The sequence below is a fragment of the Carcharodon carcharias genome, chromosome 13 (assembly GCF_017639515.1).
Source record: "Carcharodon carcharias isolate sCarCar2 chromosome 13, sCarCar2.pri, whole genome shotgun sequence".
In the NCBI taxonomy this organism is placed as follows: Eukaryota; Metazoa; Chordata; class Chondrichthyes; order Lamniformes; family Lamnidae; genus Carcharodon; species Carcharodon carcharias.
The window spans coordinates 105,826,322-105,898,410 of NC_054479.1; the positions used below are offsets into that span (position 1 = coordinate 105,826,322).

General features: G+C 43.6%; 1 protein-coding gene across 3 annotated transcripts; it reads left to right on the forward strand.

Moving 5' to 3' along the window:
- Positions 1 to 3,087: 3,087 nt before the first annotated feature.
- On the forward strand, positions 3,088 to 36,415 carry LOC121286444 (fructose-2,6-bisphosphatase TIGAR-like). Of its 3 annotated transcripts, none has more exons than XM_041203563.1 (7): positions 3,129 to 3,187; positions 5,104 to 5,227; positions 6,715 to 6,752; positions 10,480 to 10,601; positions 21,076 to 21,153; positions 32,880 to 32,990; positions 34,811 to 36,415. In XM_041203563.1, the coding sequence occupies exons 2-7, from the start codon at positions 5,157 to 5,159 to the stop codon at positions 35,273 to 35,275; spliced, it is 885 nt and encodes a 294-aa protein (XP_041059497.1). In that variant the 5' UTR covers positions 3,129 to 3,187; positions 5,104 to 5,156; the 3' UTR covers positions 35,276 to 36,415. The 3 variants fall into 3 exon arrangements, with proteins under 3 accessions (XP_041059498.1, XP_041059497.1, XP_041059496.1); XM_041203562.1 differs by lacking the exon at positions 3,129 to 3,187 and adding an exon at positions 3,215 to 3,368; XM_041203564.1 differs by lacking the exon at positions 5,104 to 5,227 and having other exon boundaries at positions 3,088 to 3,187.
- The last annotated feature ends 35,674 nt before the right edge of the window (positions 36,416 to 72,089 follow it).

Sequence of the window (72,089 nt, forward strand, 5' to 3'; positions counted from 1 at the left end):
TAGCCCTAGAGGGGATCCCATGGCAACACCACCTATTTGGGCATATGTGGTGTCATTAAAAATGAACTCTACTGCACAAGTTCATAAGTTCAATGAATACTGATTCACACAATGGTGGTGGATCTAGATCGCCATGATATAGTGCTGCAGTGCAAATATCTATGGCTTCCTTAAGTGGAATATTGGTGAATAGGCTAGCAATGTCAAATGAACACATCGATGCAGCATTGCTATTGATATGCAAGTCCTGTATCGTCTGCAAATGTGAAGGAATCCTTCACTCTGTATGTGGAAAATTTGGTCAAAACTGGTGATTGGCCAATTCATGTTGTGCAGAACCAGTCAGAGGTAAGATGGGGTGTAGACAGACATCACACTTTTGTGTCTTGGGCAGAGCCCAAGTGTGATGCTAGGTATGTAGACTGTACATCCCAAAGACTGGCGGATCATATCAAATAGCATGTCCCAGCAGCTGTTCACAACTGGCAGGGTACAGACCATACCCAACCAGCCCATGCTTGCAAAACTCAGAACGCAGTGTCCAACAATAGATGTGATACCGCGCTTGGACAACATTTGCTGACCAATCATCAATATGCTAAGAATTACATTGACAACCAATTTAAGGTTGTCAGGCTCATAGTGTGGTGTGTTTGTGTGTACTGGAAGCTATATATATTAACACACAGGGCCCTATTCTTTTCAGACAGAAAGAACATGTACATACATCATGCCTGTTTCAGCCAAACAAAATAAGTGACAGCCATTTTCGGACTCATTCCTCAGGACAATACCTTGACCAGTCAGGGTCAAGCTGCCTGGTTTCAATTGCGAGTGTCCTGATGAATGCAAGATTAAAAGCTTAGACATATCTCTTTTTTTCAGCAATTTTTTTTGTCCAGCTCTGCTTACTTCTTGGGGGATCAATGTTCTGGACCCTAGGCTTCAAAAAGTGCTCCTTTCCTTCACAGTTATTGGAACATTAAATGCCACAGTCACATTAATTATTTAGTGCATGGGAGGGAGGGGAATTCATGAGTGAACCATGCTTAAATTAATGGACTAATAATCCAGAGGCCTAGTCTAATGATCTGGAGATGAATTCAAAACCCATTATAGCAGCTGAGAATTTAAATTCAATTAGACAAATCTAGAATAAACAGCTAATATCAATAAAGTTAACCAAGCAATTACCAGGTTGTCATTAAAAACCTGTATGTTTCACTAACATCCTTTAAGGAAGGAAATCTGCCATTCTTGCCTATCTTTGCTGTAAGCCTGGAGTCTCATATGTGTCGTTGACCTTTAACTGCCCTCTGAACCAGCCTAGCATGCAACTCAATTGGGTAGAGATATTAACAATGTGGTAATGTCACTGGACTAGTAATCCAGAGGCCTAGGTTAATGATCTGGGGACACAATTCCCATCACGGTAGCTGGTGTAATTTGAATTCAATTAATATGTAATAAGAATGAAACATCCTGACCACCCAGCATTGACCTAAGCACCGGACACAAAGACGACAAATCCAACCCAGTCAATCCTCAAAACCATCCTCATTAATATCTGTAGACTTTTGCCAAAGTTGGGAGGTTAGGCTCATGGTGAAAGAACTAACACAAGGGAAAAAACTACTTGGCCTCATCATCATCAATCTGTTGGAGATGCATATGTCCTTGAGCATACTAGTAGGAGTGATCTTGTAGAGACAAAGTCCAATCTTCACACTGAGGATAGCCTCCATTGTAATGTGTGGCACTAACACCCTGCCAACTAGGATAGCTTCAGAACGGATCTAGCCTCTTGAAGCTGGGCATCCAGGTGCCAGTTTGCAACATCAGAATTATAGTTTTCCACAATCTGTAACCTCCTAGCCCAGCATATTCCTCATTACCATCAAGGCAGGAGACCAACTCTGATTCAATGAGAAATATGCCAAGAACAGCACCAAGTGCACCTAAAAATGAGATGCCAACCTGTTAAAGCTATCACACAGGTAGCATTTGTGTTAAGCTACCTCCTCTCTGAGATTCAATATTATTACTATCATCGAAACACTCAATCATCATGGGGTTACCATTGATCAAAACTTAACTGGACCAGCCATGTAAACACTCTGGCTACAAAAGCAGGTCAGATCTAGGGTTGCCAGCTCTCCAGGGTTGGCCTGGAGTCTCCAAGAATTGAAGATCAATCTCCAGGACACTGCTGTGTGCAATCCTAGAGAAAACTTATTAGGACTTTTTTTTAAAAATTGTTTTTTTCTCATTTCCTTTGAACATTCCTCTTTAATAGATTAAAAGTATTGAAAATGGGAGGTGGGTGAAGACTGTGGCTGACAGTCGGGCATCATCCAATTGGGTAATAAGTCTTTTTAATGTAAAAGCAAAATACTGCAGATACTGGAAAAGGTCAGCAGAGAGAAAAACAGAGGGAGTGGAGCCAAATAGGTCAGTGATAGATGGGAACTGCTCCCACCTGCCCCTGACCTATTTTGCCACACCTACTCCACCCCTCTCAAGCAGTATAAAATCCATCACATTCCTACTACTCGTTAATTCTGAAGAGTCATGTGGACTGGAAATGTTACCTCTATTTGTCTTTCCACAGATGCTGCCAGACCTGCTGAGTTTTTCCAGCATTTTCTATATTTATACCAAGTCTTTTTGCTTTCCAATTGCCATAGGAAGGTGGTGCATCACAAGGATGGATGAGTTGGCTGACTAATGGCTGGAGCACAGGAGCAAGTCATGGGATGAAACCTCCAGGAATACATTTAAACACAGTTTAAATCAGAGTCAATCAGCGTCTGGGTATTCTATGGTGAGTGACTCCCCAAAATCTTTCCACCACTTGCAAGGCACAAGAGAGGAGTGAGATCGCAATATTATGCACTTGTCACGATGAGTGGATGAAGAGGTTATTTTGTAGAACAGGCTGGGGGGGCTTTGCTGAAATTGAATGGAAGAGCATTAGTATGAATGGCCCGTGGCGGGAACAGGGCCATTATAATAGAACACTCAGCTCTTTTGCGTCACCGGGATGTCTCTTGCTCTGATTGGTTGCTATGTGGATGATGTCAGTCGGCCGGGTCAGCCTATGGGAGGATGGTTTGTTCCGACGTGAAGCTGCTTGCGGGAGGCCGCCGGTTGAAAGCATGAAGTTCGGGATCATCTTGGTTCGGCAGTGAGTACTGTCCCGGATTGAGGAGTCGGGTGGTCCTCGGGCCAGGGAACAGCTGGTTCCCCGGAACTCTGTAATATCAGGCCGGCTGCTGTTTGAAACAATGAGCCCGGGTCACCCTCTGCTACGCCGGTCTCTGATCGCACCAGTGTAGTTTGTCATTTAACTCGATCCGCAGCCCTTGGTAGGCGGGGCAACTGGAATTGTTAATTATTTTTTGCCCAGTGGCAACTTTGCTGTTTGAATATTGTGGGGGGTACGATTCAGAACCTTGCCTCACTGCTGGGTTAATTGTAACTCGTAGCGTGAATACCTATTATTAGTACCAGAAACTTGAGAGGAATGTAGGGTCACCGACTGAAATTTCAATCATGGCCCTTGAGTCTCCAAAACGTGGACCCACCAAGACCAAGATTGGGCCTTGGCCTGAGACTTTAACTCTTTCTCTCTCCACAAATGCTGCCAGATCTTCTGAGCATTTCCAGCGTTTTCTGTTTTCATTTCAGATCAGCATTTTCTTCTGTTAAGATTGGGCACTCCTAACTTAACTGGTTAAAGTGCACCTTTCGAACTTTTCCCAAAGTTATAGGGATGTTAATAATCCAACACTTGTTTTGTGAACTTGGTGCAGCTCAAGGTGGAGGATGTCATACGTCTTTCAGCACTGGAATAGGCCATTGCTCGTTGAAAGAACTATCTAATTAGTTGCACTGCCCTACAGCCCTGCAACTTTTTTTCTTGTGTGTGCATATATAGCCAACCCATTCTCTTTTGAAAGTTGCTGTTGAATTTGCCCAATCACCTTCAAGCAGTGGATTAGGGAAAGTCACCTGAGTATCAATATAACTGAAATATATTTTCTGTATAATCATGTGAGGGTCTTTACTACTAATGAAAGAGTGGACATGAGTGAGTTTTTCAGCTTTTTGCTTACAAGATTGTTTACTGAAAGCTGGTATAAGGTACATGTGGGAGAGCACAGTGTAACAAGCAGATGTTGGCATGATGTAATCAAACTCCTATTATTTAATTTTGCAACAAACCAGAACCAGTTTTTAAGTCCTAATGTATTTTTTTATATGGCATTTAGTGTGTTTTGTCCATCCGTGGATGTTGCACTTCTCTCAATGCAAATGACGCACTTGAAACTGACGTGATCCAAATGTCATATTCCTATTTGACAAGCCTCTGGAAGCAGCCTACTACTATGTGCTTTGTGGTACTGAGTAGCAGGATTGCAGGTAGTACGGTTTCTTCATTGATAGTTTTCCAAATTTCTGAGCATTGTTGATGATGCCCATGCTCACCTGGACTCCAGTAGGCCAACTGGTGCCACACAAAAATAGAAAAAGAAATTGGTGTCAGTGTGAATGTCAACCTGAACACTGCATAAATATCAGGTATGCTGAGAGTTGCTTTGATTTTTAAATATTATGACAAACCAACATTTGAGATCTGTTCCAGGGAGATAAGCTGGATGGATGGCTCCTGGGGAATCTATCTATCCTCTTCAACCTTGGCTGATGAGACTAATTGCCATGGCAACCAACAAGGCCAAGCAACAAAACAGTGAGGTCTATGCCAAATCCTGGGTGCTCACTAAGCAGTGTTTTGAAGCAATGATTCTGTTGCCTGGGTGACTTAAAGTGACTTATGGTGCACACGACAGAAATTGTCCAAGCTAGTGATGATGTGCTGTGTGCTCTATAATATTACAATCAATAGAGGCATCAGCATGCCAGCAACTGATGAGCAGAACAAAGAGAGATTCAAGGATGTGGATGAGACATTCTTGCATTGCAGCCAGTTGTGTCGACAGATCATTTCAACATTCTTCAGCTAAGCTGCAGCATTGTCACTGTTTTTAAAAAAAAAAATTGGTGGGCCATCATGACGGTTCCTTCTAATTGTCCTTGCAGTGCTGATGCTGCCCTGCAGCTTATAAGAAGGGTAAAGTCACTTGCTGGAGTTGATGGCTGCCAGCTGTTTGCCAGCAAACAGGGCTAGTGACTTGAGGGAGACTGAAAGCAATCCAGCTCTAAGGTACAGTGCATTTAACGTGAAGGGTCATTCTCCATTCACTCTCTGTGGCCTATACTGTTTTTGATGGGTGTTTCTTTCACCCTTGATAAGTTGTGGATACATGATATTGCAGTTATTGTAATACACATACAGTTGATAGAATGGGAGGGCTTCATTCTGTTGAATGCCAAGCAAAATCTACCATCCTCCATCCTTTAACAGGCACAGTTTCTGCAGAATTGCTGGTTGACGACTGCTGACCTCTGGAATTCCGATTTCATTGTATTGCAAGCCCAATAAAATCAAGCATATGACTTCCCAGACACTTCACAAAAAGTTGACCACTGCTAATTCTTGCCTGCACTCTTGAATTGTGTGCGCTCTGCATATTACGTTCAGCAAGCAGAATGATAACCTACTGTATTATGAGCCTTACATAGATTCAGTAGTTTGAAAACTACTTGGCTTAATTATCCTACAATTGCTCAATGGCTCCTTTTTGCCTCTTACAATTGTGTTTATGTGACATAGGACTGAAAAGACGAGCTTTCCATTACCTATTTTTTAAATCTTTATTTGATCATTACATTGCCTTACCTTGGGTGGAGCAAGTATTTAGTTTTTCTAAGCAGCAGTCTCTATTGCTTTCACAGAATGGTTACAACACAGGAGGCCGTTTGGCCCATTGTATCCGCCCTGGCTGTCTGAAGGAGCAATTCCCCACCTCTTCTCCCTAGCCTGCACATTCTTTGGATAAAAATCCAATTCCCTCTTGAATGCCGGTTTTGGTCTTGTGATAGGCTTTGAAACATTGTCATGCTGAATGTTGTGACAGTGACTCTGGAGAATAGAGCACTTCTTTGGGGTTTCTCAAGCATTTTCCTCCTTATTTCTGAAGATATTTTACCTTGACACCATCTGAATTCACCCTGTAACCTGAAATATGTGTATAATAAATTTTGTTTTGGGGATTTAGATCCTTCAGTTATCATGCATTGCGATGGCACTACACTCATGCAGCTATGTTCATTGATTAATTCTGTAAACAAATGTGTGATTGATCTGCAGATTCTTGAGAATCTTGTATTGTGAAGGGGGAGATGGTGGCATAGTGGTAATGTCACTAGACCAGTAATCCAGGGGGCCAGTGTTCAAATCCCTCCACAGCAGATGTTGCAATTTGAATTCAGTTAACAAATCTGATGTACAAAGCTAATCTCTGTAATGGTGGCCATGCTGTAAAAATCTTTCTGGCTCACTAATGTCCTTTAGGAAAGGAAATCTGCCATCCTTACCCTATGTGTGACTCCAGATGCACAGCAAGTGATTGATTCTTAACTGCTCTCTAAAATGGCCTAGCAAGCCACCCGGTTCAAGGGCACCTAGGTATGGGCAACAAATGCTGGTCCTGCCAGTGACCCCACATCCCATGAAAGAATTAAAGTATGAAACTGGGATTATTTTGCTGTTTACTGGTTTAACATTGTGCTTCTTTAAACATTTTTTAGTGGTGAGACAAGATACAATAAAGCAAAAGTTCTTCAAGGTAGGTAATATTCAAAATTAATGTAATGATTAAAAAGAAACAATAAAATACTAGTCTGTGGAGACTCTGCTTTTGAAATATTTTCTCCCCTTTATTCATTTATGGGTTCCCTGTGCTAAGGAACATTCTTAGGAGAATGAGCTGCTTCCAGGACTTGGCCAGCTGTCATCTAAAGGATGCTAGAATGTGTGCAAAGATGTAGTGAAGTGGTTAAATCTCTTGGCTTGAGCTTCTTGGTTTATTTTTCCCTCTTACTGATTTTTCAGCATAATGTTGTTACATGGTCTCACCCATCATTAACCAGTCTGTGCAACTTCGCTCTACCACTGTACCATTGGTTTCTATTTAAAAATGTTAATGTAGGCTTTACATAGGGCTTATTAGGTACATGTATTTCGCATATGGTGTTGAACCATGCAAACCAGGAAGGCTCCAGCGTTTATCAATTGTTTGGAGTTTACTCAGATTATCAGTGTCGGTGATAGAATTTTCTTTGTCTCCAGGTGAAGCCAAAGGAAATATTGGCTCAGGCTTTTGACCACAAAAGAAGGGGGAAAATGTACATTTTTATATAGCATTGTTCACTTATAGCTTTCCTGTAGTGCTGTATTTGTGTTATATAGACAAAGTCAGTACTATTTTTGTACATCAACGATCCACAAACAGCAAATCATCGGTTGATCTATTATAATACCTTTGACATGGCAGTCCCTCCTCAACATTGCACTGAAGTGTCAGCCTAGATTATGTTTAAATCTGCAGTGGAGTTTGAATTTGCAATGTTGTGATTTTGAAGCAGGAGTGAGCATAATTTATCACTGCAGAGGAATGTAGTTATGCAGTCATGAATGACTTATGGAACACCTTTTTACATAAAAACATTTCCATAAGCTTCACATAATGAATAACTTTAAAGTGCAGTTGTTATGTGGGTCTACTCAGTGACCAATTTGCACTAACAATATTCCTCAAACAGTAATGGGCTGAATTAGCGATCAAAGTATTTTGACAATATTGTTTCCTAGAGGAATACTGGCAAGGACAGTGGGAGAACTCTTTGATCTTTGGATAGTGTCAAAAGATCTTTAACTACCGTCTGAAACACCATAGTGTCCTAGACACTAAACTGCCCTAGTTTAACATCTCTAGGGAATGACGCTTCTAGCAGTTTAGTAAAGCCTCCATACAACAATGTACATTGAACTCAAACTTTTTAATGTGGGTTCAAACCCAAAATCTGACCCAGAAGTAAGAGTACTGGCAGCTGAACAAACTGACAGTCAATGGGATAAGGACAAGTTTAGATCCTGACTGTGATGGCCTTTGCAGTTTGCATCCTGGATGAAGTGCCATAAAGCTTCCAGTACAGTGTAGGCTGTATCCCAAATTAGGGAAGGATAACATAAGGAACCAGGTTAAAAAGTTAATTTTACTGAGGAACAGTGTTCTAGGTCACTTACTTCTGTTATGGAAAATTTAACCTGCAATGTTGCATTTTTATCTTACTACAAGACATATACTGTTGTTGTCCCTGTGGAAAGAATGCTCAAAATGTAAATTTTGCAATTAATTTGGGGACCAGTGACACTTTGCTTCGTCTATTACTTGTTGTGATTGTTCCCTTATAATGCAGTGAAAGCATTCCTTATTATTTTTGATATGGTCTCATTAGACATTACCCACATGTCCTTCTGTTTTACAACTGACACTTGGTTCTGCAAAATTTGAGGTAGAATGGCTCACTAGCCCATAAATCCAACAAATTCTGAGTTGGAAAAAAGGAAGCACTTCATTTGTGGTTGGAAGGTATGGTTAATAAAATGTTTACTTTGTATGATCTGGCACCATTATCATCTCATTTAAGAAATAAATAACTTCCATTGAGGAACATTAACAATTAGTCAGTAAACTATAGTGTCTCATCAGAATAACCTTCTTTGAAAGGTCCTGAAGCACCTAAGGTCTAACATTTCTTTCTGGAAGGGCACTGAACAGTGCAAGTCAGATTGGTTTGAATTTGATGTGAAATATTGTGTTCTATGAGGTCTTTGCCATTTTCTTCCTATATCCAAAATTTCAAGAAGTATGGGAGCAGATACATTTTGCACCCGCCCTCATTGGGACAGATACATTTTTTTGTGATGCGTGCACAGAATGTGGCTATATCTGGCAAGGCGGCCAGTGTTTATTGCCCATCCCTGTTCGCCCTTGAGAAGGCGGTTGTAGGTTATCTTCTTGAATACAACAGACTGACCGTTAGAGTTTACCACATTGCTCAGGACATCATCCATTAGAAATTCCTTCACTCCTGCCTTCAAGGCACTTATGCTTGCGTGATGTGTTCTCCCACACTATGTAAATGACCCCAACTCTGAAATTTGGGATAGGGTCAGGGATGTGACAGGCTGCCTCAACTGTACTTCCAGCATTGGAGATAGGCACCAGAAACTTTGGGCCATGATTTCCTAATAGGTAGATCTATTGTTCATTTACTATTATACAATGCTTTTCTATAACAAGTAAAGATAAAAGATGATTTATTATTTGCTTGTAATTTGACTAAACGACCCATAAACCTTTTAATGTACAAAGGGGATATCTAGGGCAACATCTTCTAGTCCTAGAAGATTTTCAGGCACCAGACCATGTCCGGGTCCCAACCCTGATGGAGTTGGAGTCTCGCCCGCCTGCATGATCTTCCCAGACGCGCATCATTAACAAACCAGCTCCTTATTTGACATCCAATTAGGGACAGCGGACAGGCTGCAGAATCAGGAGGGCTGTTGCAACTCCCAAGGCTGTGATGACCAGCAGCCCCAACGGGAAAAGTGGGTGCTGCTGATGTGGGTACGAAACTGCAAGGGTGACTCACGATGGAGGCGCCGTATGAATGCTTCTGCATGCTTTAAAATTAAGTTTGACCACGGGACAGCCTGCGGCTCTGGCCTTCTGATCTCCACAACTTCGGGATAGGACAATTTAAAGGAGGCGTCAATGGCACTCCCCAGCCTGCTGCCCAGAGCTTTAGTCTCATTGGGAGCCCCACCTACTGTCAAGATGCTGGCATTGTCACTAATTTTCAACCTATTGAGCACTTAATTGATACTAATTGTCTACCTGCCGCTGTTGGTCTGACTCCTCCTCTGGCAAGGCAAGAATGGGTTGGGAAGCCACAGGTCCTGGAATGTTTCACTGTTAGTCAGAAGAATGTCTTGCCTAATTAATGTGAAAGATCTTAGGGCACTGAGAAGTAGTCTTTAAACTGCCAGGTTAAATAAAATTATAGTCTGCATGCAGATTAAACCTCTTCTACTCCATTTTAACAATGCCATTGTGTCACATCAGGAGAAAATCACACACTCCTCTGCAATTGAAACAGTATAAATTTGCTCTGCTCCTGACAAGCCACCATCATGGTCAGCTGCATTTTAAATTTTGTTAACACCTGTGTTGTGACACCGACTTACTTATAACAGGACTTTGGGAAACCTTATTTCTTTTAGATTTTTACAGGAGAATGTTAGCCCATCTTGTTTCACTGGAAATATATAAATTGTTGCAAATGGATACCAATCAGTGCATGCATAGAATAAAAGCTGGCCTGCAAACTTAACCACTCTTTTACTTTGTTGTTCTGTTATAATTTTCAACATTTTTACTGTTATGTATGTTTAAAAAAAAACACTACCCAAAGGAAATGTTCTAGTATCTTTCTATTCCCTTTCAGGGCAGGGAGTGGATGAACCACTGTCCGAGTTTGGCTTCAAGCAGGCTAAGGCTGCAGGCCAGGCTCTCAGCAAAGTCAGATTCTCCCATGTGTTCTCAAGTGACCTACAGCGTGCTAAACAGGTGCTTTTTACCTTCATTCTGCTTATCTTCGGCGATGATTCAGTTTCAAGAATTATTAGTTTTGTAACTAATTTTTGTATCTAAGTTGGACTGAAATGCAACATGCTAGTAACTGTTTCAGGAAAATAAGAGTTATTGAATCTTGAAGCAATAAAGATGAAATTCCTGTAAAAGCACAGTAGTTCTTCAGTAGGTCCAACCCGTGGGGCCACAATCTCCACCATGGCTAGTACAAGGAGGCAGGTCCTGAATCCCCCCCATCTGGAAGGGGGATTGAACCCTGTGCTGTTAGCACCAATCTGATCCACACCAGCTGTCCAGAGACAACTGACCCCCACTCATTCCAGGGAGTCAGAGTTACCGTGGCAACATGTATGCTGTAGTCCAGAGCTATGAATAGTGATGGTAGATGCTCCAATTTTCCTTTCTTCTTATGACTGTACAAGAATCTTTACTGCTCTTACCACCTTCCATTGGCTTATGTTAGAAGGATTTGCAGGTTGCTATCCGACCTGTTTGGCCATCTTAGAAATGCACCCATAAGAACAAAAAAACTGCGGATGCTGGAAATCCAAAACAAAAACAGAATTACCTGGAAAAACTCAGCAGGTCTGGCAGCATCGGCGGAGAAGAAAAGAGTTGACGTTTCGAGTCCTCATGACCCTTCGACAGAACTTGCGTTCGAGTCCAAGAAAGAGTTGAAATATAAGCTGGTTTAAGGTGTGTGTGTGGGGGGCGGAGAGATAGAGAGACAAAGAGGGGGGGGGGGGTGGGGGTGTGTGGTTGTAGGGACAAACAAGCAGTGATAGAAGCAGATCATCAAAAGATGTCAATGACAATAGTACAATAGAACACATAGGTGTTAAAATTAAAGTTGGTGATATTATCTAAACGAATGTGCTAATTAAGAATGGATGGTAGGGCACTCAAGGTATAGCTCTAGTGGGTTTTTTTTTAATTTTAATATATAATGGGAATAGGTGGAAAAAGGAAAATCTTTATAATTTATTGGAAAAAAAAAGGGAAGGGGGAAACAGAAAGGGAGTGGGGATGGGGGAGGGAGCTTACGACCTAAAGTTGTTGAATTCAATATTCAGTCCAGAAGGCTGTAAAGTCCCTAGTCGGAAGATGAGGTGTTGTTCCTCCAGTTTGCGTTGGGCTTCACTGGAACAATGCAGCAAGCCAAGGACAGACATGTGGGCAAGAGAGCAGGGTGGAGTGTTGAAATGGCAAGCGACAGGGAGGTTTGGGTCATTCTTGCGGACAGACCGCAGGTGTTCTGCAAAGCGGTCGCCCAGTTTACGTTTGGTCTCTCCAATGTAGAGGAGACCACATTGGGAGCAACGGATGCAGTAGACTAAGTTGGGGGAAATGCAAGTGAAATGCTGCTTCACTTGAAAGGAGTGTTTGGGTCCTTGGACGGTGAGGAGAGAGGAAGTGAAGGGGCAGGTGTTGCATCTTTTGCGTGGGCATGGGGTGGTGCCATAGGAGGGGGTTGAGGAGTAGGGGGTGATGGAGGAGTGGACCAGGGTGTCCCGGAGGGAGCGATCCCTACGGAATGCCGATAAGGGGGGTGAAGGGAAGATGTGTTTGGTGGTGGCATCATGCTGGAGTTGGCGGAAATGGCGGAGGATGATCCTTTGAATGCGGAGGCTGGTGGGGTGATAAGTGAGGACAAGGGGGACCCTATCATGTTTCTGGGAGGGAGGAGAAGGCGTGAGGGCGGATGCGCGGGGGATGGGCCGGACACGGTTGAGGGCCCTGTCAACGACCGTGGGTGGAAAACCTCGGTTAAGGAAGAAGGAGGACATGTCAGAGGAACTGTTTTTGAATGTAGCATCATCGGAACAGATGCGACGGAGGCGAAGGAATTGAGAGAATGGGATGGAGTCCTTACAGGACGCAGGGTGTGAGGAGCTGTAGTCGAGATAGCTGTGGGAGTCGGTGGGTTTGTAATGGATATTGGTGGACAGTCTATCACCAGAGATTGAGACAGAGAGGTCAAGGAAGGGAAGGGAAGTGTCAGAGATGGACCACGTGAAAATGATGGAGGGGTGGAGATTGGAAGCAAAATTAATAAATTTTTCCAAGTCCTGACGAGAGCATGAAGCGGCACCGAAGTAATCATCGATGTACCGGAGAAAGAGTTGTGGAAGGGGGCCGGAGTAGGACTGCAACAAGGAATGTTCCACATACCCCATAAAGAGACAGGCATAGCTGGGGCCCATGCGGGTACCCATAGCCACACCTTTTATTTGGAGGAAGTGAGAGGAGTTGAAGGAGAAATTGTTCAGTGTGAGAACAAGTTCAGCCAGACGGAGGAGAGTAGTGGTGGATGGGGATTGTTCGGGCCTCTGTTCGAGGAAGAAGCTAAGGGCCCTCAGACCATCCTGGTGGGGGATGGAGGTGTAGAGGGATTGGACGTCCATGGTGAAGAGTAAGCGGTTGGGGCCAGGGAACTGGAAATTGTTGATGTGACGTAAGGTGTCAGAGGAATCACAGATGTAGGTGGGAAGGGACTGGACAAGGGGAGAGAGAAGGGAGTCAAGATAACGAGAAATGAGTTCTGTGGGGCAGGAGCAAGCTGAGACGATCGGTCTACCGGGGCAGTTCTGTTTGTGGATTTTGGGTAGGAGATAGAAGCGGGCCGTCCGAGGTTGGGCGACTATCAGGTTGGAAGCTGTGGGAGGGAGATCCCCAGAGGAGATGAGGTCAGTGACAGTCCTGGAAACAATGGCTTGATGTTCAGTGGTGGGGTCATGGTCCAGGGAGAGGTAGGAGGAAGTGTCTGCGAGTTGACGCTCAGCCTCCGCGAGGTAGAGGTCAGTGCGCCAGACAACAACAGCACCACCCTTGTCAGCGGGTTTGATGACAATGTCAGGGTTGGACCTGAGAGAATGGAGTGCAGTAAGTTCAGAGAGAGACAGGTTAGAATGGGTGAGAGGAGCAGAGAAATTGAGACGACTAATGTCGCGCCGACAGTTCTCAATGAAAAGATCGAGAGAAGGTAAGAATCCAGAGGGAGGGGTCCAGGTGGAGGGAGAATATTGGAGATGGGTAAAAGGATCTGTTGAACGGGGAGAGGACTCCTGCCCAAAGAAGTGAGCCCGGCGACGAAGACGGCGGAAGAAGAGTTCAGTATCATGCCGAGACCGAAATTAATTGAGGTGAGGGCGTAAGGGTATGAAACTAAGTCCTTTGCTGAGCACTGAACGTTCAGCATCGGAGAGGGGAAGGTCAGGGGGTATAGTGAATACACGGCTGGGGTTGGGATTGGAAGAAAGGGTGGGGACGGAGGAACAGGCAGGGGCGGGGGGTCCTAGATGGGTGTTGGTGTCGATGAGTTGTTGTAGCTTGCGTTCCTTAGCACTTGAGAGAAAGAGAAAAAGTTTCTTGTTGAGGCGTCGGATGAGCCGAAGGATAAAATGAAACTGGGGGCACGCGCAGCTTTGAAAAAGGGTACGGCGGTGCTGCTGGAGGGAGAGGTCGAGTGTGTTCATATGGCGGCGCATGGCACTGAGTGTGGATTTCAGAATGTGACGGGAACAGCAGTCCGAGAAACGTTTTATGTCCCGGAGATACCTGTAATCCTGGGTGGGTTCGAAACATGAGGGGTGGAATTTCAGTTGAAATCCACGTGGGGTAAGTCGGAGACGGAGACAGTCACTGAGAAAGGAGATATGGCTGTGAAAGCGGGTTTTAGTAAACACCTTGTCAAACACTAGGAGGGAAATGGAAAGCAAAGAAGGTGAGCAAGACAACAGAGAGATACGGAAATCTTGTCGCAGAGTGGAACAGAACTTCTTCAAGGAGGTAGGCATTTCTTGAAGAGCAGTGGCAGTCAATTAAACACAGAGATAAGAACAAAAAAACTGCGGATGCTGGAAATCCAAAACAAAAACAGAATTACCTGGAAAAACTCAGCAGGTCTGGCAGCATCGGCGGAGAAGAAAAGAGTTGACGTTTCGAGTCCTCATGACCCTTCGACAGAACTTGAGTTCGAGTCCAAGAAAGAGTTGAAATATAAGCTGGTTTAAGGTGTGTGTGTGGGGGGCGGAGAGATAGAGAGACAAAGAGGTGGAGGGGGGGGTGGAGGTGTGTGGTTGTAGGGACAAACAAGCAGTGATAGAAGCAGATCATCAAAAGATGTCAACGACAATAGTACAATAGAACACATAGGTGTTAAAATTAAAGTTGGTGATATTATCTAAATGAATGTGCTAATTAAGAATGGATGGTAGGGCACTCAAGGTATAGCTCTAGTGGGTTTTTTTTTTAATTTTAATATATAATGGGAATAGGTGGAAAAAGGAAAATCTTTATAATTTATTGGAAAAAAAAAAGGGAAGGGGGAAACAGAAAGGGGGTGGGGATGGGGGAGGGAGCTCACGACCTAAAGTTGTTGAATTCAATATTCAGTCCAGAAGGCTGTAAAGTCCCTAGTCGGAAGATGAGGTGTTGTTCCTCCAGTTTGCGTTGGGCTTCACTGGAACAATGCAGCAAGCCAAGGACAGACATGTGGGCAAGAGAGCAGGGTGGAGTGTTGAAATGGCAAGCGACAGGGAGGTTTGGGTCATTCTTGCGGACAGACCGCAGGTGTTCTGCAAAGCGGTCGCCCAGTTTACGTTTGGTCTCTCCAATGTAGAGGAGACCACGTGATACTGAACTCTTCTTCCGCCGTCTTCGTCTCCGGGCTCACTTCTTTGGGCAGGAGTCCTCTCCCAGTTCAACAGATCCTTTTACCCATCTCCAATATTCTCCCTCCACCTGGACCCCTCCCTCTGGATTCTTACCTTCTCTCGATCTTTTCATTGAGAACTGTCGGCGCGACATTAGTCGTCTCAATTTCTCTGCTCCTCTCACCCATTCTAACCTGTCTCTCTCTGAACTTACTGCACTCCATTCTCTCAGGTCCAACCCTGACATTGTCATCAAACCCGCTGACAAGGGTGGTGCTGTTGTTGTCTGGCGCACTGACCTCTACCTCGCGGAGGCTGAGCGTCAACTCGCAGACACTTCCTCCTACCTCTCCCTGGACCATGACCCCACCACTGAACATCAAGCCATTGTTTCCAGGACTGTCACTGACCTCATCTCCTCTGGGGATCTCCCTCCCACAGCTTCCAACCTGATAGTCGCCCAACCTCGGACGGCCCGCTTCTATCTCCTACCCAAAATCCACAAACAGAACTGCCCCGGTAGACCGATCGTCTCAGCTTGCTCCTGCCCCACAGAACTCATTTCTCGTTATCTTGACTCCCTTCTCTCTCCCCTTGTCCAGTCCCTTCCCACCTACATCTGTGATTCCTCTGACACCTTACGACACATCAACAATTTCCAGTTCCCTGGCCCCAACCGCTTACTCTTCACCATGGACGTCCAATCCCTCTACACCTCCATCCCCCACCAGGATGGTCTGAGGGCCCTTAGCTTCTTCCTCGAACAGAGGCCCGAACAATCCCCATCCACCACTACTCTCCTCCGTCTGGCTGAACTTGTTCTCACACTGAACAATTTCTCCTTCAACTCCTCTCACTTCCTCCAAATAAAAGGTGTGGCTATGGGTACCCGCATGGGCCCCAGCTATGCCTGTCTCTTTATGGGGTATGTGGAACATTCCTTGTTGCAGTCCTACTCCGGCCCCCTTCCACAACTCTTTCTCCGGTACATCGATGATTACTTCGGTGCCGCTTCATGCTCTCGTCAGGACTTGGAAAAATTTATTAATTTTGCTTCCAATCTCCACCCCTCCATCATTTTCACGTGGTCCATCTCTGACACTTCCCTTCCCTTCCTTGACCTCTCTGTCTCAATCTCTGGTGATAGACTGTCCACCAATATCCATTACAAACCCACCGACTCCCACAGCTATCTCGACTACAGCTCCTCACACCCTGCGTCCTGTAAGGACTCCATCCCATTCTCTCAATTCCTTCACCTCCGTCGCATCTGTTCCGATGATGCTACATTCAAAAACAGTTCCTCTGACATGTCCTCCTTCTTCCTTAACCGAGGTTTTCCACCCACGGTCGTTGACAGGGCCCTCAACCGTGTCCGGCCCATCCCCCGCGCATCCGCCCTCACGCCTTCTCCTCCCTCCCAGAAACATGATAGGGTCCCCCTTGTCCTCACTTATCACCCCACCAGCCTCCGCATTCAAAGGATCATCCTCCGCCATTTCCGCCAACTCCAGCATGATGCCACCACCAAACACATCTTCCCTTCACCCCCCTTATCGGCATTCCGTAGGGATCGCTCCCTCCGGGACACCCTGGTCCACTCCTCCATCACCCCCTACTCCTCAACCCCCTCCTATGGCACCACCCCATGCCCACGCAAAAGATGCAACACCTGCCCCTTCACTTCCTCTCTCCTCACCGTCCAAGGACCCAAACACTCCTTTCAAGTGAAGCAGCATTTCACTTGCATTTCCCCCAACTTAGTCTACTGCATCCGTTGCTCCCAATGTGGTCTCCTCTACATTGGAGAGACCAAACGTAAACTGGGCGACCGCTTTGCAGAACACCTGCGGTCTGTCCGCAAGAATGACCCAAACCTCCCTGTCGCTTGCCATTTCAACACTCCACCCTGCTCTCTTGCCCACATGTCTGTCCTTGGCTTGCTGCATTGTTCCAGTGAAGCCCAACGCAAACTGGAGGAACAACACCTCATCTTCCGACTAGGGACTTTACAGCCTTCTGGACTGAATATTGAATTCAACAACTTTAGGTCGTAAGCTCCCTCCCCCATCCCCACTCCCTTTCTGTTTCCCCCTTCCCTTTTTTTTTTCCAATAAATTATAAAGATTTTCCTTTTTCCACCTATTCCCATTATATATTAAAATTAAAAAAAAACCCACTAGAGCTATACCTTGAGTGCCCTACCATCCATTCTTAATTAGCACATTCGTTTAGATAATATCACCAACTTTAATTTTAACACCTATGTGTTCTATTGTACTATTGTCATTGACATCTTTTGATGATCTGCTTCTATCACTGCTTGTTTGTCCCTACAACCACACACCCCCACCCCCCCCTCCACCTCTTTGTCTCTCTATCTCTCCGCCCCCCACACACACACCTTAAACCAGCTTATATTTCAACTCTTTCTTGGACTCGAACGCAAGTTCTGTCGAAGGGTCATGAGGACTCGAAACGTCAACTCTTTTCTTCTCCGCCGATGCTGCCAGACCTGCTGAGTTTTTCCAGGTAATTCTGTTTTTGTTTTAGAAATGCACCTTCCTTGGCCATCCCTGGAGTGGGACTTGAACCCAGAGTTTCTGACTCAAGAGGCAGGAACACAAGTCACAACTCCCCAAACCTCCTAGTAGTTCTTTTAGCATCTGAAAATAGATATGGAACCTTTTTCAGAACTTGAGAATATGAATTTACCTCTACTTGTTTCAAATAGTGGTGATAAGTCTCCAATTACTTGGTAGACAAAGCACCTTTGTCTAGCAATCTTCTAATCCCAGGACTTTTTTTTAATTGTTGAATGTTGATTTTTTTGGTATTTGTTACTAGTTATTTTTTATTTTGTTGGGGCATGTAGTTAGTTTGGTTCAGTGAGTTTGATGGTGCTGTGGGCTTGCACACTATCCTTTCACATTCAATACCTAATTTAAATTCCGTCACTAATAGAACAGAATCTATTTGTGCTAGCTGTTAGGGCTCTGCATGAAATGAACTTTGGCAATCTTAATTTGTCCTAAAGGTATGGGCCTGCACCCAGGTCATAAAAATGTTTGTGAACCTACAACCTGAACATCATGTATGCTGATCATTGTTTTTCACTGACCATCAACATTCTAGGGCCCAGTGTTGACAGTAATTGCAACTGAATTTTTTCTGCCCTGTCTTGCCCCTTCTGGGTGTTTCTCCTTCATCCTGTGTTTTACGTATTGGAATAGCCCTACTTCTCTTGTCAGTTCAATACTAGTGTTCTTATTGCCTGACTATAGGTACTCTCCTTAGAATGGGAGTTCTCACATACTGCGTGCCCAAATGGAAATTTGGGCCATTAGCACCGAAAGGAGGAGCAGGGCCTGTTTGATGCATAACCACCAGACTCAATAGGAAGCACACTAGGGAAATGAGGGTTAAGAAAGGAAGGTGGAATGGTTGATGTGTACAAATGGGATTCACAGAGGTAAGAAATGAATTAAGTGAACAGGGGAAGCATGTATGACAAGTAATTGGTGGGTAAGGAGTGGGAGCAAGAATAAGGGAAGGGGCAGAATGCATGGCATAGTAGTAGGGAGGGGGGAGTGGATGACAGTGGAAGAGGAATTGGATGGCAATGAAGTGGGGAGAGGCAAAAAAACAATGAACTTTCATTTATTTAGTTCCTTTCCTATCCTCAGGACAGCCCAAAATTCTTTACAGCCAGTTAATTACTTGAAGGTCTGGTTACCCATGATATGAGGGAAAATGGAGAAATTGATGGCAATGAAGGAGGTTAATGGATTGCAATGGAAGAAAAGTGGGAATGAATGTTTGTTTATGGAGGGGAGAAGGAAAAGGGCAGAAGTTGAGAGTGATGCTTTGGGGAAGAAGGAGGAAACTGGGATCAGCACCTTGGGATGAAGGAAAGGAGAGTGCCAGCATGAACTACAAGTAGGTAGACCTGACATGAGGTTACAGTAATTGAACTTTTTATTTTGAACAAGAATTAATACTTATAAGTATATAACTGGTAATTACCAGGAAGCAAAAAAAAATGTTATCCAATTGTCCTCTGGGTGGGGCCATAACTTAGTGGCTGCCTGACCTTGTTCCTCTACCACAATTGTCTGGCCTTTCTGTACGTTTATACGGTACCTTAATTGCCAACTATCAACAAGGACTCTGGCTATAACAGGCCAATCAGTTGTCCTTATTTCTGCACATGTCCATACTTTAATCTGATCACAACCTGACCACGTGTCAGGATCAAAAAGGTTTTTGTAACCTGCCAACATGCTCTTGGCTGTCATTTTTGACAGTTATCTGCCTTCTCCAAATCACCCTCTTGAAAATATGCAGACACTCGTTTCAAGCTGCAGTTGGTCTTGACACATTTAGCTAAACTTGCATGGTCTGAACTTTGCAGCTTCTCAGTCTCTAGTCAGGTGGCACTTTTCATTTATCCTTTGTCATCATCTAGCGCTTCAGCTAACTTAATCAACCACTTAGTAGTTGTACAGAAATAATCAAGGACAGCAGTCCTTTATGGGGTTACCGGGGAGGGCGGTGTGGTGTGGAAACAAGAATGAAGAGTACCAACTTGAATGGAGGAGAGTAGATAAACACCAACTCTAGCTGGTTTGATAGTTGGAAAGGCAGAAAAGTGCTGTTACAGACAGTAATGTTGGAAAAGAGACAATCTCTGTGAAAAGGTGGAGAATTGGATGGATCACAATTCATCAGGTAATGAAGCAGTCATGTCTGCCTGCAACCAGACCTAGCCAACATCCAGATTTGGGCTGACAAGTGGCAAGTAAAATTTGTGTTATACAAGTACCAAGCAATAACCATTTTCAACCAGAGAGCTAAACTATCTCCTCCTCACATTTAACAACGTTACCATTGTTGAGTTGAATCTTCACCATTAACATCCTGGGGTCACCACTGATCAGAAAAGCCATTGGACCATCCACGTAAATGCCATGGCAACCAGAGCAGGCTAAAGGCTTGGTTTTCTGAGGTGAATGTCTAGCCTTCTGACCCTCAAGCCTCTCTGCTACCTACAAGCCAAAAAGTTAGGAATTTGATGGAATACTGTCCACTTGCCTGGATGGTGCAGCTCAAGAAGCTTAGCATCATCCAGAGCGAAGCAGTCTGCTTGTCCACTAGCTTAAACATCCAGCCACTACTATTATCTACCATGCCTACAGTGGCAGCATCTCCCAAATCTGACCTCCATCTAGGGCAGCGGATGCATGGAATGCCATCACCAAGTTCTCCCAAGCTATACACCATCCCGATGGACATGTATCACCACTTCTACATAGTGACTGAGTCAAATTGCTGGAACATTCTAGCTAACAGAATTGTAGGAGTACCTTTTACTTCAAAGACTGCAGAGTTGAAGAAGACAGCCCACAGCCCCCTTTTTGTAGGCATTCAGTTACTGACAGTAAGTGCTAGCTTTGTCAGCAAAGCCATACCCTAAAAATGAATGTAAAAAAAAAATGCTCTAAATGTTCATTATATAATTTTGTCCACTTGAAAGCATGTGGTTCAGAAGCAATCTGTTACCAAAAGTAACAGTAAGGAATTAATACTAAATAAGAGCAGCTCCTGATGTACATCAGCTATTCTTGAAAAACTGAACTTGCTATGAAAAGGAATTAACTTTATTTCTACTTTAACATGTCTTTTTTTAAAAAAGCTTTGCTTCATAAACTTTATAATCTTTCTACAAGTTGGTTTTACTTGCTACTAATGCCCCACATTCTTAGTATTTGTAAACATGTTCCTGTATGTTTCAGACTGCATCTGCTATTGTATTAGGGAACAGTTGTGGACAGAAACTTGAAATAATTTGTGATGCAAGGCTTCGAGAAAGAGTAAGTATCAAATTTATAAAATAATAAATTAGACAATTAACAGGAACTTTGACACAAAAACGTTTTGAGCCTGTATGACTTTTCAGAGCTCTGAAGATGAGTCATACAGACTCGAAACATTAACTCTGTCTTTCTCTCCACAGATGCTGTTAGACCTGCTGAGTTTTTCCAGCATTTTCTGTTTTTGTTTCAGATTTCCAACATCTGCAATATTTTGCTTTTAACAGGAACTTTGAATAGCTTGAGTGATTTCAAGAACAACCTGGCACCAAGTACACAATCTGTTGTAAAATATTGCACTTAAGCTAAAATTGTTTATGTAGCTGACAGATGAATGGACCAGAAAGCGAAATAGCTCTGCAACAGAAACAAAACTGCCTTGTAGCAGGGCACACTCTAGCTACCCAAATTTCAAGCTCATGATCTTGCTTTTTATACTATTGCAATTCTCTTCCCTGTAACTTCTTAATAGTTTTCCTGTGTATAATGCATCAAAAAAGGAGGAATCTATTCAATTGTTATGATATTTTGCATCTTTTAAGTATTATGCAAGCTTATGAAATTTAAAAAAAAAAGCAACTGCTGGAAATATCCAGCAGGCCAGGTAGCATTGGTGTAGAAAGAAACAGCATTAATGTTTCAGACTGATGAACTGGAAGAAGTCGGAGATTTAAGTTTACAAGCAAGAGTTAGGGAAAGGGGTCAGAAGAAAGAACAAAAGGGAAGATCTGTGATGGGTTAGAAGGCAGGAGGGATTTAATGACAGGTTTGCATGCTGAAAGGGAATGATAATGGGACAGATAAACAAAATATAGGTCTAGAGGAGCTGTAAATAACAACAGTAGTACCTAATGTCAAATAAAAAATGGGGGCATTGATTATAGTTTCATGTTATTGCAATCTGATTGTAACGTGCCTGATCAAAAGATGACGTGTTGTTCCTTGAGCTTATAACGAATTTCTTTGAAATGGTATGCAAGGCTGAGGCCAGAATGGGAGTGAGACAGAGAATTTTAATGGCAAACCGCCAGATTCTGTGTGAAGTTTTGTGTGGCTTACATAGTTGTGCTTATCTAACTTCTGTATTTTGAAGAGGTGATATCTCATTTAAATAATAAGGAAAGTTATATCACATGTAAAATTTCAACAGCCTTTGAGCAAATGTCTTATGAGAAGCTTCTTTAGAAAAATCATTGTTTATGATTTAGGCTTTAGACTGGGTAAGAGGGAAGGAAGCAGAGAGTAATTCTACGGAGAGCTGGCACTAATTAGAAGGAACTATTTAGTGAAGTGTTCCACCTGTGGGATACCTAAATGCAGTCTTAATGAACTCTGAAGATACCTAGCTTGAGTGATGGGGCTATAGACTCTGAGAACAGGCAAGACCTTACAAGGATAAGTCAGCAGGGTTTAGCTTGTGTTAATCAATGACAAATGAAGCTCAATATAGATGTATGTACCTGCAGTAAAAGTGGAAGGTATATTAACTTTATGGGTGGGATAGAACTTATCAAGGCAGGAAGTTGAAAAAGACATGGATTCATACAGAATAATAATCACTGGTCAGCAGGATTGTTGAGACCAGAACACTGGATTTAAATGAACAGTTAAATGCTACAATGGGGAAGGTGACAAATTTTCTAATTTTCGAAGAATTAGATGAGATGGACTGTTTTGGAATTTGTTAGAAGTTGATAACTGTGTTGCTCCAGTGGCTTGGCTTTGCTTTTTTCTTTCGTGTCAAGTTCAAAATCTTTTTCTGGCATAGAATCTCTGTAAACATTGAAACACTGTTTAATGATGTCCCATTTTTTTAACAACTAGGATGTTGGATCCTTAGTTTAACAGTTTAGTTGACTACCTTTTTTAGTTTGTATCATGTAGGTATGCAAATTTTAATTTAAAAGTAACTTTGTTCTACATTTCCCTTCACTTGGTGAAATATGAGGCAGGGCGTAATGCTGGTATAGGCTTTCTTATAAGCTGCAAAGTTGTAACAATTGTTATGAGCCAAGACTGCATCCTTCTGCCTTTGACGTTGCATGTCTCTGTCCCTGCCTCAGGTCCATCTGCTGCTGAGACTCTTTTCCATTCCTTTATTACCACTAGACTCAACTATTTTAATGCTTTCCTGACTGCCTCTCTCTAATCTCTAATCTTCAGCTCAACTAAAACTCTGCTGCTCATTTCCTAACGTACACCATCACTTTCACCCGTCATCCTCTGTGCTCATAAACTTACATGAGCACCCAGTTGAGCAACACCTTGGATTTAAAATTTCATCTTTTGTGTTCAAATCCATCCATGGCCTTGCCCTTCCCTATCTATGTAATTTCCTCCAGCCCTATAATCCTCCCAAAATTCTGCATTCCTCTAATCTGGCCTCTTGTCCAGTTGCCAGTGCACCGTTATTAGTTGTCGTATCTCTAACTATTTAAGCCCCATGCTTTGGAATTCACTCCCACACCCATATCTCTCTTCCTCTGAGATCCTCCTTAAAACCTAACTCTTTGACCAAGCTTTTTGTCACCTGGCCCCATATCTTGTTATTTGGCTCAGTGTCAAATATTGTTTGAAAAGCCTCTAATGAAGTGCTTTGGCTTTTTTTTACACTAAAGGTATTTTTTAAATGCAGTTTGTTGTTCTCAAGCCCTGACATTGTACAGGGTGATGGATACAAGATCCTGAATGATCCTTTTTCTTCAGACGATACTACATATGCAGTAAGTCTTTGCTTAACTTCGACTCACTTAACGGTGTTTCACTTGAACATCATTAATAAAGTAGTGTCAGTATATCCATTTATCCAGTTTCACTAATGTTGTTTGCCACAGACTTCCTCTTCTGTGGTCTGTCTGCTCACGACTTTTTCCGCAGAGCTTCCATCCTCACCCTCTTCCGCCCACATCTCACCTTCCTCCTGGCCTTGCCAATCCTGACCCCCTTTCTTCCTGGCCTTGTTGACTACTCCTTCCCACACCCCCCACCTTATGTGAGCCCTCAGGCCTGTTCATCAGTGGCTCCCAACTTCTGACTCTGCTCCTAAACTTGCTCTAAGTCCTGGCCTCCATCTAGTGGCAGAAGTAAGTCAGTGCGGGTAGTCAGGACTTATGCTACTATCTGCACAGACCAACTTCTGCCACCAGATGGAGCCTGGTCAATCAAAAAGTACTGTGTAATGAAGTGAATGGTGTAATTTTTTTTAAGAGAATTCAATTTGTATATTGTATTTTTTACATTTAGTGATTTATTTTGCAAGTTATTTCAGCCAGGAATACACAGTGCTGCATATGTATGGTACAGTATTTCAACTTGTACTTTGTTGTTTTCTGGGCAAGAAATATCCAAAGAAATGTAACTCCAGCTTTAACTTTGGTTCTTTTGGGAACCCATGATTCATTTAAATTCGTTCCACTTAAAGTTGCAATTTTCAGGAAGGCAATCAAATTTGAGGACTTGCTGTAATGAAAATCATCACATTAATTTTTAATAATTGTTAATATTAAGTAATTAAAATACTGGAACATTTCATGTTTCCAAGGCCAGGATTTTACATTCGGCGTGTAGAGGCGGGCCTGATGAGCCGGAACTTAAACTGACGTCAGGTGTGTGTCCTGACGTCATAGCACAGTCTCGTAATGTTTCATTTGGCGTGCGTGCGCCAGAGTCGGCTACACGCCCACCGATAATTGAAAGGACTATTAAGGCCAGTAATGAAGTAATTAATTTCAAGTTTACGCTGCCCATCCAATTTTCAGTTGGCGGGCAGACAACTGCCAAGCGGCCTTTACATTTTTTAGGAAACCTCATTGACAAGCGGGATGAGGCTTCCTAAAGCTTTTACGACCTAAATAAAAAAAAAACTTTTTCTGAAAAAAAACCCTGTCTCATCTCATGTGACAGTCACATGAGGGGACATGTTTCATTAAATTTTTATTGCATTTTTTTAAAAAAGCGCTTCAATCTCCCTGAGGCAGCTTCACATATCTGCAAAAGAGCACTGGACCTGACTGTCCCTCCTACCCCCACCCACACAGGTAGTGCTTCTGCTTGTGTGGCCTTAATTGGCCTGCCTGCGTAAAATGAAGGTGCGGAGCCGATCAAGGTTGGCTCCACAACTGCTTCTGCCAAGCCTGCCCGACGCAGGAAAAATTCAAGTCCATGTGTGGCCCGTGTGTTATTTTTCTAATAAGATTTATCTACAGCAATATTCCTGAGCTGTAAAATGTAGTTTTCAGTTTTTGGTAAATATAATTTCTATGTTGTTTGATCTCTTCTATACTGAATTTATACTTGGCAGTTATTAATTACCCTAACAAAGGAGAATTTTACTTTTTTGCTCCAAATAAAAACAGGCAAAGTCTCAAATCAGTTTAAAATTGGAGGGAAATTATTTTGCTTGGATCTGTATAGGTGAAAGGAGACAATTTTCAGATGATACATAATGACATGGTGCAACCTGCTGTATTGCATTAAATTATACACTCAGCTTGAAAGCGGCTAAGAATTTTTCAACCAATGGATATGTGTGATTTCTATGCTGATCAAAGTTGGAGGACATCAACACTTTTAAACTCATAACTAAATTTAAATGATCATTATCGGATAAGAAACTGCACAAACTTTGTTTCTCAGTGTATGATATATTGCCCTTTGTAAATAAAGTTAATTTAAATAATGATGCAATTGGCATTCTTAACACCACGTAGTGGATGAGTCTTTTTCCTGGAAACCCTGATGAGGTATATGTTAAATACATTTGTATAACTTGTTATGACAGTCAATGTTATTCCCTGAACAAGCCAATTCCCAGAGGGAAACTTGTCCTATTGATCATAACTCTTTTTGGATTTTGAAAACAAGGGGGAAAACTACTGACCCCAGAAGCATAGAATCCCAGTAACATTTTTAGGATTTTAACATTAAGCTTTTTTTTAATGCTTGGTAATAAACCTTTTAATCCATATAAGATTAAAATTACACAGTTGAAACAGTCTTACAAAACATTCCCCAAAAAGAACCACTTGGTCAGAACACACAAGTAAACTACTCGGCAACAGCTGCCTTATAGATTTTAATCATGAAAATTCAGTAATATTACCCAAGGTAAAAACTGCTACTTTATTAAAGTATACCACACAACTTCTCACTTTCTTCCACTCTGCTGTGGAAATATGAAGGAAGTTCAGAAACAAAGACTTCCCTGGCTTGACACTGGATGGCTGCTTCAAAATCACAACTTTTCTCAGCACAGAGCTGGTCTCAGGATATCTCCCTCACACAGCCACTCAACTCAACTAAACATCTCCCTTAAATATCTTTTTCTCCCTCTTTCGTCCTAGACTCCATTGCCCTAAGCACCTCTTTGAACTCAACTTTTCCAAAATACAAAAACCTTTCATGTCTTCCTATTACCTCCACTTTCAGGTCAAATAAAATTTAAGTAAACAAAGGAAGATTATTATGAAACCTTTAAGTTGTAAAAGTCCTTTGTCACTTCTAAACTACCCTTTTGAAGTTTAACAACTGTAAAGTCAAGTTCCTACTCCTCTTATAATGCAAATTTCAAACCCAGCCTATTTACTTGTAATTCCAACTTCACCATAGCCTCTCGTTATAAATGCATGCACTGGAACCTTTACCTTTCATCTCTCCATTCCCACAGACAAGCTGCCTTTACTAATTTTCCCCCAGTTTAATTACCCGTGGACACACACAGACAACCTTCTTTACAGAATACCACCATATTCCCAAAAATGTTTTTTAAAAAAAAAAGATAACATCCATCTTCACAAAATTCAGTATTCGGTGAACATAAATCCATAAATATTTCCTGCTAGATCCATTTATAATTGGCATAACTGCCTCTATATCACAGACAGTAGGTTGCAAGATAGTTGTTTTAACGCTTAGTTTATCCTTCTGTAAATTACAATGTTGTTTAATTATCTGTACTATAGTAAAAGAAGCTTTTCAGTCACGTAGCACAACATCTTGTATGGAATTGCAATTAGTGTGCACAGGTTTTTCCGTGGAAAGAATGGGTTTTTCTATATAAGTATAGAAACTTGCAAATTTCGGTAGCATACTCCTCTTAATACCTGCTAATCAGTCTCCATGATATTGCACAAAGGCATAAACACCAAGTGTAATCTGCAGGTAAAGCAGAGACAAGATTAGAGGGTGGGAGATAAAGCAGAGGCAAGATTAGAGGGTGGGAGATAATTGTGATAGGACATTTAGACATCATTCAGTCCCTATTTTAAATTAATACGTTGGTCCTTTTTTTAAAGTATCATGTGGAAAGCTTATTATGGTTTGGGAAGCAATTAAGTAGTGTTGGTTCCAGCATTGGCGTTTATCTGCAGTGCACCTGAAGAACAAGGAGGTACAAAGCTGAAGTATTGCAGTGCCACTAGAAGCAGAGAATGGTAGGAACATAAGGACAGTAGTAGGTCATTCAGCTGGTCGAGTCTGCTCTGTCATGCAATTAGATCATGGCTGGCCATATACCTCAATGCCACCATCCTGCACTATCCCCATATCCCTTGATTTCATTGATGTCTCCAGAAATCTAATGTTTTCTGTCTTGAACATGCTCAACGATTGAGCTTCCACAGCCCTCTGGGATAGATAATTCCAAGATTCGCTACTCTGAGTGAAGAAATTCCTCCTCCTCTGTCTTACATGGACTGCCCCTTATTCTGAGACTGTCCACTGGTTCCAGACTCACTAGCCAGGGATAACATCTTATCTACATCCATCATATCATGCCCTGTAAGAATTTTAAGTTTTGATGAGGTCACCCGTCATGCTCAAAACCCTAGGGAATACAGACCCAGTTTCCTCAATCTCTCAGTGTTTTAAAAAAAAAAATCCCCCCACGCCAGGGATTAATCTGGTGAACTTCTGTTGCATTCCTTCTATGGCACATATATCCTTCCTTAGATAAGGGGACCAAACTCCGCACAGTGCTCCAGGTGAGGTCTCACCAATGCTCTGTATAACTGCAGCAAGGCATCCTTACTCCTGTACTCAGATCCCCTCATGATGAAGACCAGCACACTATTTGCCTCCCTAGTTGCTTGCTGCACCTACATGCAGTGACTTGCTTGGCCTAAATAGCCAAGTGGTTATGGTACTGGGCTTGTAACCCCAAGATCAAGAGTTCAAATCTCACAATGGCAAACTACGAAACAATGTAACTTCATCTGAATAGGAACAGATGGAAACGTGTTTGTGCTCGAAAGAGTTACATGCAGTGACTTAGTGACTTGTGAATAAGGACACCCAGGTCCCTTTGGACACCCGCACTTCCCAACCTCTCCCCAAATGAGAAATAATCTGGCTGCTCGTTTTTTCTACCAAAGTGAATAATTTCACACTTACTCACATTACATTCCATTTGCCATGTTCTAACCCATTCACTTAGCCTGCCCCAAGTCCTCTCGAAGCCTCCTTGCATTCTCTTCCCACTTTCATTTCCATCCAGTTTGGTGTCATCAGCAAATTTGGAAATAATACAATTGGTCCCCATATCCAAATTATTTATATAGATTATGAACAGTTGTTGGCTTAGCACTGATCCTTGCGGTACCCCACTAGTAAAAGCCTGCCATCCTGAGTATGACCAGTTTATTCCTATTCTCTGCTTTCTGTCTGCTAACCAATTCTTGATCCACGCTAGTATATTTCCCCCAATCCATGCGCTCTAATTTTGTTTACTAATCTCCTGTGTGGGACCTTATTTAAAAGCCTTCTGTAAGTCCAAATATACCACATCCACTAGTTCTCATTTAACAATGCTACAAGTAACATCCTCAAAAAACTATAAGCTTGTCAAACATTATTTTCCCTTTCATAAATCCATGTTGATTCTGACCAATTTTACCATTCTTTTGTAAGTGTCCAGTTATCATATCCTTTATAATAGATTCTAGCATTTTCCATACTACTGATGTCAGACTAACGGGTCTGTGGTTCTAATTCTCCCTCTTTCTCCTTTCTTAAATGTTGCTGTTTTCCAGTCCGCAGGAACCTTTTCAGAACTTATAGAATTTTGAAAGAAAACCACCAATGCATCGACTATCTTTCTAGCCACCTCTTTCAACACTCTGGGATAAAGCTCATCTGGTCCAGGGGAGTTATCAACCTTCAATCCAGTTAGCTTTTCAAGTATTACCTCTTTACAAATACTAATTTCTTTTAGTTCCTCGGTTTCACAAGTTTTTTGGTTGACCAGTTCTTCTGGGAGATTTTTTTGCATCTGTTTTCATGGAAGAAGATACAAAGTAGCTGTTTAGTTTTGCCACCATTTTCCTGACCCCACCTGTACTGGGCCCACATTTGGCCTAGCTAATCTTTCCCTTTTCACATACCTAAAGAAGCTTTTACAGTCCACCTTTATGTTCCTCACCAGTTTGCATTCATATTTTCTTTTCCCTTTCTTAATCAGTTTCTTGGTCCTCCTTTGCTGGGTTCTAAATTGCTCCCATTCCTCAGGCTTACCACTTCTTCTGGCATCCTTTATAAGCCACTTCCTTTGATTTAATGCAATCTTTAACTTCTTTCATTAACCATGGTTGATTTGCCTTTCCCTTTGTGTGCTTGTGCTTAGAGGAATGTATATCTGTTATGGACCTGTAGTATTTCTTTAAATACCAGCCATTGCCTGTCTACTGTCAAATCTTTGTGTATTATCCCAATCCACGATAGCCAACTTGCCCCTCGTACCTTCATAATTTCCTTTCTTCAGATTTAAGACCCCAGTTTCGGATTGAACATGTCTTTCAAACTTAATGCAAAATTCTATCGTATTATGGTCACAATTCTCTCATATTATGGTAAGAGCATAAAAGGAGGCTATTCATGTATCTGCAAGCACTCTGCAAAAGCAACTCAGCTAGACCCATTCCACACACACACACACACACACCCCGCCCCCCCCACCTTTCCCTGTGGTCCTGCAAAGTTTTTCTCTTCAGATAATTATCAAACTCCCTTTGGAAAGCCATAATTGAATTTGCTTCCACCACACACTCGGGCAGTGCATTCCAGATCCTAACCCCGTGCTGCATAAAAATGTTTTTCCTCTTGTGCCATTTGGCCTCCTCCTGAGATCCCCAGCATCACAAATGCCAGTCTTCAGTCAATTTGGTTCATTCTATGTCAAGAAATGGCTGAAAGCACTGGATACAGCAGAGAACATGGGCTCTGATAACATCTGGCAGTAGTACTGAAGACTTATGCTCCAGCACTAGCCACACCCTTAGCCAAGCTGTTCCAGTACAGATACAGCACAGGTAAATAGCGGACAGTGTGGAAAATTGCCTAGGTATGTCCAGTCCACAAAAAGGACAAATCCAATCTGGCTAATTACTGCCCTAACAGTCTACTCTCGATCAGTCTACTCTCGATCATCAGCAAAGTGATGGAAGGTGTTGTTGACACTTGTCGACGGCACTTACTCAGCAATAACCTACTCATTGATGCTCAGTTTGGGTTCATTCGGTTCCTGATCTCATTACAGTCTTGGTACAAACATGGACAAAAGAGCTGAATAAGGGGGTGAGATAAGAGTGGCTGCCCTTGACATCATGGCAGCTTTTGACTCTATGTGCATTAAGGAACTCCAATAAAACTGAAGTCATTGGGAACTGGGGGGGGGATAATTCTCTACTGGCTGGAGTCATGCCTAACACAAAGGAAGATGGTTGTGGTAACAGAAACAGAAATTGCTGGAAAACCTCAGCAAGTCTGACAGCATCTGTGGAAAGGAAGTCAGAGTTAACGTTTCGAGTCCATATGACTCTTCATCAGAACTGAACGGACTCGAAACATTAACTCTGTCTTCCTTTCCACAGATGCTGTCAGACCTGCAGCGTTTTTCCAGCAATTTTTATTTTTGTTTCAGATTTCCAGCATCCACAGTATTTGCTTTTATTTTTTATTAAGATAGTTGTGGTGTTACAGGTCAATTATCTCAGCTGCAGGACATTGCTGTAAGAATTCCTCATAATCCAGCTGCTTCATCGATGACCTTCCCTCCATCATATGGTCAGAAGTGGGGATGCTTGTTGATGATTGGAAAGTGTTCAGTATCATGCACAACTCCTCAGATACTGAAGCAGTCTGTGTCCATGTACAGCAAGACCTGGCCAACATTCGGGCTTGGGCTGATAAGTGGCAAGTAACACTTGGGCCATGCAAATGTCAGCTAATAACCATTCCCAATGAGAGAATCTAGCCATCTCCCCTTTACATTCAATTGCATTAAAAGTGCTAAATGTTCCACCATCAACATCGTGGGGCTCGCCATTGACCAGAAACCTAACTGGAATAGCCATTTAAATGCTGTGGCTACAAGAGCAGATCAGAAGCTGGGAATCCTGCAATGAGCCATTCATTCTTGACTCCCTAAAGCCTGTCCACCAACTTAAAAGCACAAGTCAGGAGTGTGATGGAATACTCCACTTGCTGAAATGAGTGCATCTTCAACAACACTCAGGAAGCTTGACACCATTCAGTACAAAGCAGCCCGCTTGATTGGTATCACCCACTTAAACATTCACTCCCGCCTCTACTGATGCACAGTGGCAGCAGTGTATACTATTTACAAGATATACTGCAGCAACCTGCCAACCTCCTTTGACAGCACTTTCCAAAATTTGATCTCTACTACCTCGTAGGACAAGGGCCGCAGACACATGGGAACACCGCCATCTAGAAGTTCTCCTTAAATCACACATCATCCTGACTTGGAATTATATACCATTTCTTCACTTTCAATGGGTCAAAATCCTGGAACTCCTTCCCTAACAACACTATGTATGTACTTATGCCACATGGACTCCAGCAGTTAAAGAAGGCAACTGACACCACCACCACAAAGGCAATTACAGCTGGGCAATAAATTCTGGCCTTGCCTCTATTTTTTAGACTATTAGCTGAGTTAATTGAAATAAATGTAAGACTTAAATGAAGACTTGCCAGCTACTCACCAGTCAGCTGCTTCCCTTATCCTGCCATCACTTTATCTTATAGGGAGTTAGTTTACTATCTGTTATTACCTATATAATTTCAGATTTTAATTTACTGAAAAATTCAGAACCCTTTATTGTTGCAGTCCCTTTTTATTGAATTTTAACTTTATCCCTAGGTTTGATTAATTGGACACTAATTATATGACAAATTACCAAATTGCCTTTATTGCCTTGTGCTAAATTAATTTATAGTTGATTAATTTAACTTGAAATAAAAATTAACTTGAAATAAAAGTTGAAAGCTTATCAGTGTACTGATTCTTTGTCCTGTGATGTCACTCTGCAATATACCTCTCCTCTCACCACTGTTCTCTCCTGCTATGCTTTGCTGCTCTGCAGCTGTCTGCTTTCTGCGCTGTCTCTAAAGGCACTGCTCTCAGTGCTTTGTTGCTCAGGTGGAAGGATATGATTATAGGGTGTTAGTTTACATAGGCAGTTCACACATTACTTATGAGCAAATTAATTAATAATGGGAAAAGCTTAACCAAGGAAGTGAAGCAGTTACATACTTACAAATGGTTAACTTGTAAAAAGAAGCGATTAATATAGTATGTCCTATTTCTTTGAGAGCAAAAGCTCAATGTAATTATGTAAAATTTGCATTTGTTGACAAGAAGTGTATTGCAAGTTTTTTGTTTCTAAATTACAACATACTTGCAACTTTAATCATATTTTTGTTCCTAGAAATATGGGATTGTTGAAGGAAAGCCACTGAGTGAATTAAGGGCACTGGCAAAAGCTGCAGGGCAGAAATGCCCTAATTTTACTCCACCAGGAGCAGAGACTGTGGACGATGTAAGTCATTTATTGATGGATGGATATGGCAGATCACAGGCTTAAAACACATGAACTACCTATACCACATAAATTTAGATTAGGACTTGGATTGAATTCATATAGACTATGCACTTAAAATTGATTCAAAATTAATTCAGGTTCATTCATCCATTGCCATCAAATTAGTTGAGTAGTGATAATTGAAGGAATTGATCTGCAAAACTTGTTTTTATTGCTAGCAAATTATAAAATTACACTTTTGATCTCTTTATATCTCCCTGGTCTGCTTTTTGTTAGTCAGTGTCTTTGTCTCAGACTCTTTGGCTGGGATTTTCTGGTCCCACCCACTGCAGGACTGGAAGTTCCCGCCCAAAGTCAGTGGACCTTTGGCTGGTCCGTCACATTTTCTGTCCCGCCCGTGAGGATTCAAGCTGCAGGCGGGGTGGGAAATCTTGACCTTTGTCTCCGTTGTATTATATTCAGCCATGGCTCAGATTTACTCTTGCCTCTGAATCAGAAGGTTTTGAGTTCAAGTTCCTCTTGCGATTTAAGTACATAATCTAGGCCTCAATGTTGGCCTGTTAAAAGTATCGTCTTTCAGTTGAGACTTTAAGCTGAGAACCCATCTGCCCACTTGCGTGAAAGTAAAAGACCCTATGGCATTGATCAAAGAAGAGCAGTGAGTTCTCAATTTCCTGGCCAATGTTCATCCCTCAAGCAACATCACAAAAGCAGATTTTCTGGTTATTACCTCATTGCTGTTTGTGGGACTTTGCATTGTGCAACTTTGTTGCTTTGTTTCCCTACATTGCAGCAGTGACTACACGTCTTCAAAAGTACTTCATTGGCTTTTCCTTGGCTGCAAAGCAAATCTGAGAAATCCTGCAATCATGAACATCACTATATAAATCCAAGTTCTATATGTGTACGTATGCCTCAGGCTGGATTTCATTTTCATGAGAGATGTGTGCAACAGGTTTTGGCTTCATAAAAGGTTGTAAGTCAGTGAAAGGTCTATGGGGAACCATAATGACATTGCTTTTGTTGGTTTTCATAAGACTTCAAACCTAGTGCCTCATGCTGTATTTATGAGGAAACAAAACTATTGGATTGCACGGCCATTCTAGCGTAGAAAAAGGATTTTTAAACCTATTTCTTAAGAGGTTTGAAGCAAGATTATGGATGGTATCGAAAACACTCCAGGCCTGGTGCGAGTGGATTGTATGAAAGAATATTGAGTGGCAACTGGGTGGACAAGGCTTTTTGATGTGATTTTTGTAGGTCATGTTGAGAAGGAAGACTAAATGCCAGTTTGCAATTTTCATTAGCCACTCTGGATAACTGCTTCCTCAAATCAGAAAGTTCTCCGTTCCTATCATAGCACTTACATGACTAATTCAGTTCAAATTTTTGCTGAGCTCAATAATGGGACACCAATCTAGCATTACATCAGATTTCCTGTCATAGATATACTCTCAATTCCATTTTCTCAAACTGATATGATATGTGAGAAACATAATTCTGCTAGCCAATGGTCCAGGCTACAGAACTGAATACAGATGTATGTTCAAATTTAACTTAGTAGCAGCATCTTAATTCAATAAACGGTAGCCTGATTCCCTCTTAAACTAAATAGTCCAAAATTTTGAAACATGACTGCGATTATGAATGTTGGAAATTTACGCTCTACTGCTTTGATGCATAGTCTTAATATTGGGTTTAATGAAGCAATAAAGGAGAGAAAGTTGTTTTTCAAATGAGGACCAGTAGTAGGAAATGTTTCTCTAATATATTGCACCTGTGACAGTTTGAGTGACAACATGCTGTTTGTTTTACAGGTTCAGGCTCGAGCAAAGGATTTTTTTAATTATTTATGTCAACTTCTTATGACGCATACAGGAAAAGGTAACAGTGTACCAGACTATGTCAACACAGTTGCTGAACATTCAGGAGACTTGCATAGATCACTGGAAGGTCTCCACAGTGTGGACTCCAATACCTGTGACATAAATGATAGCAATTCAGACATTGCTGAAGATCTGATAGCTAATATACTTATAGTCAGTCATGGTGGATTAATGCTACAGTGGGTTAGGCATTTTGTAGAGAATCTGAAATGTCCTTTACCACCATCCATTGACCAGTCCAAGGCTTTTTCTGTCTGTCCAAATGCAGGAATAAGCAGTTTTGTCATTACTTTTGATCAGGTAGCGAGCTCTTCTCCTCAGATAGTGTGTGATTATCTATATAAATGTAGCCACCTTGATACCATAGGCGTTCAACAAGATGTATTTTCAGTCTGAGCCCATAGCGATAAATTATTCTTTGTTAAGCATGTTAGGTGTAAGAGCATTTGCCACTATACAGATTCATTGCTAAAATCAGTCTGAATAAATCCTGTGACTATGACAAAACTATATTAATGTATTTAGAACAAAAGCAAAATATTGCAGATGCTGGAAATCTGAAATAAAAAACAGAAACTGCTGGAAATAATCAGCAGGTCAGGCAGCAACTGTGGAGAGAGAAACACTTAACATTTCAGGTTGATCTTTTTGCCAGAATTGTGAAAGGTTTTAAGCAAGTACAGAGGAAGGAAAGGGGGTGCTGGGAAGAACAGAAGGGAAGGTCTGTGGGTAAGTAGAAGGCAGGAGAAATTAAATGGCAAAGGATTGATTGTGCACGATAAAAGGATTTGATATGGGCCAGGTAAAGAACCAAAAGTTGGGTTCAGAGGTGGTGTAACTGGGAGAAGCAGAATCATCAACAGCTGCCATTTGAAAAAAACTTGCATTTCTAGCTTTTTTCAGTCCTGACAAAAGATTATCAACCTAAAATGTTAACTCTGTTTCCCTGTCTCCACAAATGCTGCCTGATCTGCTTGGTATTTCCAGCATTACCATTTTAAATCTCTCATTAGACTTTTGTTCTTGTGTATTAAAATAGTGCAGAGAAACTTTGTTATTTTAGGAAACTACCTTTTTAATATTTCCTTTCATTTAACATGGAGCAAAAGATCTCCTTAATGGTTATGAGTTGTCATTTAATTTCCTTACAGAGGGAAAGCATTCTATAATTTATTGCTTGATGACTATGGTTACTGATTGACCCTGTGATAAATTCCTCAGCAGATTAGTCATATGGTGCAAAAATATAGTAGCTCTTGTGTATCATTAAAAACCAGTAGGGTATATTAAGATTGTATACCGGTGACATTACAATGTGTATTGTTAATAGATTTTAAGCAACTTGAAAAGGGTTGTCACCACTGATTGAAAATCCAAATGTATAGCTGCATTGAACTGTTTACCTTGTGGCTTGTTAATGTAAAGCAAATACATTTGTTATACATGAAAATTTGATTAAACGGAGATTGATAAATAAAACTTCATCGAACAATTATGTATGCTACAAAAGAGATGAAAATAAAATACCATGCAGCATGTCGTGATTGATTTTTTTAATTTACTGAGTATCGCTGTTATACTTCTTACAGTTAACATAGTGCAATGTTTCTGCAGCTCAATGGTGCTGGGGCCTATAGGTTCACAGGGAAGTGAACTAATGCTGTTGGTGAGGGTTTAAATTAACTTGGCGGGGTTGAGTGCCAGGATGAAACTTTAACAAGAAGAAACAAGGTGCACAGAGGACTGGGAGAGACAAATTGCACTAGAATAAAAGAGTAGTTCAGAAATAGTAGGGATCAAACGGGTCAAAGCTAAGGAGTCCATAAATAAGATGGATTTGGAATGATATGTGTAAATGCTTCTAGTGTGATAAGTAAGATTGCTGAGCTGTAGCCGCAAGTCACCACATGGCATTATGATATGGTTGCAATAGCAGAAGATCTGACTCAAAGATGGAGAGGATTGGGAACTTAATGTTGCAGATGATTCTCTGTGGATTGTCACCATGATGTGATGGAAAGGCTTGTATGCTTCACATCTCTTTTGTTCTAGGTGGTCACATATTTCACTATTGTTTTCATCAAACCGGCCATGGTACCAATGGTCTGGGCACAGGAGTCCAGTACAACTGAGGCCTTCAAAGCTGGTGGATTTTTCCCCACATCAAGACTCCACCCGCTCATCACTCATACAGATTCGTGAGGAAAAAGAACTTTCCCCCCATTTCCCCCAATCCACCATCCTCCTCCTCCGCACCCCCCCCCAACCTCTAACTTCAGGAGTGCGACAATTGTAACTATCTTCAAGAAGGAAGATAAATCATGCTGTAGAAACTACTGAGGTATTTCCCTTTTGTCCACAGCAGGGAAATTCCTGACATACATTCTCCTGAATTGCCTACTTCCTGTGGCTGAGGAAATCCTCCCAGAGACACTGCAGCTTTAGACCCTCCAGAGGACCCTCTGATATGGTCTTTGTTGCCAGACAATTCCAAGAAAAATGTTGAGAACAACACCAGGAACTCTCCAACACAAAAACAGAATTACCTGGAAAAACTCAGCAGGTCTGGCAGCATCAGCGGAAAAGAAAAGAATTGACGTTTCGAGTCCTCATGACCCTTCGACAGAACTAGGTGAATCCCAGGAAGGGGTGAAATATAAGCTGGTTTAAGATGGTGGGAGAGGGGTTGGGTGGGGGGGGAGAAGTGGAGGGGGGTGGTGTGGTTGTAGGCAAAAGCAGTGATAGAAGCAGATCATCAAAAGATGTCACAGACAACAGAACAAAAGAACACATAGGTGTCGAAGTTGGTGATATTATCTAAACGAATGTGCAAATTAAGAATGGATGGTAGGGCGCTCAAGGTATAGCTCTAGTGGGGGTGAGGGGAGCATAAAAGATTTAAAAATCTATATAATTTATTGGAAAAAAAAAGGAAGGGGGAAGAAACAGAAAGGGGGTGGGGATGGAGGAGGGAGGTCAAGACCTAAAGTTGTTGAATTCAATATTCGGTCCGGAAGGCTGTAAAGTGCCTAGTCGGAAGATGAGGTGTTGTTCCTCCGGTTTGCATTGGGCTTCACTGGAACAATGCAGCAAGCCAAGGACAGACATGTGGGCAAGAGAGCAGGGTGGAGTGTTAAAATGGCAAGCGACAGGGAAGTTTGGGTCATTCTTGCGGACAGATCGCAGGTGTTCTGCAAAGCGGTCGCCCAGTTTACGTTTGGTCTCTCCAATGTAGAGGAGACCGCATTGGGAGCAACAAATGCAGTAGACTAAGTTGGGGGAAATGCAAGTGAAATGTTGCTTCACTTGAAAGGAGTGTTTGGGCCCTTGGACGGTGAGGAGAGAGGAAGTGAAGGGGCAGGTGTTACATCTTTTGCGTGGGCATGGGGTGGTGCCATAGGTGGGGGTTGGGGAGCAGGGGGTGATGGAGGAGTGGACCAGGGTGTCCCAGAGGGAACGATCCCTACGGAATGCCGACAGTGGGGGTGAAGGGAAGATGTGTTTGGTAGTGGCATCATGCTGGAGTTGGAAATGGCGGAGGATGTTCCTTTGAATGCGGAGGCTGGTGGGGTGATAAGTGAGGACAAGGGGGACCCTATCATGTTTCTAGGAGGGAGGAGAAGGTGTGAGGGTGGATGCGCGGGAGATGGGCCGGACAAGGTTGAGGGCCCTGTCAACGACCATGGGTGGAAAACCTCGGTTAAGGAAGAAGGAGGATATGTCAGAGGAACTGTTTTTGAACATCATCATTTTGAGCATCATCGGAATAGATGTGACGGAGGCAAAGGAACTGAGAGAATGGGATGGAGTCCTTACAGGACGCAGGGTGTGAGGAGCTGTAGTCAAGGTAGCTGTGGGAGTCGGTAGGCTTGTAATGGATATTGGTGGACAGTCTATCACCAGAGATTGAGACAGCGAGGTCAAGGAAGGGAAGGGAAGTGTCAATGATGGACCACGTGAAAATGATGGAGGGGTGGAGATTGGAAATTTTTCCCAAGTCCCGACGAGAGCACGAAGCAGCACCGAAGTAATCATCGATGTACCGGAGAAAGAGTTGTGGAAGGGGGCCGGAGTAGGACTGGAACAAGGAATGTTCCACATACCCCATAAAGAGACAGGCATAGCTGGGGCCCATGCGGGTACCCATAGCCACACCTTTTATTTGGAGGAAGTGAGAGGAGTTGAAGGAGAAATTGTTCAGTGTGAGAACAAGTTCAGCCAGACGGAGGAGAGTAGTGGTGGATGGGGATTGTTCGGGTCTCTGTTCGAGGAAGAAGCTAAGGGCCTTCAGACTATCCTGGTGGGGGATGGAGGTGTAGAAGGATTGGACGTCCATGGTGAAGAGGAAGCGGTTGGGGCCAGGGAACTGGAAATAGTTGATGTGACGTAAGGTGTCAGAGGAATCACGGATGTAGGTGGGGAGGGACTGGACAAGGGGAGAGAGAAGGGAGTCAAGATAACGAGAAATAAGTTCTGTGGGGCAGGAGCAAGCTGACACGATCGGTCTACCGGGACAGTTCTGTTTGTGGATTTTGGGTAGGAAGTTGGGCGACCATCAGGTTGGATGCTGTGGGAGGAAGATCCCCAGAGGAGATGAGGTCAGTGACAGTCCTGGAAACAATGACTTGATGTTCAGTGGTGGGGTCATGGTCCAGGGAGAGGTAGGAGGAAGTGTCTGTGAGTTGACGCTCAGACTCCGCGAGGTAGAGGTCAGTGCGCCAGACAACAACAGCACCACCCTTGTCAGCGGGTTTGATGACGATGTCACGGTTGGACCTGAGAGAATGGAGTGCAGTAAGTTCAGCGAGAGAGAGATTAGAATGGGTGAGAGGAGCAGAGAAATTGAGACGACTAATGTCACACCGACAGTTCTCAATGAAAAGATCAAGAGAAGGTAACAATCCAGAGGGAGGGGTCCAGGTGGAGGGAGAATATTGGAGGTGGGTGAAAGGATCCGTTGAACGGGGAGAAGACTTCTGCCCAAAGAAGTGAGCCCGGAGACGAAGACGGTGGAAGAAGAGTTCAGCATCATGCCGAGCCCGAAATTCATTAAGGTGAGGGCGTAGGGGTATGAAACTAAGTCCTTTGCTGAGCACTGAACGTTCAGCATCAGAGAGGGGAAGGTCAGGGGGTATAGTGAATACACGGCTGGGGCTGGGATTGGAAGATGGGGTGGGGACGGAGGGGCAGGCAGGGGTGGAGGGTCCTAGATGGGTGTTGGTGTCTGAGTTGTTGAAGCTTGCATTCCTTAGCACTTGAGAGAAAGAGAAAAAGTTTCTTGTTGAGGCGTCGGATGAGACGAAGAATAAAATGAAACTGGGGGCACGCGCAGCTTTGAAAAAGGGTACGGCGGTGCTGCTGGAGGGAGAGGTCGAGTGTGTTCATATGGCGGCACATGGCACTGAGTGTGGATCTCAGGATGCGATGGGAACAGCAGTCCGAGAAACGTTTTATGTCCAGGAAATACCTGTAATCCTGGGTGGGTTCGAAACATGAGGGGTGGAATTTCAGTTGAAATCCACGTGGGATAATTTGGAGATGGAGACAGTCACTGAGAAAGGAGATATGGCTGTGAAAGCAGGTTTTAGTAAACACCTTGTCAAGAACCAGGAGAGAAATGGAAAGCAATGAAGGTGAATAAGACAAAAGAGAGATACGGAAAGGGAACTCTTCATTGCATTCATCAACCTGACCAAAGCATTTGTCTCCATTAATTGTGACGCTCTGTGGGTTGTGCTTCAAAGATTTGGATGTCCAAGAAACTTCACAATCCTGCAATTGCTTCATGATTAAATGACCGCAACTGTCTTGAGTGGGAGATCTGAAAGAGATGCATTCAAAATGTGGACCGAGGTCAAGCAAGGCTGTTTGATAGCACCAGTACTATTTACAACCTACCTGACAGTAGCTATTCACCTTATCAAAGATCAATTGTTCTCTGGTGTCACTATTAAATACTGTCTAGATGGAAAACTCATTAATCTCTGTCACCTGCGTGTCAAAACTAAACCGACCATCTTAGACATACATGATCTACAGTTTGCAGATGGCTGCAGTGTCATTACCCACTGAGAGTGGTTTGCAAACCTGGTACAATCTCTTCAATTCTCCTTGAATGCTGCTAAAACAAAACTCACATATCAAGCAACATCTGGTCAGCCAAGTATTCCACCTCCCATATATGTTGAAGGACAGATTCTGGGATATGTTAAATATTTCCCATACTTTGGCAGCCACCTCAAAAGGTCACCATTGATGAAGAGATCCAACACTAGATCAGCTGTGATGGCTCAGCCTTCTACCTACTACGGCAATGAGTGTTTGGCAATAAAGACACAGCAATCCTAGTGTACAGAGTAGTTGTCACCACACTCCTGTACTTCAGTGAGACCTGGACTGTGTATCAGTGACACATAAGAGTGCTGGAGAAATTCCATCAGCAATGCCTGTGCTGCATACTCTGGACTCATTGGGAGGACCATCGAACAGACGCTAATATCTTTCTTGAAACTAGCTCTATAGCATTCAGGCAAAATGCCTGCACAATCGACTTTGATGGACAGGACACTGTGTCCAGATCGTGGAAAGCATCTCCCTAGCCAGGTCCTGTCTTCTCAAATCTCTCAAATGGTCAACATTCCAGGAGAGGGCAAAGAAAACACTTCAAAGACGCACTGAAGCTCTTCTTGAAGCACAGCAGCATTGACATTAATGACTAGGAGGAGCTTGCTACCCAACTTTAAATGGCAGCAATTTGTCCATCGTGCTGCATCGTGCTTGAGTCACAATGTCTTAATGACGAGGCAGAGCAGTGGCAGATAGGAAAGAAAAGGAAGCAATTCTTGTACTTTGGATCCTAGTACCTCGTGGGACATCCTGCCTCGTGTGCCCAAATATATGTGGGCCAAAAATTGGCCAATCAGCTACATATTACTTCATCACCCTTGTCCTTTCTGATCTCATTGGCACCTAATTCCCAAACTCTTCAAATTTAAATTTCTCAGTCTTTGTATTTAAATCCTCAGTGGTCTTGCCCACCCCTGTCTCTGTAACTTCCCCCAAACTCTCAGTTCCTTTGCTCTTGCGCAACCCCTTGCCCTTCATCCCACCATTGACAGCCACGATTGCACCTGCCAGGTCTCATCTTCTGGAATTCCTTCTGTAAATCCCTCTTTGTCTCCTCACCTTTTAAAACTCTCTTTAAAACCAATGACTTAGACCAAACTGATGTTCACACATCCTAATATCCCCTTTGCTGGTTCTGCATCCATTTTTCCCTAATGCATCTATGAAGTGCCCTGGACCATTTTCCTGGGCTAAAGATGCGACATGAATGTAAGTATTGTTTTTGTTGCTATACTCCTGATTCCCAACAACATTATAGAAATCATCTGGTCTGGTGGGTTCTCCGCTGTCCATAGTTCTCCTTGACATGCACTTCCTCCTCTTATACTCTTTGTTCATATTTTTAAAAATTTATTCATTCACAGGATATGGGTATCATTGGCTAGACCAGCATTTATTGCTTATCCCTAATTGTTCTTGAGACGGTGGTCGTGAGCTGCCTTCTTGAACTGCTGCAGTAATCCATGTGGTGTAGGTATATCTACAGTGGTATTGGGAAAGGAGTTCCAGGATTTCGACCCAGTGACGGAGACAAAAACAAAAACTGCTGGAAAAACTCAGCAGGTCTGACAGCATCTGCGCAGAGAAAGACAAGAGTTAACATTTTGAGTCCATGTGACTCTTCTTCAAAACTAACAATAAGTAAAAATATGGTGAAATATATACTGTTTAAGGGAGGTGGGACAGGTGAAGCTGGATAGGTCAGCGATAGGTGGCGGGAAAGGAGAGATTGCAAAAGATGTCATAAACAAAAGGTCAAAGGGGCGTTGATGGTGGTGATACTGGCTAAAGGACGTGCTAATGGTAACATTAAGAGTAGAAAGCAGGATGAGCAAGTGACAGATGACCCTAGTGTGGGTGGGATAGGGTGGGGGGAGGGGACAGTGGTGGAAAAAAGTTTGAAATAGTCTAAAAGATGGGGATAAAACAATGAATTAAAATGGAAATAAATCTTAAAAATAATAAATAGGTGGGGAGAAAAGTATATATATAAGTTTAAAAATAAATATTTGAACAAAGGGGATCAAAAAGGAGTGAGGATGGAGGGGAGAGTTCATGGTATGAAGTTGCTGAACTCAGTGTTAAGTCCTCTGTAAAGTGCCTAGTCAGGAGATGAGGTGCTGTTCCTCCAGTTTGTGTTGAGCTTCACTGGAACATTGCAGCAGGCCAAGGATGGACATGTGGGCATGAGAGCAGGGTGGTGTGTTGAAATGGCAAGCGACAGGGAGGTCTGGGTCATGCTTGTGGACAGACCAAAGATGTTCCGCAAAGCGGTCACCCAGTCTGCGTTTGGTCTCTTCAATATAGCGGAGACCACATTGGGAGCAGCGGATGCAGTAGATTAAATTGAGGGAAGTGCTGCTTCACTTGAAAGGAGTGTTTGTGCCCTTGGATGGTGAGGAGGGGAGAGTAAAGGGGCAGGTGTTGCACCATCTGCGATTGCATGGGAAAGTACCTTGGGAGGGGGTTGAGGTGTAGGGAGTGATGGAGGAGTGGACCAGGGTTCCCCAGAGGGAACGGTCCCTACGGATTGCCGACGGGATTGAAGGGAAGATGTGTTTGGTGGTAGCATCATGCTCAAGTTGGCGGAAATGGCAGAGGATGATCCTTTGAATGCGGAGGCTGGTGGGGTAAAAAGTGAGGACAAGTGGGACCCTATCATGTTTCTGGGAGAGAGAGGAAGGTGTGAGGGTGGATGCACGGGAGATGGGTCAGAAACGGTTGAGGGCTCTGTCAACCACTGTGGGTGAGAAACCTCGGTTAAGGAAGAAGGAACAGTGATATAGTTCCAAGTCAGAATGGTGTGTGGCTTAGAGGGGAAATTGCAGGTGGTGGTGTTCCTATGCATCTGCTGCCGTTGTCCTAGATGGTAGAGCTTATGAGTTTGGAAGGTGCTGTTGAAGGAATCTTGGTGAGTTGCTGCAGTGCATCTTGTAGATTGTGCAGGTTGCTACCACTGTCGGTGGTGGAGGGAATGAGTGTTGAATGTGGTGGGTGAGGTGCCAGTTGAACAGATTGCTTTGTCCTGGATGGTATTGATCTTCTTGAGTATTATTGGAGCTGCACTCATCCACTACACTCCTGACTTGTACCTTGTAGATGGTGGATAGGCTTCAGAGAGTCCATAAGTGAGTTGCTCACTGCAGAATTCCCAGTCTCTGACCTGCTCTTGTAGCCACAGTATTTACATGGCTGGTCCAGTTCAGTTTCTTGTCACTGTTAACCCCCAGGATGTTGGTAGAGGGGAATTCAGCAGTGTTAATGTCAAGGGGAGATGGTTACATTCGGTCTTGTTGGAGATGGTCATTGCTTGGCACTTGTGTGGTTCGAATGTTACTTGCTGCTTATCAGCCCAAGCCTGAATATTGTCTAGGTCTTGCTGCATATGGACATGGACTGCTTCAGTCTCTGAGGAGGCGTGAATGGTGCTGAATATTGTGCAATCATCAGTGAATATCCCCACTTCTGACCTTATGATGGAGGAAAGGTCATTGATGAAACAACTGAAGATGTTTGGGCCGAGGGCACTGGCCTGAGGAACTCTTGCAGTGATGTTCTGGGGATGAGATGATTGACCACCAACAACCCCAACCATCTTCCTTTGTGTTAAGTATGGCAACCAGTGGAGAGTTTCCCCCCTGATTCCCACTGACTTCAATTTTGCTAGGGCTCCTTGTTGCCACACTCAATCAAATGCTGCCTTAATATTATGGGCAGTCACTCTCAGCACACCTCTGGAGTTAAACTCTTTTGTCCATGTTTGGACCAAGGCTGTAAAGAGGTCGGGCTGGGTGGCCCTGTCAAAATCCAAACTGTGCACCAACGAACAGGTTATTGCTGTGTAACTGCTGTTTGATAGCACTGTCAATGACACCTTCCATCATTTTGCTGAGGTGATAGTACACTGATGGGCGGCAATTGACCAGGTTGAATTTGTCCTGCTTTTTGTAGACAGGACATAACTGGGCGGTTTTCCACATTGCCAGGTAGATGCCAGTGTTGTACTGAAACAGCTTGGCTAGGAGCGCGGCAAATTCTGGAGCACAAGTACTGTTGCCAGAATGTTCTCAGCCCATGGCCTTTGTAGTATCCAGTGTTTCTTGATATCACTTGGAGTGAATCGAATTGGCTGAAGACTGGTATCTGTGATGCTAGGGACCTCAGGAGGAGGCCAAGATGGATCATCCACTTGGCACTTCTGGTTGAAGGTGGTTGAAAGTGCTTCAGCCTTATCTTTTGCTGGGCTCATTGAGGATGGAATATTTGTGGAGTTGCCTCCTCCTGTTAGTTGTTTAACTGTCCACCACCATTCATGATTGGATATGGCAGGACTGCTGAGCTTAGATTAGATCCCTTGGTTGTGGGAACGCTTAGCTCTGTGTACTGTATGCTGCTTGCGCTGTTTGGCATTACCATATTCTTCTTTGAGAGCCATTTAATATCTTCACTATGTAAGATTTTTAAGGTTCTGGAGTCACAGAATTAATGTTTGAGAACTCATAATTGATAGTTTACTAAGTTAATTAAGGAGCACCAGTTTAGATATGATGCATAAGCTAAATAGGTAGGAAAAGTATATGGCCCATGACAATTGAGAGCAGGTCACTGATCCAAGAGGATGAACAGACTGATTGTGCAGAGTGTGTTCATCTCTGTAGCTTGTGGCAGCAGCAATCTATTCAGTAGCTGAAGTGTTAGGAAGCTCTTCGTCCAGTCTTCCTCCATCTTCATCTTCTCTTTCTCCATCTGAAGGCAGCTGCCTGACGAGGACTGCCCCTGACTCCAAGCACCCATTAATATACTTTATTTTTAGGGGCTGGTAGTTTATCCTATTTGAATCACTTGTTCAAACTCTTCGAACCAATGATTACAGGATATGTACCTAAGATGTCAGGATGGTCACCCTCCCCTTGTCCATCACTTCAGCTCAAAGTTACCTTGTAATTTATCTCATGCTGAGGGCCACTTGCTAGCCCTTACCAGATGCTTGTGTAGATAAGGGGGTATATAAAGTGCCAGAAAACTCTTTGTTATCAATTCAGGAATGTGTACACCTTTGTTTTGCCTCAGTCCCTGGCTGCTAAGAATGTTTTATTTTTCCCTAAAGAGAGAGGAAAAAGAAAGCATATAATCTTCTGCTAAGGGTTCACAATACTATGCCTGCTAATTCTATAGTACTCTTAAAGACACCATTTCTTACAGTTCTTATTCTTTTCCTGCATAAGAACATTTCCTCCTTCATCCCTATCTGCATCATATCTCGAATTATTTTATTTAATAGGTATTTATAAAATGTTTTATTATTTTTCATATGCTTCCTGCCAGCTTTTTCCATAATCTCTGATAACCTTTCAAACTTCTTTTCTTCCCTCTAAATGCTCTGTGTGCTACTAGATTTCTTTCGTGTTAACGAATCTAGAATTTGCAGTATAATTGTACTTTAAACAATTCATAAACAAGCAATGGCCTTAAAAGTGTCACTTCTCTGGTTGGTTAAACTGAGCTGAGGTAAGATCAGGTTGCTTTGAAATGGCTACACTATTCTCCACAATCTAGACCTACACTTCTGCTCTCTTAACTATCAATGTCATTGATGTCTCATTATCCATGAGTGACAGAGAAATGAAAATCAGTGCAATTGATACTGTAGAACATTACTTCCATTCCTCGCCTGGTAACAGTTTGTTTATGTTATAGTTTTTTAAATACAGTATGTTATGCTTTTTGTAACATTAAGTTAAAATGTTATTTAATAGTTGTGGCTTGTATTGTTATGTGATTTCATTTTGTTAATGTAAACTGATTTACATACTTGGATTCACTGTATGCATAATTTGGTGTGGTAGTGGTTCCAACCTGAAGAACAGATTTAATATTGTTTTGTGGAATTTTAAGAATTCAATCATGTTGAGGCACCTGCCTATCTCTCAGTTGTAAGTTCTGATGAAGAATTACACTGGAAGCATTAATTTCCCTTTTCTTTCCAGATGTTTTCTGTATATTTCCAGCATTTATGTTTTTTTTCAAAAGCCCTATATAAAAGTATTAGCCTGAAAATTTATTGCCATTATTCAGAGAATAATTGTTGTTTATCTTTATACAGCATGGAATAATCAACATTTGTTTATAGTAAAACAGATGAATTGACGTTGCTCCGAACAATGATTAGGGGTTAAAAACAAAAAACTGCGGATGCTGGAAATCCAAAACGTTTTGCTTGGCACAGATTGAATGTGAACACTAGGTGGTAGCAAAGTGCGGCAGCTGACAAAAAGATTTTTTGGCCCTCTTGTGTTATTAATCTGTGCTGGAAATGCATTGTAAGGTTTTATAAGTATAGGAGACGGCATTAGACTCTAAATGAGCCTCTTTCATGGATCAACACTACCCACCTTTTCACCATGTCAATTCTTTCTTCCATCACAAAAACATTAGGTTTTTTTTATTCATTCATGGGATGTGGGTGTCGCTGGCTTGGCCAGCAATTATTGCCCGTCCCTAATTGCCCTTGAGAAGGTGGTGGTGAGCTGCCTCCTTGAACCGCTGAAATCCATGTGGTGTAGGTGCACCCACAGTGCTGTTAGGAAGGGAGTTCCAGGATTTTGACCCAGTGACAGTGAAGGAATGGCGATATATTTCCAAGTCCTCACTATAAGTTGCCCCAATTTGTCATTTTGCTGTAACATTGTTTACTATTTAGGACCTTTTTTAAAATTTACTTTGCCATTTGTCAGCTGCACACTAACCCTGCGCACCCTCCCTCCCCTCGCCAACCTCACCCCCACACCCTGCCACGCCCACGCCCACGCTGAATTTTGGGCCAGCTGCTGCCATGTTCTGACCTGGGGTGCTGCCATAGCCACCAGAGGCCCAGGCCGTGGGGAGAGAATGAAGACTGAGGTCTGGGAGCAGGAGAGCAGCATAGCGCAGGGTCAAGAGGTTGCCAATCGCCAAACTGTGAGTAACCCAAGTGAGAGGGGGAACTGGAAGGAGGAGCCTCCCTGCCCCCTCAGCTTCTTCTGTGGCCCTGTCCCTCCTCCCAGCTTCATCTGCAGCCCCCTCACCTCCCACACCCACAACCCGATCGGCCCCCGCTTCTTTTGCAACACAATCCACCCGGCTCCAGTGACCCTGTCAGCCCCCACACACCTTCTTCCATGGCATAGCACCTGCGCTTCGCAGGAGAGAGGCTCGGCCCCTGCACTGTCAGGAAGGGATCTGGGCTCTGGAGAGAGCGACAGAATGGGAAAGGAGACAGAATTAGAGAATGGAAAAGGAGAGAGTGAGAGAGAGAGATGGAATGGGGAAGGAGGGAGTGAGCGAGAGAGATGGAATGGGGAAGGAGGGAGCGAGTGAGAGATGGAATGGGAAAGGAGGGAGTGAGAGAGGGAGAGGCAGAACAGGAAGGAAGGGAGAGAGAGGCAGAACAGGAAGGGAGGGAGAGGCAGAACGGTAAGAGAAGGAGGGAGAGAAGAAGAGGTGGAATGGGAAGAGAGGGAGCAAGAGAGGGAGAGGCTGAACGGGAAGGGAGGCAGGGAGAGACAGAACAGGAAGGGAGGGAGGGAGAGAGGGAGCGGTGGAATGGGAAGGGAGGGAGGGAGGGAGGGAGGGAGGGAGAGAGGGAGCGGTGGAATGGGAAGGGAGGGAGCATGAGATGCTGAAGGGTAAGGGAGGAAGGGAGAGGCAGAACGGGAAGGGAGGGAGGGAGAGAGGAAGAGGTGAAATGGGAAGGGAGAGGCGGAACGGGAAGGGAGGGACAGAGGGAGAGGCGGAACAGGGAGGGGGGAAGTGAGAGGGGGAAGGGTGGAATGGGGAGGGAGGAAGAGAGAGGGGGAGGGGCAGAACAGGGAGGGAGCGAGAGGGGGAGGGGTGGAATGGGGAGGGAGGGAGCGAGGGCGAGGCTGAATGGGAAAGGAAAGCAAGCAATAAACTGAGCTGAGTTTTAGAGTACTATGGGTGAGACACAGAAGCTGTGCTACTCGGGGCTTGTCTGGGTGATTTGGTGTTATCTAATTTCAATGTATAAAGTATTTCCGTTATACTTAGTGAACCATTATATTTTGCCTTTATTCCAGCTAGGAATGCATAGTGCTGCACATGTACGATACAGAATTTCAACTGGTACATTGCTTTTTCCGAGTGAGAAATGTCCAATGTAACCTAACTGTCTTTAACATTGATTCCTATGGGAATCCATGATTCACATAAATTTGTTCCACTTAAAGTCGCAATTTTCAAGAATGTAACCACAGCTTTAAGTGAGGACTCACTGTTTGTGATTTTGTAGTGTCAATAATGGCAACGTTTTCAGTCACTGCACCATGTGATCTGGTGTGTTTACTGGCGTTGCTGAGCGCTACTGAAGCATAAGTCAGGAGGGAATTCTCCCTTCCTCAAACCCAAATTCCAGCCCCAGGGATCACTTTAGACAAGTTTGTAGTTAGATTCAAGGTGAGTGGCGAAAGCCATTGCCTCTCCGCTGACTGCAAAATTCAAGTCACTGAAGGTGCCTCTTGACTCAGTCTAAACCATCCACTTCAGTAAGCTTACCTGGAGACAACTCTTACCCTTTGAATAAAAATATTCACCTCTGAAAGAAGAGGAATAGAGATAGAAAAATATCTAGAGATAAAGATTGCGATCAATATAGTTAGATACATAAAATGATACAGATAGGGATAGAGAGACATTTAAATTAAATACAGATAAATTGAGGCAGTTGGATAGAGAGATACAGATAGATGTCTCTTTATGCTTTTAATTTCCTAATTTTTAACTTATGTCCTCTGGAATTCATTCTCTGTCATTTCCCTTCATAATCTTGAAAATTTCAATTAGATTTCCCGAAATGAAACCTTTTCTCAGCACTGATAATCTAGAAGTTTGGCTCCTCTGTGAAGGGCGATAATGCTCTGTCTGCTGTCTGTACTTTGCTTGACACTATGGTGAAGGAATTCAGATGGGATCTGACAGTGTACACAGCACAATACAATTTCTTTAGGCTTACACTCTATCCCTCTGCTCACCCAGAACTTAATAAAGATATGTACTGTAAATATTATAAAAATGATCATTGGTTGATGACTTATCAAGAAACTTTCATTTGCATAGTACCTTGTTAGGATATCCCAAATTAATTCCTTTTTGAAATGCAAATATTTTTGACACATGAATAAACACAGCAGCTGGTTTATGTTCAGCAAAGCCTCACAACCATCAAATGAAAGAAATCACCAGTGTGCTTATTGTGATGTTGGATCAAGAGGAATATCAGCTGGTAAATCCCAGTAAGACCCCTGGGTCTTTTTTTGAATAGTACCATGGGATCTTTAAAATCCTCCTCATCCTACAGGCTGGGCCTTGGATTAACATTTGATTCAAATAGTAGCTCCTCCAACAATGTAGCACTCTCTCAGAACTGCCCTGAAGCCAAGATTATATACTTCAGCTCCAATGTGGGGCTTGTAAGTTTAGAAACTGTCAGTATCCAATCTATGTTTCAGACCTAAACATGCTAAAAGGCAACAAAAGAACTGGTGGAAAATACCCAAGTACAAGGATCTGAAATTTACCAATGTAGCCTCTTTTTTTCTATTTGTTCATGCGTTGTGGGCATCATTGGCAAGGCCAGCATTTATTGTCCATCCTATTTTCCCTTGAGAAGGTGGTGGTGAGTCTTTCAGGCCAAGTCTATTACATTAGATTAGTGATAAACAGGCAAGCTACAGGTTTAAGGATTATCACAGATTCCTGTGAAAGGGGTTCATTAAATGTTGTTCCCTTTTGTGAAGTCTTGCAATCAATGAAGAAGAAAATAATTGCTGACACTTCCATTTTAAACTTGCAGTCTCAGCAGCAACCTTCCCAGGTATTTTTTTTAGTTCATTCATGGGATGTGAGCTTCACTGGCTGGGCCAGCATTTATTGCCCTTCCCTAGTTGCCCTTGAGAAGGTGGTTGTGAGCTGCCTTCTTGAACTGCTGCAGTCCATGTGGTGTAGGTAAACCCACAGTGTTGTTTAATACAGCTGAGTGGCTTGCTAGGCCATTTCAAAGGGCATTTAAAAGTCAACCACATTGTTGTGGGTCTGGAGTCACATGTAGGCCAGACCAGGTAAGGACAGCAGATTTCCTTCCCTAAAAGATATTAGTGAAGCAGATGGGTTTTTACAACAATCGTGGTCATGCAAATAATTTGGTGCTGGTACAGGTTGCATTGTGCATGGAGAAACAAACAGGGAGCAATAGTTTTCCTGAGACCTGTAATAAAGGGAGAGGAAGTCACAAGTGCCATTAGTACTACTGACATGACAAAATGAAGAATATTTCCCTTCCCCAGTACAGGAATTTTTTTTTTTTGGTTGGTGCTTGGAGATGAATAATATGCAATGAAAATATGTAAATAAAAGCTGTAAGTGTACCAGCCTTCACCCCCTTGGCTATCTGAGTTGTTTTTTATAATACCTTTCTAGGCAAAAGTTGGGAGCTATTAATAGTCAGGGACAAGAGTGCAAGGCATAGAGACCAAACTGACACACTTGAGACTTCTTGTTGATTATCTGACTGACCATTTTAGTTACAGTTACGATTTTGACATAAAATCCAGGTGCCCATTTCATCACAAAGAAGACTTCACACAACTTGAAAGTGGGATCTTTAGACGAAACATTTTCCAGATGAGTAGGCAAAGACTTTTCCAAACAGGAAATGGAATGGGATTAATAGTAGAAGAGTCGCCAGGCCCAAATGGTATTCATCCTACAAAACTGGGTTGTGCAGGAGATATTGGAAACACAAACCAGCATTTTCCAAAAATCTTGGGAAAATGGAACTGTGACAATGGATTGGAGGTTAGGAAAGATATGCCTGTTCAAAGGAGGGAAGGAATAAGTCAAAAAATGATGGCCTAATTAACCTTACCTATGTTCTGGGTGAATGTTTGGAATGAAATTAGTGAACACACAGAAAACATGCAGGTATGACATCTTCACTGGATAAATTTTTTGAGGAAATCAAAGTATATTGACAAAGGGAATAGGATGAATAAAAGCAAAATACTGTATGTGCTGGAAATCTGAAATAAAAACAAAGTGCTTGAAAAACTCAGCAGATCTGGCAGCATCTCTGGAGAGAGTCACAGAGTTAATGTTTTGAGCCAAATACGACACTTCTTCAGAATTGGGGACTGGAATAGGGTGAATGTTGTGTATAGAATCTCAGAAAGCATTGGAAGGTACTACATTGGAACATTAGCACCCATGGCATTAAAGGGAATGTAGCCACATGAATGGGGAGGTGGCTGAAAGGGGTAAATGGATGTGTTTTGGATTGGTGGGATGTGGAGGAATTTCTCCTGAGGGCTCTGTTGATTTGGATAGGCACAATAGGGATGATGTCACAGTTTGCTGATGATGCCACAGTATGGACCATAGCAAACTGTGAGGAAGAATGAAGGAGCTTGATGGATAGATGACAGATGCAGTTCAATGTAGTGAAATGTAAAATGATACGTTTTGGGGAAAAGAGAGAAAAGGAAGTATGTGCTTAGAGTTCGGAGTTACGAGGACTTACTGGGGCAGTATTCTCTCAAACTGAGAATATTCAGCGGATTTGACTGGGGTGTTCAAAATTACATAAAAGAATAGATAAGATAAACCACATTATTTACATTGGTAGAGAAATCAAAGGCAAACACTAGATACACAGAGGAAGTGTAGTTTTCATGCAATATTACTGGAATTTGGACTATTTTATCACAGTTGGTGATCAATGCTAAATTGATTCCAAATTTAAAGAAACATTGGATCACAACTTGAAGAAGGAAATGTATATGTGGTGAAAGGAGGAAATTGGATTGAGCCAATTCAGTCTCTGAGAGGGCTGGACATTCAATGTAGGCAAAAAGGGATGAATGCCTCCCCATGCACTAAAATGTCTATGTTTCATAACAGATTGAAGGAACCACAAGTTCTAGACACAGAGGGTCATAAGAGGCAAAATGAATTCAGGGATCATGCAGCACATCATTGAATATAAAACTGAGAAAGTGATATTAAATTTGTCCAGACATTGACTGGATCACAGTTGGAGTATTATGTGCCGTTCTTCCATTATAGAAAGGATATTAGAAGCATAAAGAGAATGGTAAAGATTTACTAGAATGTTCCTAGGAGTGAGAAGTTGCAAGAAAAGCTTGAAAAACAGAGATGGTATCAAATAGAGTTTTTTTTTAGAATTAAGACATATTACAGTGAAAGACTGTATCTGCTGGTCCTAAACTGGAGGAACAACGGGGAATATGAGAAGATTTTTATTTACACTGAGGGTTGTGACTTTTGGGCAGAGTCTCATCATTTAAAAGAGGATTGTGTATCATTTGAAAAAGAAGATTTGAAAAGGATGCTGAGGAATAGGCGATGGATTTAAAATGGATAATTAGTTGAAGAGCCATCACTGGGGCAGACTGAAACGGTCAAATGGCATCTTCCTATGTTTCAATTCATATGCTTCTATGAATTAAATGTTCAAAGAAAGAAATATGTATTACTATTTAGCCCATGAAAATCCCGATATGTTTCTTAGTTTGAAGGTGTTCAATTAGAAATTGAACTTAGTTTTTTTCATATCCATAAGCAAAGTGAATCAGACTTTATTTACAGCAATTTTCATATAAATACACTTTTCTGTTTAGAATTTTACTGAGACAAATCATTCTGAATATCTGTGTATAGCGAAGTACATGTAGTGTGATTAAAAGCAAAATACTGCAGATGCTGGAAATCTGAAACAAAAACAAAAATAGCTGGAAAAACTCAGCAGGTCTGACAGCATCTGTGGACAGGAAGATAGAGTTAACGTTTCGAGTCTGTATGACTCTTCATCAGAACTGAAGAGAAATAGAAATGAAGTGAAATATAAGCTGTTTAAGGGGGGTGGGACGTGTAGAGCTGGATAGAGGGCCAGTGATAGGTGGGGGCAAAGGAGAAATTGCCAAAGATGTCCTAGACAAAAGGACAAAGGGGTATTGATGGTGGTGATATTATCTAAGGAATGTGCTAATGGTGACATTAAGGGTAGAAAGCAGGATGAGCAAGTGACAGATGGCCCAAGTGGGGGTGGGGTGGGGGGAAGGGATTGAAATAGGCTAAAAGGTGGATATAAAACAATGGATGGAAATAAATTTAAAAATAATAATAGAAATAGGTGGGAAAAGAAAAATATATTTTAAAAATATATAATAATTATTAGAAAAAAGGGGATCGAAATTAGGTGGGGATGGAGGAGAGAATTCATGATCTGAAGTTGTTGAACTCAATGCTAAGTCCGGAAGGCTGTAAAGTCCCTAATCAGAGGATGAGGTGCTGTTCCTCCAGTTTGCGTTAAGCTTCATTGGAACATTGCAGCAGGCCAAGAATGGACATGTGGGCATGAGAGCAGGGTGGTGTGTTGAAATGGCAAGCAACAGGGAGGTCTGGGTCATGCTTGTCTGCGTTTGGTCTCTCCAATTTAGAGGAGACTGCATTGGGAGCAGCGAATGCAGTAGACTAAATTGAGGGAAGTGCAAGTGAAGTGCTGCTTCATTTGAAAGGAGTGTTTGGGCCTTGGACGGTGAGGAGGGGGGAAGTAAAGGGGCAGGTGTTGCACCTTCTGCAGTTGCATGGGAAGGTGCCCTAGGAGGGGGTTGAGCTGTAGGGAGTGATGGAGGAGTGGACCAGGGTGCCCCGGAGGGAACAGTCCCTACGGAATGCCAACAGGGGGTTTGAAGGGATGGTGTGTTTGGTGGTGGCATCATGCTGGAGTTGGCGGAAATGGCGGAGGATGATGCTTTGAATGCAGAGGCTGGAGGGGTGATAAGTGAGGACAAGGGGGACCCTATCATGGTTCTGGGAGGGAGAGGAAGGTGTGAGGGTGGATGCACGGGAGATGGGCCGGACACGGTTGAGGGCCCTGTCAACCACCATGGGTGGAAAACCTCAGTTAAGGAAGAAGGAAGACATGTCAGATCAACTGTTTTGGAAAGTGGCATCATTGGAACAGATGCGACGGAGGCGAAGGAACTGAGAGAATGGGATGGAGTCCTTACAAGAAGTGGGGTGTGAGGAGCTGTAGTCAAGGTAGCTGTGGGAGTTGGTGGGCTTGTAATGAATATTGGTGGACAGTCTATCACCAGAAATTGAGACAGAGAGGTCAAGGAAGGGAAGGGAAGTGTCAGTGATGGACTATGTGAAAATGATGGAGAGGTGGAAATTGGAAGCAAAATTAATTAATTTTTCCAGATCCAGATGAGAGCATGAAGCAGCACCGAAACAGTCATCGATGTACCAGAGAAAGAGTTGTGGGAGGGGGCCTGAGTAGGACTGGAACAAGGAATGTTCCACATACCCCATAAAAAGACAGGCATAACTGGGGCCCATGTGGGTACCCATAATGACAGCTTTCACTTGGCGTAAGTTATTTGTAGTGTGATTATGTTGATCACGATTCATTTAATGAAAATTTTAAAACTGGTTGGAAATGTGTGCCACTGTGTGGCTATAAATGGTACTGCCAATGACAGGTCAGGAATAGCATTTGCCCATTAACTGCCAATAATTATGAACACATGACCATTAGGATAAATTGAATAAATGGTGGAGATGTTATTAAAATGGTAAATAAATTGTATTTTAATGAGGCAACATTAGTTAAAAAGGAGGAACTTGGTGTAGCCTAAGTACATCAGTCTCAGTAATGGGATACAAGAATGCATGGAATTTAGTAATACCAGATTGGCATCAGTTGAAGTAGTTCAGGGAAGGCTACTCCATTGTTGAGTGATTTATATAGAAGTGGAAATTAGAAGTTTAAGTAAAATGAAATACAAGAATTGGTTTAGACAAACTGGGATTTTTCTGCTTAGAGCAGTGGAAGTTAAGAGAGACTTGATAGAGATGCTCAAAACCTTGAAGGGTATAATACAGTACAAAAGGAGACCTTACAGCCCATTGTGCTTTTGATAGCTCTTGCAAGAACTATTCAATTAGTCTCACTCCCCATGATTCCCCATAACCCTGTAAATTTTACCCAGTCAAGTATTTATACATTTCCCTTTGGAAAGTTATTGGCCCAGATCTTCCAGCCTCCGGATTGTCGGACACTGGATGCATGACGCAAGAAGTGTGTTGAGATCCCGCGGAAGTCCTGACGTGCTGACCTCTGTGGGAATTGCCAGGAAGTGTGAACTTCTGATGGGAAATTTCCCTGTTCCCTAGCACCCTCAGCAAAAGTCTCCGACTCTCAGGTAGAGTCAGAGACTTTAGACAGTTCTGATTTACTGACCTGAATAGTTACCCAGGGAATATTAGATGGAAAAACCCAACTTCTGGGTAACTACAGAACTGACCCCTCCCCCCCCGCCCCCCCCCCCCCACCAATCAGTCACACTGACTTCCCAACTACCCCAACCACCCCCTCCGACTACCCCCTGACCAGACCTGACGAACATCCACTACCCGCATACCCTGTGACCTGACTACCCTTCCCTACCCTAACTGACCAGCTCCATACCTAACCCCCCTCGACCCAGCCACCCACTCACCCACCAACCCACCCTACCTGCCACCCTACCACTCTACCCACCACCATCCTATCCACCTGCTGCCTCAGAAGTTGGAGCTCCTTAAACGTAACCAGGTAAATGCACAGTTTTCTCACTGAAAAGCTTTGGATGCAGTGGTTCCGACACTGATCAGAAGACATGGGCCTTTGTGGTGTCTGCTTCCGCTACCCGTTCAGGCAATACTTTCCAGATCATAACAACTTGCTGTGTAATTTTCTTTTCATCATGTCACACTTGGATCTTTTGCCAATTATCTTAAATCTATGCCCTCTAGTAACCAGCCTTTCTGCCACAAGAAACAAATTTTTCTTATTTACTCTATCAATACGACTCACCTCTACCAAATTTCCCCTTAGCCTTCTTTGCTTCAAGAAAAATAGCCCAGGGGCAGGATTCTGAGGTTGTTGGGTGGGCAGGCCGGGGAGAGGCCGCGAAACAGTCCGCCCCCTGCGATCAGGCCTCGACTGCGATTTCACACTGACCGGCCAATTAAGGCCCGCCCAGCATGAAGCATGTCTCTGCCCTGGCCAGGAAGGGCTGAGAGGGGGTGGGAGCCTGTCGGCCGCTGGGTCCAATGGTGACCTGGTGGCCGGCTTAAAAACGGCCCACGCAGCCCCTTGAAGGCTTCCGCGGAAGGACAGCTCCTGTCCACAATGGAGTCGAGTGCAGCTGGACACGGCAGGCAGGAGGACAGGTCAGGCGGGCACTCGGCATCCTGGAGGAAGTGGCTGCCAGGAGGGACACCCTTGTCCCCAGGGATGGGAGGAGGAGGCCACCGCACTTTACCAAGAGGGCATGGGAGGAGGTGGCAACACTGGTGAGCAGCCGTGATGTGGTGTGGCTCTCCTGGGTGCAGTGCCAGAAGCGTTTCAATGACCTGCTGCACTCAGGAAGGCTGGGTACCATGTTGGCATGGGTCAGTGTGCAGAAGTGTCAAGGTATGGCCGTCGACCCGTGGACCTCAGGGGTGCTAGAGTCTGAGTGCCAACTGTCAATGATGCCGGAGCTGGCCAAGAGGGCGAGCCCTGGCTGCTTGGACTGAGTGCCTTGCGGCTCAAGGGCCATAATTTGGATGTGCCCTGCAAAGTGTTCCTCAGCTGGGGTTGGCCAGGCTGCAATGGCGCTGCAGGTAGAGAGTGGACTAACCAATGCTCCCCTATTGTTTCAGGACAAGATGGCCCTTAACAATATTGAAAGATTGCGGACCGGCGGAGGCCCCACTAACCTCCTAATCCTTGCCAGATACGAGCAAGATGCCCTGGAGCTCGAAAGCATGCTTCCTGTGCAGCCAGACATGGAGAGGCGGGTCCCAGACAGGGCAATGGGCCAAGTGCTGGAAAATGTGATTAGAATAGATAGGTGTTTGATGGCCAGCACAGACACGATGGGCCGAAGGGCCTGTTTCTGTGCTGTATAACTCTATGACTCTATGACGAAGGTGACAGTGCAGTGCACAGAGGTGAGACTTTCAGTTTATGCAACCATTCTAGCGTAGTCTCTTCACTGATGTGAGCTTCGAACCTGGAGTCCCCATTGATCATTGGAAGACAAGGGCACCATGATGCAGATCTCCATCGTCTCATAAGGGTGCCTGGCATGCACAGTGACAGTGTGATGACTTTAACTGATGACATGTCCTTGTTCTCCCTTTTAGGTTCGCCAGCACGCACTCGGCCTCTGGACGCCGAAGGGCCTGACACCAGAGGACCATCGAGCTTCAGTTGCACCTGCGTCACACCCGCTTTCTGAAGCAGGCACCAGCGCAGATACCAGCACCTTGGTGGGCATTAGATCGGCGGCTAGTATCTCGGTGCACATTGGTGAGGGCGCTTCACACTCGCTTGAGGTGCAGGCGAAGGCAGAGAGTGCCCAGGATGCCAGCAGTCAGAGAACTACTGGGGACCAGGGTGATGCTCAGTCGAAGGCAGATGATGAGTCTCTGGAGTCATCCATTAGACGGCAGATGCTGGATGTCCAGCGAAATGTACGGGAGGATCTGGCGGAGATCCATGAGGGTATGCATGCCATGGTCTCCATTATGGAGTGGTCCATGTGGAGCATCAGCACTGTGTTGACCTTCATTGCTGAGTGCACTGCCTCCTCCATTGAGAGAGTGGTGACTCTCATGGAAAGGCTACTCCAGGGACAGAATGAGGGGTTCCTGGGGTTGCACTCGGAGCTGCAAGCCCTCAAACAGGCACTGGCCCCAGTTGGCCAGTGTCAGTGTGGGAGATGGATAAGGGACCCAGTACCCTAGCTAGGTGCCCGTCATCAATGGTGAACAGGGAGGTCCAGAGTGACCTCACATTGGCGCAAGAGCTGCTTGTCGTCTCTGCAGGCTCCTCTCAGGGCGCTCTGGATGATGGCAGCAGCTCTTCCGCTCCTCTGCCAGTGACCGTCACAGCTGATGAGGCTGTGGTGACTGGGGAGAAGCCAGCTTTGGAACTGGCCACTCCCACTCAGGCGGGGCCAGCACAGGCTTCACTGGCCAGAGGACGACCACCAAGGTCATCAAGGCCAATTGGACACCAGAGTCAGCAGGCTGTCTCCAATGCTGGTGCCAGTGAGGGCGGAACACTTAGATGCAGCACTTGCAAATGTAATTTAAAGGCACCATGAGTACAAGAGGGACAGGTCATGGGTGATTTTATGTTCATTTATGTTTACTTTATCTGTTCTGGTCTGGGAATGAAAACCAGAAAAGTTTATGTCAATAGTTTTCAATTGTCAGAATGAGATAAATTGTGTTTTTGTCGTCATGGCCTGAGTATGCTTCATCTTTTTATTTCATTGTTGCGGGGAACGCCAATATGTAATGCTGGACATAGGTGGCTCTGAACTTTATTGCACAGGCACTGAGGGTTCTTTGTGTTCAAATGAAAGGGTCCTTTCAGACATCCAGGTTGGAGGTGGCAGCCTTGGCATGTGTTTGAAGCTGATCTTTGATAGCCTAGCTGAAGGAACGTTGGATCAAGGCGCCTTGGTGTCCCTGCCTCCCTGCAGGTTACCAGGGTCTGCCTACATGCCCTGAGTGTTTTCCTTACTGTGGTCCTCTTTGGATTCACTGCTGGACTCATCGTCTGTGGCCTGTGTAGATGTGTCAAGATCTTTTTCCTCCAGTGGGTCCCCCCTTGCCAGTGCCAGATTGTGGAGACCGCAGTATGCAGCCACTATCAGTGACACCCGCTCTGGGGGGCATTGTAGTGCACCCCCTGAATGGTCCAGGCTTCAGAAGCGTATCTTGAGAATACCTATGGTCCTCTCTACCACCGCCCTTGTGGAGGCATGACACATATTGTAACACTTCTCTGTCTCTGTTCTTGGGTAGTGGAGAAGCGTCATGAGCCACCTCTTCAAGGGATAGCCCTTGTCACCCAGCAGCCTTCCATCCAGTCAGGCTGGAGCACTGAAGAGCCTGGACGTAGAGGAACCCAGCAATCACTGCAAAGCCTCTGGCTCACTCAGCCTGGCTGGCCTCGCCCATTCGGTAAAGAATAAAGGTCAGTACCCACTTGAACAGAGCTTCTGTCACCAGCTTGATGCAACTGTGGACAGCTGATTGGGACACTCCACACAGATCCCCCACTGAGCCCTGGAAAGAGCCGGAAGCATAGAAGTTGAGGGCCACTGTGACCTTCAAAGCCACTGGCATGGGGTATCCACCCACACAGTCGGAGTTGATCTCAGGCCCCAAGATCTGGCAAATGGAGGTCACACTCTCCCTGGTGAGGTAGAGCATTGCACTTCAGACATACTGTGTTAGCTGAATTGCCGCCTGTAAACCCTGGCAGCAGGACAGTGGCGTCTTCTGTGGCCCCTTCTGCCTTGGACTTCCTACTGGCTCCTTGTGCCTGCGCCTCTCTTCCCACAGGTCCCTCCCAGGAAGCTGCACTGGGATACCTGGCCTCCTCTCCCTTCTGCCCCTCTCATCCTCCTCAAAGGAGGCACCTCCAGCAGAGACCACAATCCCTAATACCATGGTAACAGAAGGCAGTCTGATACCTGGAAGGGTCCACACATTCTGAATCTTCCGGGGTCCTTGGAGACATCAATAAGCAACCAGCAGCCAACTATCTCCAAAACTCCTCGCTACTCACACTGGCAATGCTGCTGACCCTTTTTATCTCAGCCTTGGATGAAGCTTTTGAAAATGTCAGCTGGCCACCTGCCCGTTTTCCCCATGTGATGAGCGCGAAATCAGGCAATGAAAAATCACTGTCAGTTGGGCTGTTAAGGGCCTTAAGTGGCCTTTTAATTAATGGCGGGTATGGCTCTGGTACCCGCACCCGCCTGCTGAGTGAAATATCACGCGAATGCGTGATGACATTGGGACGCTCACTGGATGTCATCACATGCTATTTTACACTCGATCGGGTCGGGCACACCCACCCGCGAGACGTAAAATTCTGCCTCGGGTTTCTGTAGATTTTAAACATAACTGAAGTCTTTCATCCCTGGTACCAACCTAGTAAACCTCCTCTCTGTCCTCTCTAAAACCTTGACATCCTTCCTAAAGTGCAGTGCTTAAAATTGGCCGGAATACTCTAGCTGGAGCCTAACCAGTGTTTTATAAAGATAAAAACAAAAAACTGCAGATGCTGGAAATCCAAAACAAAAACTGAATTATCTGGAAAAACTCAGCAGGTCTGGCAGCATCGGCGGAGAAGAAAAGAGTTGACGTTTTGAGTCCTCATGACTCTTCAACAGAACTGATTTTTCTTTACAATGAGAGGGGTGAAATATAAGCTGGTTTAAGGTGGGAGGGGGGGTTGGGGGGCGGGGGGAGAGAAGTGGAGTTGGGGGGGGTGTTGTTGTAGGGACAAGCAAGCAGTGATAGGAGCAGATCATCAAAAGACATCACAGACAAAGGAACAAAAGAACACAGAGGTGTTGAAGCTGGTGATATTATCTAAACAAATGTGCTAATTAAGAATGGATGTAGGGCACTCAAGGTATAGCTCTAGTGGGGGTGGGGGGGCATAAAAGATTTAAAAATAATGGAAATAGGTGGGAAAAGAAAAATCTATATAAATTATTGGAAAAAAAACAAAAGGAAGGGGGAAGAAACAGAAAGGTGGTGGGGATGGAGGAGGGAGGTCAAGACCTAAAGTTGTTGAATTCAATATTCAGTCCGGAAGACTGTAAAGTGCCTAGTTGGAAGATGAGGTGCTGTTCCTCCAGTTTGCATTGGGCTTCACTGGAACAATGCAGCAGGACAAGGACAGAAATGTGGGCAAGAGAGCAGGGTGGAGTGTTAAAATGGCAAGTGACAGGGAGGTTTGGGTCATTCTTGCGGACAGACCGCAGGTGTTCTGCAAAGCGGTCGCCCAGTTTACGTTTGGTCTGTCCAATGTAGAGGGAAATACAAGTGAAATGCTGCTTCACTTGAAAGGAATGTTTGGGCTCTTGGACGGTGAGGAGAGAGCAAGTGAAGGGGCAGGTGTTACATCTTTTGCGTGGGCATGGGGAGGTGCCATAGGTGGAGGTTTAGGAGTAGGGGGTGATGGAGGAGTGGACCAGGGTGTCCCGGAGGGAACGATCCCTACGGAATGCCGACAGGGGGGTGGGGGGGGGAAGGGAAGATGTGTTTGGTGGTGGCATCATGCTGGAGTTGGCGGAAATGGCGGAAATCACCCCACCAGCCTCTGCATTCAAAGGACCATCCTCTGCCATTTCCGCCAACTCCAGCATGATGCCACCACCAAGCACATCTTCCCTTCACCCCCCACCCTGTCGGCATTCCGTAGGGATCGTTCCCTCCGGGGCACCCCGGTCCACTCCTCCATCACCCCCTACTCCTCAACCCCCACCTATGGCACCTCCCCATGCCCACGCAAAAGATGTAACACCTGCCCCGTCACTTCCTCTCTCCTCACCGTCCAAGGGCCCAAACACTCCTTTCAAGTGAAGCAGCATTTCACTTGCATTTCCCCCAACTTAGTCTACTGTATTCGTTGCTCCCAATGCGGTCTCCTCTACATTGGAGAGACCAAACGTAAACTGGGTGACCGCTTTGCAGAACATCTGCGGTCTGTCCGCAAAAATGACCCAAATCTCCCTGTCGCTTGCCATTTTAACACTCCACCCTGCTCTCTTGCCCACATGTCTGTCCTTGGCTTGCTGCATTGTTCCAGTGAAGCCCAACGCAAACTGGAGGAACAGCACCTCATCTTCCAACTAGGCACTTTACAGCCTTCCGGACTGAATATTGAATTCAACAACTTTAGGTCTTGACCTCCCTCCTCCATCCCCACCCCCTTTCTGTTTCTTCCCCCTTCCTTTTGTTTTTTTTTCCAATAATTTATATAGATTTTTCTTTTCCCACCTATTTGCATTATTTTTAAATCTTTTATGCCCCCCCACCCCCACTAGAGCTATACCCTGAGTGCCATACATCCGTTCTTAATTAGCACGTTCGTTTAGATAATATCACCAGCTTCAACACCTCTGTGTTCTTTTGTTCCTTTGTCTGTGACATCTTTTGATGATCTGCTCCTATCACTGCTTGCTTGTCCCTACAACAGCTTATCCCTCCACTTCTCTCCCCACTCCCCGCCGCCCCCCCCCACCTTAAACCAGCTTATATTTCACCCCTCTCATTGTAAAGAAAAATCAGTTCTGTTGAAGAGTCATGAGGCCTCGAAACGTCCACTCTTTTCTTGTCCGCCAATGCTGCCAGACCTGCTGAATTTTTCCAGGTAATTCTGTTTTTGTGTTAGTGTTTTATAAAGGTTTAGCGTAACTTCCTTGCCTTTTACCCTGCCCCTCTAAGTATAAAGCCAGTGATTATTTTTCAAATTGCCCTGTCACCTTCAATGACTTGGGTATACATGGCCCCAGATCTCTCTGTTTTTGCACCCTCTTTAAAATTGTACCATTTAAGTTATATTGTGTCTCCTCATCCTTCCAACGAAAATGAAGCATGACACTTATTTGCATTAAATTTAATCTGCCATTTGCCTGCCATGTCACCAGTCATTCGATATACTCCTGAAGTCTGTTACTATCTTCCTTACTGTTTACTATATTTCTAAGTTTGGTTTCATCTCCAAACTTTGAAATTCCACCTGTATACCCAATTCCAGGCCATTGATGTAAATTGAAAAGGAAACTAACCCCTAGAGAGCATCACTGCACAGTTCCCTCCAATCTAAAAAACAACCGTTCACCACTAATCACTGATTACTGTACCTTAGCCTATTTTGTATCCATTCAACTATTGTCCCTTTAATCCCATGTGTTCAATTTTGCTAATAAGTCTATTATGTGGTACTTTGACAAGGCCTTTTGAAAATGCATAATCACAACATTAACTAAGCTACCTTCATCAACCCTCTCATAGGACTAGAGGATTAAGTTAGAGAAAAAAAATGCCATTAACAAATTCATGCTGGCTTTCATTTATTAACCCATATTTTTCCAAATGCCAATTAACTTTACTCAAGATTATTGATTCCAAAAGTTCCCCACCACTAACATTAGGCCGATTGACCTTTAATTGCCCTCTACCCTTTTTTAAACAAAGGTATAACATTTGCAATCCTCCAGTTCTCTGACACCCAGGGTTTTAAAATAAATAGGTGACAACATTGTAGATGCCGTAACTTTAATCTTTAATATCCACTCAGAAACTATTCCTTTAGATCAGAAAATTGTATGCTACTCCCCTATTTAAGAAAGATGTGAGAAGGAAATAAGGGAACTATGGACCATTTAACCGAACATCTGTTGGGAAATTGCTACAGTCTATAGTTAAGAATAGAGTGACTGAACGCCTTGAAAATTTTCAGCTGATCAAAGAGAACCAACGTAGATTTGTGAAGACAAAAAGCTGGAAAAACTCAGCAGGTCTGGCCACACCTGTCAAATGGAGTTAACATTTTGAGTCCTCACGACTCTTCTTCTTTAAGATTTCCAGCATCCGCCATATTTTGCTTTTATCTTAGTGGATTTGTAAAGGTTAGGTCATACCCAAAGGATCTGATTGACTGTTTTGAAGAGATGACTAAAGTAGTGGATGGGGGAATATTTATGAGTGTTATTTATATTGGCTTTCAGGAAAGCATTTGATACAGTCCCTGATAAGAAGCTATTGGCTAACATTGAAACTCATGGAATTGAAGTCAAATTATTGATTTCCTTAGGTTTACCAGAAGGGGAAACAGTGGGGATAATTGACAGATACTCTAGCTGGCAGTAATGATTAGTGTCTCATAAGGATCTGTGATTAGGCCTCAGCTATTCACTGTATTTATTAATAACTTAGGTGATAGGATAGAGAGCCATATGTCCATATTTGCTGTTGGCACCATGTTAAGTGGTAATGCAAGCAATATTTTTTATTCGTTCATGGGTTGTGGGCATCACTGGCTGGGCCAGCATTTCTTGTCCATCCCTATTTGCCCTTGAGAAGGTGGTGGTGAGTTGTCTTCTTGAATTGCTGCAGTCAATGTGATGTAGGCACACCCACAGTGCTGTTAGGGCGAGAGTTCCAAGATTTTGACCCAGCAACAATGGAAGGAATATATATTTCCAAGTCAGGATGGTGAGTGGCTTGGAAGGGAACTTCCAGGTGGTGGTCTTCCCATCTGTTTGCTGCTCTTGACCTTCTAGATGGTAGTGGTCTTGGGTTTGGAACATGCTGTCTAAGGATGTTTAGTGAGTTTCTGCAGTGCATCATGTAGATGGTACATAATGCTGCCATTGTGTGTCGGTGGTGGAGGGAGTGAATGTTTGTGGATGTGGTGCCAATCAAGTGAGCTGTTTTGCCCTAGATGGTGTCAAGCTTCTTGAGTGTTGTTGGAGCTGCACTCATCCAGGCAAGTGGGGAGTATTCCATCACACTCCTGACTCGTACCTTGCTGGTGGTGGACAGGCTTTGGGGAATCAGGAGGTGCATTACTTGCCTCAGGATTCCTAGCCTCTGGCCTGGTCTTGAAGCCAGTATTTATATGGCTAGTCTCTTTCAGTTTCTAGTCATAGTAACTCCCAGGATGTTGATAGTTGGGGAATCAGTGATGGTAATGCAATTGAACATCAGGGGACGATGGTTAGATTCTCTCTTTTTGGAGATGGTCATTGCCTGGCACTTATGTGGCGTGAATGTTACTTGCCACTTGTCAGCCCAAACCTATATTGCCCAGGTCTTGCAGCATTTGGACATGGACTGCTTCAGTATCTGAGGAATCGTGAATGGTGCTGAACATTGTGCAATCATCATCGAACATCACCACTTCTGACCTTACGATGCAAGGAAGGACATTGATCAAGCAGTTGAACTTGGTTAAGCCTAGGACACAACCCTGAGGAACTCCTGCAGTGATGTCCTGGAACTAAGATGATTGACCTCCAACAACTACAACCACCTTCCTTTGTTCTAGACATGGCTCCAACCAATGGAGAGTTTTCCCCCTGGTTCCCATTGAATCCAATTTTGCTGGGGCTCCTTGATGCCACACTCAATCAAATGCTGCCTTGATGTCAAGGGCAGTCACTCTCGCCTCACCTCTTGAGTTCAGCTCTTTTGTCCATGTTTGAACCAAGGCTGTAATGAGGTCAGGAGCTGAGTGGCCCCAGCAGAACCCAAACTGAGCATCAGTGAGCAGGTTATTGCTAAACAAGTGCCTCTTGAAAGCATTGTTGATGACCCCTTCCATCACTTTACTGATGATCAAGAGCAGACTGATGGGGCGGTAATTGGCTGGGTTGGATTTGTCCTGCTTTTTGCAGACAGGACATACCTGGGCTATTTTCCACATAGCTGGGTAGACGCCAGTATTGCAGCTGTACTGGAACAGCTTGGCTAGGGGCACGGCACGTTCTGGAGCACAGGTTTTTGGTACAATTGCCAGAATATTGTCAGGGCCCATAGCCTTTGAGTATCCAGTGCCTTCAGCTGTTTCTTGATATCACGTGGAGTGAATTGAATTGGGTGAAAGTTGGAATCTGTGATGCTGGCACTTCCAGAAGAGGCCAAGATGGGTCATTCACTCAGCACTTCTGGCTGCAGATTGTCGCAAATGCTTCAGCCTTATCTTTTGCACTGATGTGCTGGACTCCCCCATCATTGAGGAGCCTTATCCTCCAGTGTGTTGCTCAATTGTCCACAGCCATTCACAACTGGGTGTGGCAGGACTGCAGGGCTTGGATCTGATCCATTGGTTGTGGAATCGCTTAGGCCTGTCTATTACTTATTGCTCATGCTATTTGGCACACAAGTAGTCCTGTGTTGTAGCTTCGCCAGGTTGACACCTCATTTTTAGTCTGGTGCTGCTCCTGGCATGCCCTCCTGCGCTCTTCATTGAACCAGGGTTGATCCCTGGCTTGGTGGTAATGATAGATATGCAGTACCACGAGTTTACAGATTGTGGTTGATTACAATTCTGCTGATGCTGATGGCCCACAGCACCTCATGGATGCCCAGTCTTGAATTGCTATATCTGTTTGAAATTTATGCCAATTAGCATGGTCATTGTGTCACACAACACAATGGAGGGTTTCCTCAATGTGAAGACAGGACTTCATCTCCACAAGGACTGTGCATTGCACTGTACGATTCTGTTATAGGCAGATTCATCTGCGGCAGACAGGTAGGTGAGAATGAGTTCAAGTATGTTTTTCTCTCTTGTTGGTTCCCTCACCACCTATAGCAGACCCAGTCTAGCAGCTATATCCTTTAGGACTTGGCCAGCTCAATCTGTAGTGATGCCACTGAGCCACTCTTGGTGATGGATATTGAAACCCCCCACCCAGAGTACATTCTGCTCCCTTGCCACCTTCAATGCTTCCTCCAAGTGGTGTTCAACATGGAGCAGTACTGATTCATCAGCTGAGGGGGGCAATATTGTAAGCAAACAGATGGTGATAGATTAAGTGAATAGGCAAAACTGTGGCAAATGGATTTAAATGTAGGTAAATGTGAGGTCACCTACTTTAGAACTCTGAAGGAAAGAACAAGTTACTCTCTAAGTGGTGAAAAGCTAGAAATAGTGGAGATCATAGAGACTTGGCGTTTTAGGTTCACTTCATTAAAATGTCACAGACAGGAACAGAAAATAATCAAAAAAGCTAATAGAATGCTTGCCTTTATATCTAGCAGTACAGAATACAGAGGTAGAAGTCGAACCCTAGTTAGACCACATTTGGCATACCATGAGCAGATCTGAGCACACCTTAGGAAGGATATATTGGCCTTGGAGGGAGTGCAGTGTAAATTTACTAGAATGATGCCTGGACACCAAGGTTTAAGATATAAGGAGCAGTTGTATTCCCAGGAATTTAGAGCAGTTTGATTGAAGTTTTCAAGGTATTAAGGGGAACAGATAGGGCAAGTAGAGAGAAACTATTTCTGCTGTTTAAGGAATTTACGATTAGTGTTACATAGCCTAAAAAATTAGAGCCAAACCTTTAAGGAGTGAAATTAGGAAAAATGACATCATGCAAAGAGTGATAGAAGTTTGTAACTCTCTTTTGCAAATGGCAATTGATGCTAGATCAATTGTTAATTTTAAAACTGAGATTGATAGATTCTTGTTAACCAACAGTATGAAGGCTCATGGGGTAAGGATAGGTTTATGGAGTATTGTTCACTCAGTCATGGTGCAACAGGCTCAAGGGTTAAGTGGCCTACTCCTGTTTCCATGTTCCTATGACACATCCATTCCCACATCTAACAAAGACTGGAAGATTATGATCAGAACCACCATAATTTCCACCTTTACTTCCCGCAGCATCCTAGGTTGGATGCTGTCAGACCAGGTGACATTGAGGGCTGCAACCTTTTAAGTACCTCAATTTCTCTACCACATCTTCCTTTACAATGGCATTGGCAGCATCCTCTTCTTCACTGAGGTCAGATGCAAAGTATTCATTTAGTATTTCAGCCACACTCTCTGCCTTCACAAAAAGATCTCCTTTTCAATCCCTAATAGGCCCCACCTTTCTTTTGACTACCCATTTAGTATTTAAATGTTTATATAAGACTGTTGGGTCCCCTTTAAAATGTTAGCTGCTAATCTATTCTCAAACACTTCTCTTTGACCCGCTGATTTCCCATTTTGAATCCCCTCGTATTTTTATTTAGCTTGGTTCACTAATAAGTTATGAACGTGACATTTGTCATTTTCCTGTTTCATTTTAACTTTTACATCTTTAGATATCCAGGGAGCTGTAGTTTAGGATGACCTTCCTTTACTGTTCATTGTATTGTGTCTACTCTATACGTGACCTGTCTCCTCATTGGAGACTTTCTACTTGGAGAAATTAATTACAAGAACTTTTTTTATGCTCATTCTCAGTTTTTTCTTCATTAGCATTTGGTGTGGTTTTCATCTTTTCTCTAATTGCCTTCTTACTTTTATATTATTGAGATAATTTCTTTTCTTGATTCAAGGTTTTATTCATTTTCAGATTTCTCTTTGCCCCTCTTACTGTCCTTTTAACCTGCTTCTGTATTTTACCAAATAAAACCCCTTGGCTCCCCAGACTTCCTTTTCTCTCAACTTGATTTGTAAGGTTTGTTTTTATTCCTTTTTTCATTGATTGACTGATGCTTATTTAGTATTTCTTCTGCATGCCAAGTAGTATGGCTTTAAAGATATTCTGCTGAATTGTTGAACAATCCATCCTAATCAATTTGTTTGGGCTTTTCCCTCAATTCCTTGAATTGACCTTTATAAAATATACATGTGGCTGTTGGTCCTCAGTATTGCAGAATCTTAGATTCATGACAGACTTGATCATTCTGTGCATTCTCTCACCCAACATCCTCTGTATGTTATCTGGGGTATTCAGTAATGCTGAAATTGTTTGTCACTCATGGCTCACTTTATCGTGCACTTTTCACTTTTGTTCATTTCTGCATTTTGTTCAAGGCTGTGACTTTCACATGTGTTCTGACTTTTGGCACATACACTGTGATCAGCATGTTCTGTTTCAGGCACATGAATGGATGGTACCTCTGATTTGTTTTCCTTTTTTTTGTTGGATTTTTTCCCCCAGTTTTTACTTGCTCGTCAGTTAGCAAAGTCTTCATTGTACATCTGTTACCTAGTTCTGTATTCCCTATTTTCAATGGACAATATTTTAAAATTGTTGATTCTATGAGCAGGTTGTCAATGACTCACGGTTCAAGTAAACAAGCCACTCTGTCATTCATTGATCCCAATTGGGTAAACAAATACTCCAGATTCTGCTGGCCACAGTTGATTAAACAAAGCCTCCTGGTGTTCATGGTCCATAGAGGAGGAGGAAGAAGCCATCTGAGGCAACCTAACCTAACAAAGTGGAAAAATATCTGCCACCAGACTATCATTGAAATCAAGGCCGAGAATATCACTTAGTGCCTCCAATTTTTGGATGCTGGTGGTGATAAAGATAAATGTCTGTACCTGTGGCACTTGTATTGGGTCAGCCATCTGGTTGTGGGTAGATTAATCTCCCAGCTTGTCTATGCAGTTCAGAAATGTATTTTTGCTGTCATTAAGCTGTGGAAACCAGCCCCAATATATGCCAAGCTCTCAATCCAAAATGAGTACTATATGACTACTGAACAACTGTATAAGTACAGATGTTTGTACATCCCAACTCTCTGTGCCCAGTAATTGGCCACTCCAACTGCTAATTAAGCCTGACATGCACCATCCTCTTCGGTGTGGACTCCTGGCAGCTCATCCCCAACTGGGCTCACATGAATGGAGCCATTTCAGGATATTGTAGCCTGAAATTGTTGTACTTTTTAAAAAAAAAACATGTCCATCAGTACACAAATGTTTCCTGCACCTGGTCATTTCCATACCATTTGGTTCAGGTAAAGGTGTAAAATGGGTATAACCATTTGAACCATCTGGAAATGACTTTACAGCCCTTAAAATAAAAAGCAGGTCACCTGACAGTCTTTAGCATAATAGGAATAAACAGCTAAGAATGCCACAGATTGTTTGGCTCTTTCAGCTAACTCTCTAAAAAGAAGAACAACAATAACTTGTATTCATATAGCACATTTGATATAATAAGCTGACCGAAGGCTCTTCATAGAAGCATTATAGAACAAAGTTTGACACTGCTAAATATTAGGGCAGATGACCAAAAGCTTGATCACAGAGGCAGGTATTAAAGAGCATCAAAGGAAGAAACAGCTGTAGAGAGATGGAGAGGTTTAGGGATGGAGCTCCAGAGCTTAGGATCTTGGCAGCTGAAGGCATATCAGTCAATGATGGATTGATTTAAACTGAGGATGCTCAAGAGGACAGACTTAGAGGAGCACAGATATCTCAGAGGGTTGTGGGGCTGGAGCAGATTACAGCGATGGGGAGGAATGAGGCCATGGAAGGATTTGAAAACATGAATGAGATTTTTAAATTGCTTAACTGGGAGCAAATGTAAGTCAGTGTGTATAGATGTGAAGGATGAACTAGACTAGGTGCAAGTTAGTACACAAGTGGATAACCTCAAGCTTAAGGAACTCAAAGAACGTGGTGGACCATCCGGGAGTGCATTCGAATAGGCATGTCTGGAAGTAATAAAGGCCTGGGTTTAAGCAGAGGCTGAGCTAAGGCAGGCCAGAGTCATATGATGTTACAGAAATGGAAACAGGCAACAATAGTGATGGTGTGGATGTGTGGTTTGAAGCTCACCTCAGGATCACATACGACGCTAAAGTTGTGAACAATTTGTTTCAGCCTTGGACAGTTGCCAGGATGAGGGATGGAGTCAGTGGCTAGGGAACAGAGTTTGTGTCAGGGGTCAATGACAGTGGCTTCAGTCTTCCCAATAGTTAGTCAGAAAAAAATTCTGCTGATCCAATACTGGATGTCTGACAAGCAATCTAACAATTTACAGACAGTGGAGAGGTCAAGAGAGGTGGTGGCAAGGTGGAGCTGGGCATTGCGTGCTTACAAGTGGAAACTGATGCTGTGTTTTTGGATGATATCACCAAGGTTTAGCATGTAAATAATAAATAGAAAGGTACCAAGGTTACATTTCAAGTGTGGGCTACGTTGGATGCCATTTTGGCGAAGTTGGTGGCGCAAACGCTGGGAGATTGCACTGGCAGATAGAGAAGGCAGATTGTGGGATCAGTCAGTGTGTAATATAGATTTGATTGTAACCATGTCGGGTTCAACCTCAAAGTTCCAGCTAGCACCGGCACTTAACCTCACACAGCTGACCATGCATTCAGCATCAGGAAGACCCCTCATCAGAGCTTTTTAATGGGATCGTCAACTATTCTCAGGTTAGTTACTGACCCCTACAGGCTGCTGCTAAGTTAGTTTGTGTTTGATGGTTTGAACTTCAGGGGTTCTGTGCAGACTACGTGCTGTAGTTTCAAGTGTCCCATTTGGCCTGCAGCATGACAGGGAGAACGTGCAGAGGCAATGCAAGAGGTGAATAAGCTGTTTGAGGAAAAGGGGATGGAGGGTTCTCAGCAGGAGGCCATACCTAAGGTCTCCAAGGAGTAATTCTCCTACCCCAACCTCAGTGAGGAATTG

Coding starts and splice junctions, on each gene's coding strand:
- LOC121286444 (XM_041203563.1), top strand. CDS start 5,157: ATGGCTGCCAGCTGTTTGCCAGCAAACAGGGCTAGTGACTTGAGGGAG. Junction 10,602..21,075: donor ACCTACAGCGTGCTAAACAG/GTGCTTTTTACC, acceptor TGTATGTTTCAG/ACTGCATCTGCTATTGTATT. Junction 21,154..32,879: donor ATGCAAGGCTTCGAGAAAGA/GTAAGTATCAAA, acceptor TTTTGTTCCTAG/AAATATGGGATTGTTGAAGG.